Source organism: Phyllostomus discolor, chromosome 7 (genome assembly GCF_004126475.2).
Source record: "Phyllostomus discolor isolate MPI-MPIP mPhyDis1 chromosome 7, mPhyDis1.pri.v3, whole genome shotgun sequence".
Taxonomy (NCBI): domain Eukaryota; kingdom Metazoa; phylum Chordata; class Mammalia; order Chiroptera; family Phyllostomidae; genus Phyllostomus; species Phyllostomus discolor.
The window spans coordinates 128414597-128486435 of record NC_040909.2 but is presented as its reverse complement, the minus strand read 5'-3'; the positions used below and the strand labels follow the sequence as shown (position 1 = coordinate 128486435).

Genomic DNA, 71839 nt, shown 5'->3' with positions numbered 1-71839 from the left:
TCTGGCTTTTCCCAAAACTAAAATCACCTTTGAAAGGGAAGAGATTTCAGACTATCAATGAGGTTCAGGAAAATACAACGGGGCAGCTGATGGCGACTGGGAGAACTGTGTGAGGTCCCATGGTGCCTCCTTTGAAGGGGACTGAGGCATTAGTGTCATATGTACAGTTTTTCTTGTGTCTTGTATCTTCTTCAATAAATGTCTCTATTTTTCATATTACATGGCTGGATACCTTCCAGACAGTCCTCATATGTACAGAGAGAGACAGGAAGAGAGAGAGGCAGAGCTCTGTATCTATATCTATCTACCTATTTCTCTATATATCATCCATCCAGAAACAGAAAAGAGTCTGAAGAAAATACAATAAAATATTAGCAGTGATTTCCTCTGGGTTGTGGACAATGGGTGACTACTATTTTCTTAAACTTTTCTACACTTTCTAAATGCCCATGAATTAGCATACATTATTTGTATGATACAACAAAACTAACTCCTCCCCCATTCTTTTTTTTAAAGAGTCATCTAGTGCAGGTCTGGGCGTGAAGGAACCATCCAGCAGAACTGGTCACGTGGCCCCAGCGAAAGTCTCTGCATTCCTGTCTCCCATTACCTTGGCTTGTTTTCCTGATTCCTGATCTTCAACACCAACTCCCAGGCAAAGTTTTTAAATAGCTCCCCAACAGAGTTCCTGGCATCTCCATGTGACTTCCCGTTATCGGCTTGGCAAGCCCCAGCGCCTCTGATGGCCACGTATATTTGTGCAAGTTGTCCGCTGCGCAACTCCAGGGGTTGCACAGATGACACTACGGATGATACCTCCTGAGCCAGGCAGGGCACAATCCACACGGCCCTGCCTGGTGTCCTGAGCCCCCGTCATGGTCTTCTCAGCATTTTGCGGTGTGAGAGCTGCTCGGAAGATGACAGCAGCTGGGCTCGGGAGGCAGTGCGCCCCTGTATCGCAGCACAGGCTCCGAAACCAGACTGCCTGGTTTCCACACTGCTCCTGCCACTTAGCAGATGAGTGATCTCTAATGATTACTCCGTTAACACAGCTTCAGTTCCTTTCCCTGTAAAACAAGATAACACTGGTCCCTGCCACCTAGTATTGTCCTGAGGATTAAAATGATGTTAAAATATAGAGCACGTAATCGATTTTCTGTCCCAGGGTGAGTGCTCTATAAATGCTAATTATTTTTAATTATGATTTCCTCTGAAGTCACACGCAGAGACCCAGAGACAAAGTCTTCAATGCTAATTACATTCTGCATTCTTATTTAGCTTTATCTGGGTGGGGGTCGGGGGAGGCCAGCCAGGGCAGGGGTGGGTTCCACGAGGCCAGACCCGATCACGGGTGCTCACCAAGGCGGTGCAGGGTCCAGAGAGCCAGAGCGTACAGCTGAATCAGGGTTGGTTAGGGGTGCTGCCTAAAAATAGATGCCAACGGCTAAAGTAAGAGACAGGAAGGAGGTGAGGACTGTGAAGCCCGGGCTGCAGCAGCTGATGGAAAAGACACTGGCAGGGGAGGCTGGGGATCAGGCGGGAGCTCTGGATCCTGGCTGGAACAGCCTTTGGGCGCTCTCACCGTGTGGAATCTGGGTCTTTCGGGCCTCCTGAAAGGTCGAGGTTAATGCCTCTTCTTTCTACAATACTTAGGATTGGCTCTAGCTGTGAGTTCTGAAAATGTGTAACAGTGGCTTGAGCGAGATCATGAATCTGTTTCTCACTCAGGTCAAAGTGTAGAAGTGGAAATCCCAAGGCCAGACCGTGGCTCTGCTCCTTCCAGCTCACGCCTACACCTCTGTAGGGTGTGGCTTCAATCTCGTGGCCCAGCTGGCACCCACAGCCAGCCAGCAGGGTGGAAGAGAGGTGAAGAAAGAAGGGGTCGGGGTGGGGCACGGCCAGCTGCCTGAGATTCCCAGGAGCCTCCACACAACCGCTCCATCTGCACCCAGAACTCACAGCCATACTGCGATGCCAAGAAGGCTGAACAATGCCCCTGTTATTCTGGGTAATGTGTTAGTTTCCTATCGCTGCTGAAACAAATGACCGCAAACTTAATGACTTAACACTAGTTTATTATCTCACAGTTCTGGAGGTCAGGAGTATAAAATGGGTCTCACTGGGCTAACGTCAAGGTGTCAGCAGGATCGGGTTCCCTTCTGCCGGGTCCCGGAGAGAGTCCATGTCCTGCCTTTTCCAGCTCCTAGAGTCCACCCACGTTCCTGAAGTCAGGACTTCCTTCCGTCATCAAAGTCAGCACTGGCCAGGTGAGTCTTTCTCCCAGGTGAGACCATCTCCCTGGTCTGACTCTTCCGCCACCTTCTTCCCCGTTTAAAGACTCACAGGATTACATTAGCCCTACCTGGACTATCCAGGTTCATCTCCTTATTGTAAGGCTTTCTGATTAGAATCCTTAATTTAACCCATAACCTTAATCCCCCCTCACCATGTAGCATAACCATATTCACAGGTTCTAGAAATTAGGTTGTGGACCTCTTTGGGGAGCGCTATTCAACCTACCACGGGCAACCGTGGCAAAAATTCTATCGCCAGGAAGAAAAGGCAGGAAGACATGCCACACCCCCCAATGGGGCTATGATCTCAGCGAGTGGGTGTCCCGGTCCCCCCAGATCTACCATGATGCTGTGCTCGTGGTGGAGGAGAGAAGTCATCTTGTCTGCACAGCATCTCTGAAGGGTGCCCCACCCCTCTGTGAAGTCCGAGTGGTTCGGGACAGGCAAACCTCGTCCTCTCAGCTTCGGGCGGTGCCAATCCGAATTCTCCTGGACAGAGCAATTGTTTTGGGAAATGGTCATGTTGCCCAAGCCAGGTCAATCCTGTCATTCCTGGGCTGGAATTTTGGGAATAATGATCTCTCTCATTTCTAGAATCACCAGCCTTGAGGACAATACAAGCTGGGAGGTCACCACCGAGTCAACCCCTAGGGTCATTGCCAGGGCCGAGGTGAGCAGGGCAGTGAAGTGCAGGGAAACGGACAGAGGCCTGGGAGACCTCCAGCCATGCCCACAGCCAGAGAGCCACCCCTGAGCTTCTAATTCCCTCTGCTGTTTTATTTTTCTTTAAACTAATTTAAGTTTCTTTCACTTGCAGCCAAGCACTTTGACTAATATACTCAAGAAATACCTGTCGGGGCAAGTCGCAACTTCCCGGAGCCCTGGAGTGTCTCCTACATCAGTTCTCAAATGCTCTGCCTCTAAGTCAATGATCAGGACCCCTGAGGCCCTTCCGCCATGATATGCCACCATAGATAATCACGTGTCCTGGCCTCACCTGCCCTGGCCCAGCCCAAAAGAAAATACAATTTCCCCAAGTCACTTATTTTGCATGAAAACCACCCTGGGTAACTGAAGGCCCTTCCTGGCAACTCGATTTCTCTTTCCCTTTTGCGTCTGTTGGGAACTCTAGCAAATACTCTGGGGGTAACTGGAGACCTCCATGGCTCTTACAGAACATCCTCACGGGTCCTCGAGGCAGTGGGAGGGAGAGAGGATCTGAGAGAAAAAGAACAGCTTTCTTGGAGTGGCAGCTGCAAGAGTCTGAGGTTATTTCCCCTCTCCCCCAGCCCCACACCCAGAACAGCGTTTCCCTGGCTGAAGCCCACCCCCAGCCCAGCCCAGCTCTTGACTCTGTTCCAAGTGAGAGACACTCCTTGACATGTAACTGAAGCAGGAATACCACCTCCACGGAGTGCAGCCATTGAGAAAGAAATTTAGGAGAAATCATGAAATATTCCCTTGCCATCTACTGTCCAGGCTGGTGTCAGAATCCGAGGCCCCCTGAGTTGCCATACGGGGCAATTAAAGTAGAGAGTTTTACAAAGTTAACAAAGCACCTGGGAAGCTGCTTTGCCAGTGTCAGTCCCATTGCAAAACCCCTGCCGGCAGCATGTCTGAATCACAGGAGCCAGCGGGTGCGTCTGTTCCCAGACTCAGACGTTTTCCAGGTGGTTGGGACCTTCCCTGCTGTGCAGGGCTGGAGAGCCCAAAGACCCATGTGGATTCTGGTGCCTTTGAAGAAAGCTACACCCTCTTGGGTCACTCATTAAATGAGAAATTCATCCTTGACATCTCGCAATTTTGAATAAAATCAAGTGTGAAGTCACAGTAACTACTGCAAGGTACAGAGTGCCTCCCGGGTATCAGACATTCACATCATTATCTGCTCTAAACCTGCCTACCGCTTACTGGCAGGTCTTATTATCCCCACTTTATAAACCCACAGAGGGGAAGTTAGTTGCCAGGGACTCACTTATACAAGAAGGTATGTACTCAAAAAAATAAATAAACAAAAAAGAAACTCAATCCCACTGAATTAATATGTAAATTTTACCTACCAGTTAACTCAACATGAAAGACTGTCGACACGTGACAAGAGTACCCATCTCTGCTCCCCACGGGACAGCTCAATCAGTATCAGTCTTACATGACTCTGTTGTAAGAAGAGTCCCACGACGACACACAATTGGAAGACCACTGGGGTTGCAGAAGGAGCTCAGACCTTGCAGAGAGAGAGTGGAGTCTGAGATTAAAGTCTGGCTCTGCCACTAACTAGCTGTGCATCTCTGGGTGAGTCAAGTAACCAAGCTGAGCTTCAGTTCTCTGAAAAACGGAGCTAGGATTTTAGCGCACCTTGGTAAAGGACCTGGCAGTGAGCTCAGAGTCAGCGCTCAAAGCAGGGTATCAGTAGCAGCTAGGTACTATAATTGGTTGATCTGAGACAGCGTGATAGACTCAGTGAATGGGAGGATGGCAAGGGGAAGAGAACCTCCTGAAAGTAGGCCTGGGAGGAGGACTGTATGAGCGGCAAGGGCAGAGGTCACCAGACAACAAGGTGAAAGGGACAGGGAGATTACAGAGTGGACCAGGGGCTGTGGAAGGAGAACTGACAGCCACAAAAGACAAGTGGTTCCATTACCAACAGCGCCAAGGACCCCGTGGCCTAGACCCCAAGGACTGACGAGTCAGAACCCACCCTAAGACCTCTCTCCCAGAGGGACCGTTTACCCAGATGCTGACCCAACACCAAGGCCCTTTGGTTGACTTCCCAGGCAGAGGGGCTGAGACTCCTGAGCAAGTTCACCTGCTCCGCTCTCCCATAACCAGGTGAATAACCCCTCTGCCTCCTCCCCACCCCCTCCCTCACCTCTTTGTGGGAGGCCACGCGGAGACATTCTCTGAGCTGCCTCTCCTTGCCAATCCATGGGAAGAAGGCTCTTAAAAAAGCAAATATTCAGCCTCATAAACGTGTCGTAAGTCCACAACCAGTTCCCCGCATTCTTTGTGCTTTTATGTGATGCATCTAATATTGTTCCACTCCTGACTAGATTACTAAGAAGAGGCTGTTCACAGGAGATTTTATTACTACTTATTACTTCTGTGTAAATGGGGCGGTTGCTTCTTTTTTATTTACCTCCAAGAAAAATATATTCCCTGACACACCCAAACAAAACACGATATTAGATAATTTTTTTTCTGAAGAAGTTGCTTCTACTTCTGGTATGATATTGTCTAACCCATACCTCCCCGAGGCCAGCTTGCCTTAAGGGATTCAGAGTGGTGGCCATTGTGTGGGAACCTACATCAATTTCCTTCCCTCCGAATGAACTTGATCAAGACAAGGGCCATCTGATGTCCAACATGCCCTTTGCAAATTCTATCATAAACATGCACAAACCACAAAATGGACAGGGAGCCAACTTTTGACTAACCAGCCTTCAATCAACCAGAACTCTCAATTAACCAGAAGTGTGTATCTGGCTTGAAAGGAAGGAACTAAGAACATGGAGGAAAGAAACCAATCCTAGGAGGTTAGTTTTAGAAACAAACGTCTTCCACTTATTTACAGCCAGTACTTCAGTAGGAGCTTACAGGGCGCTAGACTCTGTGCTGAGTGGCTGGCATGCATTATCTCATTTAATCCTTACAACAACTCCGGAAGGAAGTACTGTTATTGTCCTCACTTTACAGATCAGAAAACTGAGGCTTAGCGTAGTTAAATAATTTGCCCAGTCACAGGAGACTGCACCTGAACCCAGGACTCTGGCTCAAGAATCCACAGACTTGACTTATACCACCTTCTTCTAGGAAATCCATGAATTCAGGGCCAATGCCTGCACCTTCTGCAGAGACATCTAGAACTATGGTCAAGGAAATGGATGCCCAAGGAAAGGGAGGGGTCGTCCTGTGGGCACCCAACATGCAACCGACAGAGCCAGGATTCAAAACAAGTTCACCGGCAGGACAGCACCCAGAGGCTGCACCTTCAGGAAGATGACGGCCAAGGTCTTCAGTTTCCGAGACAGCCATCCCTACTCTTCCTGGAGCTCATTAAAATAGGACAGTGAGCCCTGGCTGGCATAGCTCAGTGGATTTAGCGCGGGCTGCAAACCAAAGTGTTGCAGGTTCGATTCCCAGTCAGGATACATGCCTGGGTTGCAGGCTATAACCCCCAGCAACTGCACATTGATGTTTCTCTCTCTCTCTCTCTCTTTCTCCCTCCCTTCCCTCTCTAAAAATAAATAAATGAAATCTTAAAAAAAATAGGACAGTGAGACCTTAGCTTCTGGACAACTTTCCAAGAAGAAAATTTGGAGAAGAGTAAGTTACTCACTTGATTCACTTTTAAATTTATCAGTCAAGTAGCAGGAATGAATTGAAGTTTCCTTTGGGAGTGAGATTCAATAAACCAACACAATGTGCCAAGTTCTATCCCAAGTCGTTTACACGTTTTAACTTAATCCTCACACAACTTGATGGCGGGAGACTGATCATATTGTTCCCATTTCACAGGTGATACGACTGAGGCACAGAGGGATTAAGCACTCTGCTCAGTTTCCCTGGTATTTGTATAATAGTGCTCCCACATACATTTTCTTATGTGATGTCAGAACAAGCTTGTGATTCTCAGGTGAATATTTTACTATGTCTATCACCCCTGTTTTAGGGATGGAGAGCCCAAGTGTTTCCTCGACCCTGCCACTTTTAAGCTATGTAACCTTGAGCAGGCTCTTGACCTCCTGAGGGCCCTATTTCTGTAAAATGGTTCTGGGTGGAACCGGACTCTCTCTAAGAACCTAAGAACCCCCCAGCTGGAATATGCAAGGCGAAGACGGATGGCCTTGTTCTCCGGAGTGGCCTTCCTCCATAGTCTAACAAGCCTGACTTAAACGCAGGGAGGCTGGCATCTCCTTAGTGGTTCTGAATAATTGTGCAGCTTGGTTATCCCTGCGCCCAAGGGCAGAGGAGAGAGGGCGCATCTTTACGCCCATCTAACCAATGGCTGCTCCGCTCAGGACGAAGCGTCTCAGAGGGAGCAACATCTCTGTTTCCAGGGGCACCAGATGGGTGGTCTGGGGCCAGCTTCCCTGGAGGTTGCGTGGAGGGAGTTCACTCATGAAACATCCTGGGGACATCAACCGAGGGAAAAGCCACCGGTTTCTCAATGTGCCCCCTTCAGTACATAGGGTGGGAGATGGGTGCGGCCACCAGGCCAGTCCTCCCAAGGCTGACAGCAACGAGGAAGCACCCCAATCGCACGTGCATGGCGAGATCAGAGGCTGAAGCCCTCGTGTTTTCCTGGATAGTTTTGTTTTTATTGTTTTGGGGTTTTTTTAAAAAAACATTCAACTCTGCTTACATCTAAAAAAGCACTGTGTTCTGGCAGGATTTGCTTTTAAAATAAAAGGTGGGAGATAGATAAGAAATTAATAGGCCTCCTGAGTACATAATGACCTGTCACAGCTTTGACACCTGACATTTGCAGAGTGGGGAGTAGATGGAAAAGAACACAGAAAGGCTTTCACCGACTCAGAGGGTTCGGAGACCTGGGCATTTGCTCAGAAGCTGTCAAACCACCATAATATATTCAGTTTGGAGACCTGGCTTCCCACCTATCATGAGAGTGAAAAAATTTTTTTCTACCCAACATTAAATCCTCCTGGTCTAGAGAATTTTCCCCACTACGAGTGCCGGGGTAATGCAGAGCCCACCTCCAGCACAGACGTCTAACAGGCCAGACACTCACCTTCCCCGCTTCTCTCTCAGCCAACTCACGGCCAGTCAGAGGGTCCCGTGAACTTTCAATCAGAAGCTGGTGATACAGAGAACTGGGGCCCGTGGAGAAGGCATTCCGGTGAGGCCGGCAGCAGTGACAGCAATGCCCGACAGCCAGGGACAGTGAAGGCAGCAGAGGCGATGTCCTCTGGGTGGTGGGGTGTCACAGGCCCTCACTAGTCTGCTGCTCAGACGCGACTCTAGCCTCAGTCCCGGCAGCCACCTTGCCTCCCTCGTCCCAGCTAGTTTTTAAGCCTGGGTCTCCCTAGGGATCCTGTGTGTTCCCCGAAGACCTTTCAACGAATTACTTTTCTTCTCAAATCCGCCAGAGTTGGTTTCTGTTGTTCATAGTCAGGAAGTCTGATGGATATACTAGTTACACGATTCGGGCAAGTCGCTTAACCTCGCTGACCCTCAGCTTCCCTGTCTGTGAAATGGGGATCATACTCCTAGGTCTTTTGTTTATTCACTCAGTGAACATGTAATCCTTGAACATCTACCAGCCACTAGGCACTGTCCAAGCTCTCCTCTATGCAGAGACTTACAGTCTGATGGGAAAGACGGGCACTAAAAAAATTATCACGGAAATAAATTTATTTTCATTGTATAAGATGCTACAACAAATTTAGAGCAGTAGTATTCAAAATAGCCAGAAACAAGGCAAAAGTGTATCACCTGGTGGTGGAGAAAGAAAATGTGGTATATCCATGCAGTCAAGTGTTCCTCGGCCACAAAAGGAAGGAAGTGCTGGCACGTGCTGCAGTGTGGGTGGTCCTTGAAGGCACTGTACTGAGTGAATGGAGGCAGGCCCAAAAGGCCAATATTGCATGACTTCATTTATTTGAAATGTCCAGAATAAGCAAATGTATAAAGACAGAAGGCAGATTAGTGGTGTCCAAGGGCCAGGTGGAAGGGGAAGTAGGGAGTGACTGCTTAAGGGTACAGAGCTTCCGTTTGGGGTGGTGAAAGGGGGCTGAATTAGATAACAGTGATGGCTGCACAAATCCGCGAGTAAAGTAACGACCACTGAACTGCACCCAGTAAAAGGGTCCACTTACGGTATATGGACTATACAGTGATACCTCGGTTCTCGTCGTTAATTCGTTCCCATGAGTGGCAGGCAAGTGACGACTGGTGAAGCGTTTTCTCTCGTGGGGCTGCGTCATGACCCACACAAGTTCCTGCAAGTGCCACGAGTGGCGAGCAAGTGGCGAGTGTGGAAACATTTTTTTTCGTCAAAATGCGACGGGTACCAGCTTTGACAAGCTCTGAAGCCGACGAGTACCGAGGTACCACCGTTTTTCTAAAGAGGGCTCTCATTTTTATTCCATCACTCATCACTGCTTCCCTCCGTGCTGTGCCTTCTTTCTCTCCTAATGCTGAGAGCCCTCCTCAGTGCTGCTAAGAAAGACGGTCTCAGGTATCCCTGGATGCACCTGCTTCTGGCTTGGCAGCCCCATGGGAAAGACGGTCCTTCTCGTCCTTCTCTCAAAGCCTCTCCCGATGAATTCTAGAGAAGACCTGATTGGCCCATGTGCCCTTCTACAGATTAGTCACTGTGTGGGGGGCAGGGACTATGATTGGCTCAACCTAGTTGCCAGGTAGCCCCTGGGGGGAGAGAGGCTGGCACTGTGATTAACAGCCCCACCAGAACCATACAAAAAGAGGGGAATTTTTCCCCAAAGGAAAGGAGAGGTTATTATCGAGAGGTGGGTGGAGATGGTGCGCTTGACAACCAGCATCTGCCTGGCTTCACCGTGATCACTACAGAAGTCAAGCAGTCCCTAAAGAACATTCAAGATAAGACCTGAAGAATACGTGGAAACCAGTGAAATAAAACCCAGAACCTGAGGAAGAATGCTCAGTGCAGGTGGGGGGAAGAAATCACAGGGATAATACACAAGCACCAGCAGCTCTAAACCACTACACAATTCGGCTGTTATTCTGGACCCATGACTCCTGACTCTCAGACTAGGCCACTCTGCTCTGCAGAGCTGGGCTCGGAACCCACCTGCCTCCCGTTGCCTGCAGAAGCTACACCCTCAGAGCCACCACTGCCGGTGAGCAACTCACCGGTTTCTTGAAGACTCCCCGGCTGTTTCATACCACAAGCAAAATAAATAGAGTCCTGTGCTGCATGACGATCTTCAGGTCAACAAGGGGCCACATATATGGACCGTGGTCCCATAAGGTTCCAATGGAGTTGAAGAACTCCTGTGGTCTCGCGATGTCCCAGCCATCCCGACCTGGAGTTCGAGCGGCAGTGACGTCACAGCCGTCCTGAAGTCCTGACGTCCCAGCGAAACACATCACTCACGTGTTTGTGGTGACACGGGCGTAAACAAACCTACGGTGCTGCCAGCAGTGTGAAAGTACAGCACACACAATTATGTACGTACATAATGACAATGAACAACTCTTTCTACTTATAAAAACAAATTGATGCAAAACAGTATGTGTTATGCCATCAGCGGCCTTATCCATCTCATGTTTACCGTGTCTCTTTTAATTGCATCATTTTATCTTGTGCTTAAGTTAATGGCATGTTGTTTTACAAATTTAGTGCAGCCTAAGTGTACATGGTGTGTAAAGTACAATAAATGGTGTACAGTAATGTCCCAGAGCAGCCTCCAGCCATGTAAGCTCCATTCAAGGTAAGTGCCCTATACGGGTGTACCATTTTTATCTTCCATACCATATTTTTACTGTACCTTTTCTATGTTTAGATGTGTCTAGATTTCCAAGTACTTACACTTGTGTTACAATCGCCCACAGTATCCAGTACAGTAGTGTGCTGTACAGGTGTGTGGCCTAGGAGTAATAGGCCATACCACACAGCCTAGGTGTGGAGTAGGCTATGCCATCTCGGTTATGTAAGCACACTGTATGTTCATAAAACAAAGTCACCAATGAACTCCTCAGAAGGTGTCCACCCCCACCATTAAGCAACACATGACTGTCCTGTTTCATGCCTAGTGCTCTAACCGTCTTCCCAAGAAAGAAACCTCCCATAAAAGTTGCAAGCAGAGACTTTTAACAGTCCAGCTCAAGCACATTGCTTGCATTTTGGAACACTCCGCGCAACAGGTTTGTTTCGTTTTAATTTTAGAAAGGGAGAGGAGGAGTTTGCAAGACTGGACTGATACAGATGCATAGATTTTATGGGGCTGGAAGGGAACATAAGAGTCATCTACACGATCGTCTCCAAGGTGGGGAAGTCAAGGAGTCCTGGAAGACTTGAGTGCCTCGGTCAAAGCTACGCAGATGCTCCTGTCCCCTAAGGTGCCCATTTCTGGCTTAATCAGGACCCATCTGGCTGCAAGGGACAGAAGCCAGTGGAAAGTCCACAGGCGGGGCTGGATCGGGGGGCTCAAAGGACGTCATCGGGACACAGTCTCTACTCCTCTATGCCTGGGACTGAAGGGGTCCCTAGGACGTGGGATTGTAGTCTCCAGCATTTATTAAGAAACTACCATGTACTTGCTACTCCACAAACACCTCATTTGACTCTCACAGCCACCCTGTAGCAGGTCCCTGAATTGTAAGTGCCATAACTCCAGGGACCATCTGAGTGTGTGATTGGGAGTGCTGGGTTTCGGGTGGAGGTTTGTGGGTTTTGGTTTTGGTTTTGGTTTTACTTGCTTGTTTGCTTGTTTTGAGGAAATTGTTTTGCTTTGTTTTTTCTTGTGTTTTGGAATTTTTTCTTTTTGTTCTTTCATTCTTATATGTCCAGTGCCTAGCATTGGCTCATGGCAAGTGTTCAACCAAACACTCGTTGAGTGAATGCAAGTTAGTATTATTCTTACTTATGGGAACACGCAAAAGCAAAGACTTGAATGAACTTGCCCGTGACTCTTGCACTGAGCCCAGCCGGTGCCTGATGGGCAAGAGTCACACCTTCTTCATCTTTTTCTCACCAATCGCAGGACCGTGTGTGGCATTCAGTAAGTACCAACTAAAAGCTTGGAAAGGAATAGATAAATGTTTGGTTACTGTGTACCCCAAAGGATTATAACTTGATGACAGCCAGTTGAAAGAAGTAAAGTAACAGCAAAATTTTACTACATATCTATAGATATCAACTTTCTCTTATATAACATAGAAATGATGTAATGTGCTGTAACGCTAGGAAGAAAGTATATTTGCCTTAGTTTCTCACAAAAGAAACGTACAAAAGACTTTTAAAATAGTTCCCTCCTCTTATTTTATATTATTCCTGGAATGACTTCTTCCTGGAAGAATGCATGTAAATCCAACATTGTAGATGAATGGGTTTAAATATTAGAGGGACCCTTGCTTTTTCAAGAAACACCACTACATGTCCTTTGGAAAAATAAAGACTGCTCCAATAAAATGTATAAAAAATGATCATTGTATGCTTCAATAAAATGAATCAGGTCCCAATCTGTTTCACTCAGGGGCCCAGCAGGTTGCAAAACTCTGCTCAAATGGTTTAACTGAAGAGGTTTTAATGAAGGGCTCAGTTACAGAGGTGAGGGCACAGTTAAGGGGAGCCTGCAAGAGAGGAGGGCAGCAGGAAGCTGTTGCTGCCTCCGAGTCTAAGGGACAAGAGGAGGAAAGAGATCTGGCAGAATCCAAAGAGAGCTGAAATCAGGGGAGAGAGCTTGCCTGGCAGGAACTGAAATCGTGGACGGGCTAGGCCTCGGGTGCTGAAGCAAAGAGGGAGAGAGGAAGAAATACTCTGTCTTCACGTCTCTCCTTCTCTGATCTGTTGCAGGTAACGTTCGTTGACCAAAGCCAATGGAAAACCAGAGGACAAGAGAGCCCAGGGTGGGTGGTCTGCAGGGCTCAGCCTCCCTGGAGGATGCTGAGAGTAACCTGCACAATCCACCGCTTTTGCACCCACTCAGCATCCGTGCTGCCCCTCATTTAAATGAGGAGACTCTGACCCCCAACATTATTGAGACACAGAGTCCCATAAACCGCCATGTCATGGTAAGGAGACGTCGGTACAGTCACACTCTCACTCAAAATCCAAATTGTAGCACACCCTTCACACAAGGTAGCAGAAGGGCAAGCAGAAAAAGAAAATTATAATCATTTAGAGAAGACACGCTGTAGTCTACACCACAGTTGCTGGTCATGAGACAAAAATAAAAAATCCTTCTTCCATCACCATCCCACCCTCTTCCTACCCTCAGCCCCTTAAATGCCTAGAATTTTGCTTCCTGTTAGGATGAGTCAACCCTTTATCTCCATAGGACCAGAGCCCTTAGTGACCCTGTACTTACTGAATTGTCACAGTTTCTCACTAACCCTTGTTACTGTATATAAGAGTACCAAGAAGTGACCCAGTGAGTCCTCCGGGCTCTGGACGTGGTTTTCTTGCCTTCCTTGGATAGTGGTAACCTAATTTCCCCTAATAATGAGGATCAGCTGCTCTTCTCCATGCAGTAACCTGCTGTCTGCTTGTTCATTCAGTGGCATGAGGAGCCTCAAATAATAAGGGACAATTTCAGCTTCAACTCGAGTGGCACCACGTCTGTGCTTCCAGGTGGCATTCCAAACCCACAAACCTAGGATTGCAAGGGTGGGAAGCCAAAACGCTCTTCGTGAATTGTTAGGTGTAATATCTAAAGTGAGGTGGGGCTTCTCCCACCTCCCCCCTTGGTTCCAAGACCAGGCTTTCTGGCTATGGGGAAAACAATTTATGTGTATTTACTGAATTCTGGAGCACAGGAGCTCCAAACTTTTAGGATATTATTTCCCGAAGGTCTTTGGATGGTCATTGGAGATTCCGTCAAGCTTCTGAGTGATGGGCTACACAGTAAAACCAGCTAATTTGGTTGGATGTGCTAACCAGCACATCCCCAGCACTAAACTTCTTCTGCCATAAAGTGAGTTCCGTGGTTACTTAGAGGTGATACCGTGCTTGATGCCAAGATAACCAAGGCCCCTTCAGGCCGTACAATGGCAGCTATGTTAATAACCAGTCAGCCATGTCTCCGGTGCTGAGTCATTTGTGTGAAAGAAGAATTTTCTTCCCGAGCTCTAACAGTCCATTCTCTCTATCCTCATTCTCCCCATTGCCCTCATGTAACCCCTTCAGGAGGCAGAATGGTGTCTCAGGAAGAGACCAAGCTTGGAAGTTCTAGATTCAAATTCCAGCTCTGCCAGCTGTGAGCCGTGTGGTGCTAACTACACAGTTTCCCTGTGAATAAAATGGATGTGTTATACCTATCGTGCAGGGTTTGGGGGTGAATTAAATACACAGATAAAAGGCAGGCACACAAATAGGCACTCAAGAAATATGACGGCCTTCCTCCCGCCTTCAAGCAAAAGTCCACACCTAAAACATCAGTCTTATAAATATTTTATAATAAAAGGAGTACCTTAGGGAAATTTATAAAATGCCACCACTTGAACTCTCTTTGGACTTAGCCTTGCTGCCCTAGTATTGCTCATCCCATGGTTTGATAAGCAAAACCTACAGCTCTAAGTCTTTCAGTTCCTCATCTTTTGCTTTCATACATGGATAGACCAACATTCTTTGTTGCTTCAATATTTCCAACTCTGCCAATTTTGTGCAAGCTAAAATCCCCTGTCCGGGCTTGAGTCCAGTCTTCTAAGCAGAGGATTTCTTTGGTAAGTCCTAATACTTAACAAATCATCCTCTCTGGTCTAATTCTACCCTTGGCCCAAGCACACACATAAGCACATGAGACTCAGGGGTTTAGAGGAGTGATGGGTGGAGGAGACATTGTGTGTGTGTGTGTGTGTGTGTGTGTGCGCGCGCGTGTCCCAGTCTCTGAATACCTTTCCCACATGGAAGTTCCACACTGTTGAGATTATTGTTTACAAGCAAGAGAAATCAACCCTGGCTCTCCTAAGCACAAATATTTTCTTGGAAGACTATCAGGGTTCATAGCATCATCACAAGGCTAAAGGAACAGGTGTCGAAAACTGAGGTGGGAACTAAGATAGTCGGAAAAGGCCAGACAGCAAGACCCATGGCAAAGCTGCTGTAGCAGAGACCACCTGGGGTCAATACCCCTCCAACCACGCTGGCCAGGAACACCCTCCAGCAAGGACCCACAACCTCCTGTCACTCCACGGGGAGGGTGTATAGCCTAAGTCACATGGCCTGCCCATAGCTGGACCACAGCAGGGAGCACGAAGGTCAGCTCCCTACAGGTACAGTATTTGGAAGTAAGCCCAATCTTCCACCAAGACACAGCAAGGCATCCCCCCCAATCAGGGGGCTAGCACACACCCATTCATTTTAACAAATGAATGGCAATTTTCATCCTTTAGGCAATTTCATCCTTTGCTTATTTGTTTAAAAGACAGTTTTTTAAATAACTGATTGATAGTAAGAAACTGCACTATGTATGGATAACATACATGCACGTTATAGTTGAGGCACGTGAGAATGGAACGTTTCATTTCACGGTGCAGCACTGTGTGCTGTAGCCACTGGCAGAGAAACAGCATCCTCTTCAAGATGGGCCAGACAGGCGAGGGCAAGAAGAGAGGGTCCTCCTGAATGCTGTTCCCAACGGAGCCCCTGCCTCCTCTCTGGGCAGGCCTGGGCAACGAGGAGGAAGTCCTTCCAGCAGCACAGGCCATCCCCCCTCGGGGGCAGAGGAAGCACAGACTTTGTTCTGTTCCTGGCCCTAAAGCCGGTGAAAGCGAGGCCTCACTCAGAACAAGGAGGCTCTAGTCCTCAGCCTTTATCGTCCCATGCATTTCTTCTCCCACCTCAACCAGAAACTTGAAAGCTCTCCTCGGCCCTTCCCTTTCTTCATCCCTTGCATTTGATTAAGCACCGGGTCCTACAGTGTTTGCCTCTTATGTGTGTGAGTTCATCCCCTCCTCCCAGCCTCAGCTACCCTCTCCTGGCTCTGGCACTCATCATCAACTGCAGCCTGAAAATAGTGGCATCCTCCTAACTTGTCTCCCATCCATCCCCCGTCCTCACCCCGAGATACCCACCAACGGCACAATATCCCCATGTCTTTCCCTGCTTACAGCTCTTCCATGGCGACCGCCACTTCAGAAAAGCTGTGTCACAAGGCTCACAGGGCCCTGTGCCGTCTGCCGCCCCCCACCCCTCTCCATCCCCAGCTCTCCGTACTTCCTGCCTCACAGTCTGCCCTGCACCACACCCCGTGCTCATCCCTTCCTCTTGTCACTGTCCTGCAGGCTCCTCTAGCTGGATGCTGACCCCACTCCCATCTTTGTCTCCATTGGTTTCATCAGTTCCTCCTCATGCTTTAAGACCCAGGTGAAGACCAAGTCCAGGAAGTCTCACCTGCCTATTCCAGCCAGGTTGGATTAGGTGCCTTGTCCTCGTGGGTGTCCCAGCAACCTCTGCGCAAATCTCTGTCACTGCACATGTCAGGGTTTTGGTCCATATGTAAGTCCCTCTCTCTCCTGTGGTCTAACACTCTGAGGGTGAATGTCTGTGTTTGTGGTCCCCGGGACACATTGGAAGAGCACCAGAAACAGCAGAGGTTGATGTGTCCCTGTTGAGACCATGAACACCGTATTTTGCTGTGTATAATGCGCCCCTTTTTGCCCAAATTTCTGAGGGAAAGATAAGGATGCACAGTACACATGGGTAGTACTAATTCTGCATCTATGTAAATGTTTTTAATTCTTTTATTTATGCTATGCGTTAAAAGTGTAACTCTAGAAAGCAATAACAATATCTGTATGTTCAAAAATAAATGATAAAATTCCTTTATGATACAAAAATAAGTATCTAAATATAATTAATTAATTAATTAAATTTAAAAATTAAAACAGAAATATTTTGCCAAAAATGTGGGTATGCATATACACAGCAAAATATGGCAAATGATATTCTATAATAAACTCTACAGCCTGTAAAATGAGTTTTTTACAAAGTACCTTCTTTTTGTTTAGTTGACAGAGTAGGAAAAATCAAATTTATGTTCTATCTCTTCAATATATACATAATTTAAAGACCTTTATTTTAGCAAAGGCTTTTATGGCATACCATTTTTAGCAAAGCAGACATTTCAAAAACTAAAGTATTTCTTAAGTTACTATCAACAGTAAACCCTGGTTGAAAATATTAGGTCCCTTAAGGGACTAAATTTTCTCAGGCAGAATGGGAAAAAAGATGGACGTTCTGTACTTCTTTGTAAATTGCTGTCTTCTTCCTGAAATGAATGTACTGTTGTTTAAAAGAAATCATGGGTTATTTTTATTTTTATTGAATCAGCTAAGACAAACAATAAAATGGTTTTCAGCTTATGGCCCATAATTTCTAGGCTACAACTTAGAAATTCAGTTTCACATACACTGCCAGACATCAGACATATAACAGTGATACAACTATAGACTTTCGTTTTTGAGGGGAAATGATGGACTTAAGACAAGCAGAGATATGCAAACCACCCAAGAAAAAGAACAGGAGAGAACTGTATTTTTCAATGTCCCAATGAAAATGTATAATTACTGTTAATTATCACCCTTCAATCAATAACATCATGGAAGCATACAACCATCCCTACAACAAGTGTGTGTGTGCGTAAATGTAAAACCTGAACAGGTTCAGCGACTTCTCCAGAATTGAACAAATCAGTAGCTGACACATATGAGGAAACACACTTAACATGACTCACAAACCACTTCTCCAGTCACCAGGATTAACAAGTCAAAACACGCAGTGACTACAGTCTGTCAAAATATAACAAGGTGCAGATCTGCATTTGATTTGATGGCCAGGTCAGAACTACAAAGCGCTTGATTGTTCAATTCTGCTATTTCTCTAGGATCCTGTTTGACACTATTCATAGCCTCTCTGGGGACCCAAAGACCTGTTATTGTTTTCCTTTCACTCTTTGGACCAAACTCATTGATGAGGAGACCTAATAAAATACAATCACTGCAATATGTAAATCACAGGATTTGAATTTCACATTGAAATTTACATTTCTCAGAGACATTGGTCAGAACAGCAAGATTCATGGAATATTCTAACCCTTTGGGTTTGATCTCATGGTCCCCAATTCCCAGGACTGCTACTAACTAGCCCTGTGGTCAAATGTCTTTCTTCCTTGGACCTCAGCCTCCTCATGGGTAAAAGGAGGGAGTTGAACTAGGTAACCTCTAAAAGTTTGTTTTGATTTTTAAGCAGACCTTCGGGTAAGTGGTTATACATATCTGAGCCTCAATCTCTTCTTCTGTAAAATGGAGCTAAAAATACCTACTTTGCAAAGCTATGTGAACATTAATGATAAAAAGTGAGTGAACCACCAGATATACAATGTCTGCATGAATTTTAGTCCAAGCTATTTTTGCACATGAGAAATCTCAGCACGAACATTTGCTACTCAGCCATTCAAGGTACCATTCGAGGGACTGCAGATGGGCTTGTTTTAACCAATGTCAGGTGCTAATACAGTATATAAAGCTTTACATGGTTGATAAATTAACATACAGATTTACCATAACAAATTTAACATCCTCATTTTTTAAATGTATGTGATTTTTTTAAAGAAATTGGAAATCGGGGTTACTGATGTAAATATTGTGGCTTCACTCATTTCCCTACATTATACAAAAGTTAGCCATCTTGTCTCCAAATCATTTTTACCACTCATGAAAAGGAAAAAAGAACTTTCATTCAAATTGAACAGTTGGGCTATGAAAGAAGGCAGATTATAGCACAATGTCCTTGACCCTCTCTCAAAAACAGAACCAGGGCCACAGTTGAGGAATACCAAATGATTCTCATTAACGTAATGAGCATATTTTTGGTGACATGTCTGACCGATTCGTGGCAGCCAGAGACCCAAAAATAACACACAGCTGGCAGTTCCTGCTCAAACACACCTAACAGATGTATTTCACACGGTTTCAAGGAGGCACCACCCTACGCAGGCTGGGTGCAAGGTCATATGCAAATTGTTGTGGCATTAAACATGCATTCCTGGTGACAACACTGACAAGTTGAACTTAAGATACTGAATTCCTCCAGCTCTTCCTTCACGAAGTGGCTCCAACTTGGACAGGGCGAGCCAACAAATTGAGTTGATTCTAGCTCCTGCCCCACCCAACAGCTAAAGTTATTTTTAACTTACAACTACTGTTGATAAGTATTTTTTGAGTGCACACACACACATACACACACACACACACACACACACACAAAATACCCTTCCAGAAAGAGAAACTCTGGAAAAACAAAATATCATCACATTTCAGTGAGAAGTAGTCAGTCCCTCCACCAAAGCTATAAGCGAATGTCATTTTGGTTGGGATACAACAAAGCATTTCATATTTTCAGGTTTTCCAGTCCTTTCTACAATTTCTCTAAACAGCCTTATGAGGCAGTGGGCAAACTCAAATTGTACCAAGACTACCTTTGAAAAGTCTAGTGTTTGGAACTGAATAAGGCCCATTTCCATAGTTCAGGTGTAATAAATACTAACTAAGAATATGAAAACTATCCTTTCATTGTACAGTTTGCTCCAATCGATACATTTTCCAATGTCTGGAAATCAGCAGAGCGAGCTATGCTCCATGACCTTAAAAGTTAAAACTGGATGGGGAAGACAGGCAGGGCCTTGAGAAAGTCAAAGATGGAGGTGCCAGCATATTATTTTTTATAATTTATTTATAAATGTATAATTTATAATTTAAATTAATATTTTTATAAATATTACTTTTGCATAAAATAATGATGATTACCATCGGTGTCAGCACTGTTATAGGTACTTTATACATACTATCTCAATAAATCTCCACAACGCCCCTTACAGTCGGTACTATCACTACTCCCATTTCACAAATGAGGGAAATGTGACTCGGAGAGGTTAAGTAACTTGCCCCAGGTCACATGGCTATTTAAGTGGAGGACCATGATTTGAACCCAGTCACCTGGCTCCAGCTGGAATCGGCAGTAGACCTGGGTACCAGCTTGGGTTCCGCCACCTACTAGCTGGGTGTTCTTAAACCGACTATTTAACTTTTCTGAACCTTGGTTTTCTCATCTGTAAAATAGGGATCTTAAAAACCAGCTCACAGGCTTTTATGAAGAGTAACAAACAAAATTATCTTTGTAAAGTGCTTGGTAGAGTTTCCTCAGCATGGCTAGCATCTGCCATCAGGGAAAAAAACACATTAAGCATCACTTTCTAAGTTGCTACCTTCGACCACCTTCCCCATTTGCCTCACCACCTGGTAAGGCACCACTGCTGGAGAATTCGGCTGTGCGGGCAGAATTGGGGGCTGCCAACCCTTCCTTCTCCCCACCTTGCTATGCCCTTAAAAGGAATAAGATACCAATAGGTGAAGACATGGCAAAAACAACATCCCAGGGGAGTTCGACAACATTTATTCAATTATTGATTGGTTGTCATGTACTGAGCACCATGCTAGGCATTATGGTGACCAAATCTCTAAGACACAGTCCAATCTACAAGGAGCTCACAAGGGAGAAGCACTCACAAAAAAATAAAAGAAAATCGAATACCCAGCATGCAATCTAGGCAACCTGCTGCACAAAGCTGTTCCGGAGAGGCAGTGGCTAGCACCCATACTATCGAACTCACGACCACAGTGCCCACACTGTGTGCACTGCTCAAACCACCAGGCCAGGCTGGTCCTCCCCAGTCTGTGCCTCCTGAAAATCTCAGCGTATCCTTCTACCTCTGTGTCTTCAGTCCAAAGCTATGACACACACGTGCTTTTGCGATTCTCGAATGCTCAGCCACGAGAGGGCTTCTATTCACAGAGCCTTTGCAAAGTCAAGCCAACATCTGAGGTGAAGGTGACTGCGCCAGACACGGCCTAGCGCAGTCTTTATCTTGAGGAGCTCAGCATCACAAGTCTTCCTCAAGGAAACCGTGCATTTGAAGAAGTGTCAGGTTAGATTTGCAATGGTGTGAGAAATCTAAAGCTGTCACTTACACTTCAGAAGAAGCCAAAGTTAAGATATGATAGCCACAACGATTTCTTTTCTTTGCGAAGGAAGATAGAGCTGAAGGACTAGAGACAAACATGGAGCCTTCCTGAGATTAGTTCTTAGCCAAAAAGGATTTCCTCCTTGTGCCTGAATTTTAGAAGTTAGTAGAAACTTTCACAGGCTTTCAGTTGCTCTCAGCCTTTATGGTAGTCAGCTACGGACACAACGATGCTGTGTAATGAGGACCACAATAATCTCAGTGACATTCAACAATAAACACTTATTTCTTGCTCACACATTTGTGGGGCAACGGGGATATCTGCTCCATGTGTCCTATCCTAAAACCAAGGCCCAAGGAGCAGTGGCCACCCAGAGTACTCTCTCGCCATAGCATTCGGGAAAACACAATAGGACAAGCCGGCCCAAACAAGAACACATATCATATTCTCTGCACATCACATCCATGAGCATCCCATTGGCCAAAGCAAGTCACATGGCCAAAGCCCATGGCAACAACAGGGAAGTACACATCACTGGGAGGCCATGGGCCCTGTGGATGCGTAACCCTTCCAAAGGGGAGGGAAGAACTGGTACTAATAATCCCATTGCCACACTTTCTAAACTATTTCGAAAGGTAGGCATTAGGCTGTATTCTTTCTTGACAGCTGAGAAAGTTGAGCCTCCAGAATTTAAGTCATGCATCCAGGTTGGATAGGCAGGAGGTTGATCTAGCTGAATTAGAATCCAAATTGTCTGCCTTCTTTGGTTTCTGCAGAGATGTAGCTTACTGGCATGGAACTAGCATGCATCTTTAATAATCATAGCCCCTCGTTATGCTACCTTACAGATTCCAATTCTGTCCAGCAAAAGCCAGACCCCAGTTTGTCTCATCTGTTAGCACGATCATTTGTTTAGGACCTTCTGTGATATTTCTAAAAGCTGATTTTACGATTACTACTAGTAAATTATTTACCTGAGTCAGAGGACTCTGGCAACTTGAAAACAGACTTTATTAAAAACATCTCCTTCCCCCTCCAAGGCACACACAATCTCCCTGCCTGCTCTGAGCCGCAAAGGTGGTGTGGGGCGGTGGAGTGGAAGATCAGGATGGCTGCACAGGGAGGGATCTGGATGGACCAAGCTGGAAGCTAATTCCTGAACAGGGAATTTTCTCTCTGCTCTGCCTGCTGCGTGCCATCTAATGGCCGAATGGCTCAGACTGAAAAGCATCCTCACTGTAAGTCAGGAAGGGCAAGAAGCTGCCTGATGCCAGCGGCCTCCCACATCCTTCCACCTGTTCACACAACAATGGTTATTGAAGGTCTGCCGCCTCTGGGCCGCGCGAAGGTGCTGGATGCACCCTGAACAAGACGGACTACGTAGTTCTCACGGAGTTTACATTCTGCAGAGACAGACAGGTTGTTCCAAAAAAAAAAAAAAAAAAAAAAAGGTGAAAGCAAACAGGGTAATTTCAGATCCTACTAAGCGCGGTGAAGAAACTAACCTTGTGACCCCGGGTAAGACCCAGGCTTAACCGTTCTCTGCGGCCCTAAGGCCCTGGGCTGGCACCCACAGGGCAGTTTGCTCAGGATAGATCAGTCCGGCTGGGGGCGGGGGGGGGTTCTGGGCCCCTCTCCCTTAACCCTCCCCCAAACTAAAACTCTTGCCCTATTATTTCCCAGAAAGGATGAATAGCCCCAAGGATGTCGAACAGAGGGAAGGGGAGGAGTGGACAGCGGTTCTTCACAAAAGCCTAGCCCCCAGCGCCCTGGAGGAGGATCGGACAATGAGCCGGGCTAGGACATCCCTCATTTGCTCCCTGGCGGCGCGTTGCAAGGCCAGGCGCCACGAAGGTCGGCTCTGCTTGCTTAGGGTCCTCAGGGTGGGCTGGGGGCCCGTCCCTGCCGTCTCCACTCCCACGCGGCGGGGCCACACGCCCTCCTAGTTCCTTTGCCAGCACCTCCCCCACCGCCCCCGGGAAAACAGGCCCGATAGCAGAGCCCCGGCCGGTTTATGCAGTTCGGGGTCAGGGTGGGGTGCCGGATTGTCGGATCTCCGTCCAAGAATGGGGTCTAGGCGGTGAGAGGGGTCAGGAGGCCGTGGCGGCCCGGCTCCCAGACGGCTGCTCTGACTACGGGGCTCGATTATGACAGCTCGGGGTTGGAAGGGGAGCTGACCCCCTCCCAGCCCTGCCCCGCAGTGACCCAGACGCCTCTCTGGCCTCTTTCAATTGCACCTCGCCAGCCGGGGAGTTGTGGGAGGACTAGACGCGACTTCCCGAGCGCCGGGCCTTGCTCTCGGGGCGGGGGCAGCTGAGCCCTGGGGGCGGGGAGGGAGCTCAGAGGGGACAAAAGCGTAGGGGCAGCGGCAGCCCGGGCCTCGCAGCGCGGACTCAAGTTTCCACCCGCGCGCGGTTGTGCAACAGCCCAAGGAGCAGGAGCCGCGGGCACCTCGGAAAACAAGCCGAGCCCATAAACAAAGCCACGTGGCCTCGGGGCCCAGGGGGTGGGGTAGGGGCCGGGCTAAGAGCAGGCGGCTCTTCCGGCAACAACCAGCGGCTGCCAGCGGCCCGAGATAAATACTGCGGCCGGGAAAGAGGCGCAGCAGCACACCGCGAGCCCCGCGCGCCCTGCGACCCTCCCCAGCGCAGCGCCCTCTGCCAGCGCGAGCACTCCGCTCAGCACCCCGAAACCTTCAGCCCTACACGCCGGTTCCCTGCAGCCAGCCCCTTCGCGGGCCCCCGCACCCCGAGCGTCCGCCCAGGGCGGCGCGTCCCCGAGGCCGCTGGGCCGGTCGCGACCCTCAGTCTGTCGCGTACGTAGGTGGTGTCCGCTCGCGGTGCCATGCCGTTCCTCGGGCAGGACTGGAGGTCCCCAGGGCAGAGCTGGGTGAAGACGGCCGACGGCTGGAAGCGCTTCCTGGATGAGAAGAGCGGCGGCTTGGTGAGCGACCTCAGCAGGTGAGCGGATCCGCCACCAACTTCCAGCCCCCGCGACAGAGACTCACAATGGTTTCGGGGGCGCGGGGCGGGTGAATCGGGGTCAGGCAAGGTTGCAGTAGGGTGAGGGGGGAGACCGTGACCCGACCCGGGGGATGGGGGTGAAGTGAGTTGTCTGGTTTCTGCAGAGGTCGCCAGAGCACGGGATTCAGGGAATTTGATTTCTCTTGTTCAAGGTCAGAGTCTCCCAGTGGGCACGACTCCTTACAGAACCGCGGGTCCTTCTGAGAACCTGACGGCAAATTGTCCACAAACACTCAAACTTAAGCACACAACTTGAGGGGTCCCCTGCCTTAAGGACACTGGAGTCGCGCGGTTTGCAAGTGTGGGGGGCGCGAGCGAGTGGGCCGCGCGCCTTTCACCGCTAGGGTGGCGGGGCTCCAGGCGCCCAGGCGCTGTGGGGACAGTCGGGTGACGGCATTGGATGCGGTTTCCGCCGGAGCGCCGCCAGGCGCTTCCCACGCACAGGCGACCACAGAGTGGGCAGAGATGATGAGTAACCAGGAAGGGGCGGCCAGATGGCCCTGGGGCACCGGCGCTCGCTTGCCCGGCGGACTTTCGAAGCGGTGGTCTGGAGTGGGATTTGCAGAGCGGGGGAGGAGGGAAGGCAGGAGGATGAACCCCACAAGTCTGCCTTTGGGAGGGCCGAGCATGTGCACCTGTTTCCTCGCTGACGCTTTGGGTTAGTTTGCTTTGTATAGTGAATGCACCCCTATTTCAATTGTGCTCGTCAACGGCAGAAGGCCCACGGGGCTCGGCCGAGCGCCCCCCACCCCCCGGACTCGAGGTCCCGCCTGAGCCCTGTCTGGTGGGAAGTCAGAGGTCCGCTGAGCCGGGAGTCTGCTTGGTTCATTGCACAGCAGCACTGAGTTAGGTGGTCTGGAATCTGTCTGTTCTCAGCGGCTGACCTCCAGCCCCCTGGCGTTCGGCCCAGGTGAGGAGAGCAGTACAAGTGGGTCCAGAGGGGGTCTGCGCAGCCTGGTCACCCGTGGGTGCCTTTACCCTCCCACGTTGGTTAAAACCCCTGCTCCTCACCCCCTTAAACTGACTTCAGTGGAGAGTGTTGTATCAATAACGGCCAGGTTCCCACTTACGGAGACACCCGTGGGCCCTCTTGGCTGACCTCCTGACACTTAAGAAAGTTATGGAGAAAATATGGTTAATTTGGCAGCGTGACCCCCAGAGCCCCCCATCTGTTTGTGATTGGTAAAGCATCAAACTCTTTGTCTTTCAATAGGGAAACAAAACCCAAAAAACATATTTAATCTTGAAGGCCTGGCCAGAAGAGACAAGAACATTGACCTCCATGCCAAAGACACTTGTAGGCAGATCCTGGGCATTCGGGGGAGCACCGCCAAGAATTTTTATTTGTGGAAAATCAGAAAATTGACTGACATAAAAATAAAAAGATCACCTGCTGTCACCAGGCCATTTTTTGGGAACTCAAGTTACCAATTATGTTTAAATGCTTCTGTCCTAGTAGAGTAGAGGTTTCCTTCCATCTCCCTCCTTCCTAAGGAACGATGAGCTAAGATTCTGGTGCTTTATTTCTGTGTAACAGTCCGCATTCTCTCTGGAGAGGTAGGTGCAGCAATGATCTGCTGAGCCGTGTGGCAGTGACTCACCCGCATGTAATTGTAGGTTGCTCCTCAGTGGGAAGCAGACCATCGGGTTCAGCAGGAGAGGACTGGAAATCCAGAGCCTCTGGTTCATGGAAGAATTCCCACTGTACCTGCTCCCGGTATAGCGGTGCCTCGTGGTAGGGCAGACCTGAAGACGGTTTTAACTTAGCAAGAAAGTTTCACCTAGACTGAGATCTGTAGCTTCCCGCCCCTCTTTGTCTCCTTCATGAGTCTCCTTTGCTTCCTCCCATTTCACACCTTCTGAGCTGGAGCTGTCGAATTCACCATCATTATCACAGATGGTGATCAATATAGCGACTGCCTCTGGTTCTTTGATGAGTCAGAGTTTAGGAATCATTTGGCAGCTCCTAGCAAAGCAGCTGGCTGTTTGTTTGTGGAGTCCTGTGTTTTTTTTCCCCCAGCAATTGTAAACAATCCCTTCCTTACTTAGCATGAGAAGTCTGCCAACTTCTCAAAAGCAGTTGGCCTTCTGAGACCTGGGTTTGGAGTCTCAAATATCCCCACTGTTTTCAGTCTGGGTGATGTTCCCCAATGATGTCAGGTTTGGGCCGGGTGCCTGCCTGCTGCACAGGTGAAGCTGAATGCCTCTCCTGTTCAGAGAAAACAAAAGGCAGGCCCTTTCAAAAAGAGGGGGTGGGGGTGTCAAACAGAGGACTACAGAGACACTGTGCACTTCTCTGATTCCACGTACTATCCTGTGAGCTGCCCCGACAAGAGTCAGGGAGGAAGGGTGCCCTTGGAGTGTTTCGGCCTGCGGGCTGGTGTTCAGTGTTGGCCGGGGGCTTGTCTATATAGCCCTCCTGCTCCGGGCTCTGCTGGCCATTCTGTCTGCGATCTGAGGCCCTGGCCTCCTCCAGAGGCTGCATATTACAAAGCCCCCTGCAGCTGAGTGCCACGCAGTGAGATCGATCATGAAGGATCTCAGATAAGCTTAAAGCAGGACCCTTCTCAACATGTTGAAACTACACAACACCGAGAAGGAATGACAGGTGTTAAATTTGGTGGAACAGAATTAAAATGCAAGGGGAGAGCTCCGAATGAGGTGGGGTGATCCAAGAATGCTTCAAGGAAGTGGTGGTGGAGGCACCTGAGACAGGCCTCACCAACAGGCCCCACTCCCTGCCACGCCCCGCCCCCAGCTGAGTCATCTCAGCCACGGGAGACTAGGGCCCCTTCCCTCGGCCCCAGTCCTGCAGTTGAAAAGTCTGACGCTGCTTTCCAGTATAGCTACGGCTGAACCAGGAAGCAGGAAGTTTACCAGGGTACCCTGAATGAGTAGGGCATGAGAAAATAAAAATAATAGGTAAGGTTTTTATGAGTGCTTACTGTGAGCAAAGCACTGGTGCTAAGAGCTTTGTACACTAAGCATTTCTTTTTAACCAAGCAATCCGGGTACTAGACATGTGAGTTTGACAGTTTGGGTATGCATTGGGACAAATTAGCACAGAAATCTCATTGGCCTTAATCTACAACTGAGCCCTCTGGGGCAGCCACAGCTTTCTTAAATGGTGTGATGTTGCAAATGCAATAATAAATAGGGTTTTTCTCCCCTTCCCTCCCTTTATCTCTGCTGCCAAAATGGTCCTACTTTCAAATCTTGCCACTTTTTCTAAAGTGGACTTCAAGTATCTTGGAATGTGTGATGATAGTACAGGGCTGGGAGAGGCCTTTTTTCCTCGTTCTAGGCCTGTGCTTATACAAATCGACATTAGTAAGAAGTGACTACAAAATAGCAACTTACTGGCTGTGATTAAATGTCATGAAAAAAGCAATCTCTTTAAATGGTTTTGCTTTTTAAAAATAAATACATTACAATACATACAGACATGTCACACGTTCCTAGATGGTGGTGGCTTTTCTTGTTTTTTTTTAAAAAAATGTGATTTTCCATTGGCTTTGCATGTCCCTGAAATGGACATAATGGAACTCTCAAAATAGCCTCTCACTGAATATATTATTGCATAAAAGAAAACATAGAAGCAGGCAACATAAAGAAACCCCATAAGCCTCCCTTCCAGGCCCTGCCTCTGGGGTCCAAAACCTAATAGCCAAGCGAAAAGTGCAGGGTTTCGCTTTGGTTGAAGCCTTTCTGCCTTCTGCAGTGAGGCAACACCATCATTTGTGTGGAATTCTTCCAGAACCAGCCTTGGGGACGAGTCTAGCCTTGGGGGTTTAGAGCAGGTTATTGTGGTTTCTGGGAGGAAAGCAGGGGCTCCCATGTTTTTGAGGACTGTTTTCAATTAGGAAAGAATAAAGTGAGATATAAATGTTGACAATTTCTAAGGAAGGGTTACAGTCTGTGGCCCAGGGCTCTGAAAATGTTCTGCTACACCTTACATGGGTGATGGAGAATCAGACGGCTCCATTTGATGGCTCTTTATATGTGGAATTTAGGCTGTAGGGTTTCATTCATGCTGTGTGTGTGTGTGTGTGTGTGTGTGTGTGTGTTTTCTTTAAAAAGAAGCCTTCCTGAGGTATTTTTGCACACAGAGTGTCCCAGCTGCTTTCTAAAGCTGTTCTTGGCCTTAGAACTTCATGGACCGGTCAAATGACCTTCCATTTTTTTTTCCCTTCTCCTCAACGTTGATTGAAATTTCTTAAATTAGCTTTAAGGACTCAGAGTTCTGTCCTGCCCCCCTACCCTGCCTTTTTCTGCCCCTCTTCCGCTGACCTTGGAGCAGATAACCGACTGGTTAGTGGTTTCGGACGCCCATCACTGTGCAAGTGGCCTAGCACACGCCCGTGTGTGGCACAAAGGCTGGCGCAAAGCAGTCGCCCTTGGCCTGCTGAAACAAGCGAGAGAGGACATGTCTGCAGCAACCTCTCTGAAACCTAAAAATATCCCCGAATGAAAAAGAGAAGGCTAAAGATATTAGCAAGCTCGGTAAATGGTATGAAGCAGGGCCCTCCGGGGAAGCTTAACAAATGACTGGTTATCCACCCGGCTTATCCCGAGGGGTCTAGAAACACCACGTAGATTGTTGGTGATACCACGTGCAAGCCTTTCAGCCAGTTACTTATTGTACGTATTGAAGTGCTGCTCCAGAGACTATTGTAGCAACAGGGGACCGGAACTTGCTTGAGACTTGATTTTTTTGTCATTTACAGAGTGTAATTTACACAGTGTCCACAGTTGGAGAAATACAGGTGGGTCTGATCTTACCCTGTAGGTGTATGTCCAGAAAAGATATACATCAAATCACATTTTAAATGCAGCTGAGGAACTCAGAAAATTAAAGGACTCTGATATATTGGTGGCATACATTTTTAAAAACCCAATCTATGTGTTACTAGCTAGCGTTCTAAAACCTGCTTCGCAAATACATGCATCCCCCAGGGGCGCTGGGAGAGTTGGGAGCCCACTTTCTCATCCCACCTCAGTATTTCCCCTGCATCCCTTCTGTGGGAACTCTGCAGACCGACTTGGAAATGACATTGTATAGTGGGCTAGAGCTAGCCAGCACCCCCAGATGATGGCTCAGCCCTCGAGGGAAACGTCCACGTGGCCCCGGGGGAGCCTGTGCACCCCCCAGCGACGCGGTGATTGAGCAGCTGTGTCTTCGCAGCCCTTATGAACTTAGGAATCGTGAGCTCAGCTTGTTTCCGTTGGGACCCAAGGTCTTCGCCTCGCAGCGTGATACCTAGTCCTTTACGTGAAAAACGAAACAACCAGCTCAGTTTATGAAACATCTGCTAAGAGTGGAGTTTACAAGTCGGATTTTTGTAAATGGGATGGTGTTTTAAAGGCTTGGTAGAAGCATGCTAGTTAAAAGCAGGTTGGGTATACTTTCAATAGGAGACTCGTATGGTAGGTGAATTCTGTACCTTTGAAAAGCAGCTCGGGGTGGGTGCTTTTGCAGAATGAGGGCATTGTGTGTTTCAGGGATACCAGCAAGGCACCCTCTCCCACTCCCTCCATTCATCCTTTTTGCTTAAAGTAATATTGCAGCACCCTGCATGGCCTTTAGTGAAAGAGTCCAGCACTGTGTGTCCAATACAAGGGCAGGCACTGTTGAGGATTCAAAAGCAGCAGAAGCCCCCATCCCTGCCTTCCACAGAGATGTGACAATATCTGATCCTCAAAGAGGGACATCTGTGCCTGGATAAACTTCTTGTGAGGGATTTATATCGTTGGGTTTGAGAAGCATGTGTGTTCGTGTTTCATAACAGTGAGTTATTTGGGGAAACAGCTCGTGGTTAAAGTTCGGCTGTGACAGTACATCCCCTCTCGTCTTGCTTTTCCTAGTTACCGCAACAAGGAAGTATACAACAAGGAGAATCTCTTCAACAGTCTGAACTATGACGTTGCAGCCAAGAAGAGAAAGAAGGACATGCTGAACAGCAAGACCAAAACGCAGTGTAAGCCCTTTGTTTTGAACTTAAGAAGAAACTGTCTGAAGGTTGTTATGATTGGTTCTTTGCGGGGAAAAGTAATCACACCTCGCATGTTGGATATCTGCTTCAGTGTTTCCTGTGCCACTGACAGAGGATACTGGGATCTTCGCGCTCAGAAACCTGGCTGTGCATTTTATGAACACAAGACAAATGTGTTCTTTATAGTCTTGTTTATAAGTCAGTTGCTGGTTGGGGAATTTTTTTTTCCTGCTTGTCACTTACACTTGGCATAGTTAATTTGTCTATTTATACAGTGATATGGTCAGCTGAATCCATTCCAACGTGTACTTTTATTTTGAACTGTTTTTGAGGCTTTGGAAATAGATTTCTCCCTCTTTCCTTGTATAAATACCGGTAACATTTCTAGATGCTCTATGTGAGTATTAACAGAGAGCATGAAGTTCCATTAATAGGCAGAAAGCACAGATCTCTAGTTTAACCCATCTGACGGCATGGGTCCCTCATGTTATCTGTTTTGTTTCTACTTTTTATGGCCTTGTATAAGTTGTAGCCTTGGCATATAAAACCAAGTCGTACTCAGGCATTAGGGTATTTTTTCAATTTGGAGCTATCAGACAGTGAATCTGAGTATCAAAGATTTGGAGTGCTTCAGACAGAGTGGACTGTAACTCCAGCATTTATACGCTGCAGAAATAGGCGTTTGCATCCTCCAAGATTGTCAGTAGAGTTTGTTTGTTTGGTTTTTTTGTCGAAACTTTGTACAATTTGGAATGAAAAAGGAACAAGTTTAAAATCTGGGACATGTTAAAGCTGAGTCTTTTTTCTTTTTGTCTCCATAGATTTTCACCAGGAAAAATGGATCTATGTCCACAAAGGAAGCACTAAGGAGGTGAGCACCATCTGTCCATCAAAGAGCGTGCTTGGCTTCACGCCTTCCTGCCCAAGTGGGCAGGGGCGGGGGTGGGGGGACGGGGCAACCGTGTTCTTTCACATCGTGACTGCCTTCTTGGGTGGTGGTGACGAGCAGCCCACCCACTAGCCAGCCATCAGAGTTTGGGGCTCCAGACACAGAGAGAGGCAAAAGTCACTGGGTAGATGCCCCCCCGACAATCATTCAGGAAAGTCATGTACGTAAAAATGTTTATAAAGATGCCCACCTCAAATGTATTATTATAAGGCCCAGCCTTTGCCTCAGGACCATGCCTCTCCTTTTTGTTCTGAGGTCTCTTTAGATTTCAACTCGGCCAAGGCTTAGCCCTGGGAAAGCTGGTCACTCGGGATGGTGGAGGCCGTAGCCCCAGTTCAAAGCGAGACGCCTAGCTAGGCGCAGAAGAGGACAAGGCACCGGAATAGCTGCATTTGTGTGGCACTTTATAAAACCCTTTTGTGTATATTTTCTCTCTGTGCTAACATTTACTTGCTCAACTGGGGTACCAGGCACTAGAACAGAAGGATGGAATTGCTATCACTGTCAGGGGCCTGGGAGAACATCTCGTTCCCTCTGTGACTTGAGGGGGTCCCTGGTGCACCTGAGCCCATCCACGTACTCAGAGCCAAGCTGGGACTATGAGTCAGGGCTCTCTACTCTCAGTTCCTTGTGGGTCTGTAGGTCAAAGATCAGAACTTCTTTTGCTGCTCCCTGAAGCCTTAAAAATGCTTCTGATGGTCACAGTGAGGAAAGCAGTAAAGATGCGAGGCGAGGTGGCCGGCAGACCTGGCAGGTGGGTCCAGTTCTCCTCCCAGGAGTACGCTCCAGCGCCCAGCCACCGTCGTCTCACTCATCACGTATCCCAGCCTCCCCGTGATGAGCAACTGCTTAGGAATTTCCCCCACTGCTGCATGCAGAGAGCAAGGGCCCACGTGGCAGAAGTCACCCATGAGTCACTGGCTGAAGCAGCTGCCAGCTCCACTACCCCAACATCTAGGGCTCTCAGGGGGTTCCCAGGAAAAGTGTGTCATGGCGCAAGAAAGGAGCAGGTGGTTGTGGCTACCTGAGACAGGCATCGGGCTTGTTCAGTGCAGTCCAGGTGGCTTATTCCAGAGTAACCCCTGCACCCCCTCTTCTCACCTTCAGCGCCATGGTTACTGCACACTGGGAGAAGCGTTCAACCGGCTGGACTTCTCAACAGCCATTCTGGATTCCAGAAGATTTAACTATGTCGTACGGGTAAGTCTCAAGAACCCAAAGGCTCACCCAGCCTCTCGTGTTCAGTTGTCTTTTCGGGTTGTCTAGAAGTAGCTTCCCCCAGAGAAGTAACTTTGTAGGACCCTGGGAACTCTGAGGAAAGCCGAAAGGAGACTCCTCAACTTCCCCTCCCTGAACATACTTACATGGATCCTTAGGGTGTTGGTTAGAGCAGCATCGCAATATGCCAATGTTGTGGGTTTGATCCCTGGTCAGGGCACATACAAGTATCAGCCAATAAATGCATGGAGGGGGAGAGCAACAGTTGATCTCTCTCTCCTCCTCTCTCCCTCTTTCCCCTCTCTCTCTCTCTAAAATCAAAAAACTAAAATTTTAAAAAAAGATTTAAAAAGATGTCTCTGAGATTGGCCCCAGCAGACAGGCACTGCCAGTGTACCTCCAGTGAGCCGCTCCCAGCAGCCATGGATAAATGGGAGCATATTGCAGCCAGCAGCAGGCTCTGGCAATGACATTAGCAAGAGAGAATGCAGCAGTAAACAAGCCATAAAGCACCTTGGCTTGTTTTTAAAAACTTCTCTGCACCTCTGATGATTCTCCCTGTCCAATTCCTTGTCCTCCTGCAGCTGACTCGAGGGGACCCCAGTGCATTCTGGGTTTAGACCACAACACTGGATGAGTTCAAAGCACCTCAGTGCTTCTCTCCCATGACTCCCTTCCACCTCCACCCCGTGTGATAACAATATTCAGTCCTGTGTTTACCTGAAGCTTGAAACTACCTGTTTGGGCCAGTTGCCTCCCCTGTGCTTTTAATGAGCTTTAGCAAAATATCAGTAATGAAGATAGTAAAGCAAATAAGTGTAACCATGACTTTCAAGTCAGGGAGCCTTCTTAATTGGCTTATTAGTGTTTCCCCCCACTAAGAAACTTTGTGCGTTTTTGTCAGTGGTTCAACCTGGGAGGTAGCAGCTGGGTTACCAGGGTTTTAGGCTCAGAGGTAGGAGGCAATTTTCCCCGTGTGTGGGTGTTGGTTGGTTTGGTTTTTATTTTCGCCTTGCTGGGTTGCTGTGCTTCTCCATGCCATGCCACTGAGTCAGATGATTGCAAAGCCTTGGCCAGAGTGATGACATTCAGGCCCCCTTGAGGCCTGGATCATTCACCTGTCATATGGGCAGATGCAGGGCTGCCGTCCCAACTGACCTGAATAACACCCAGGCCCCCTCATGGGTTAGAAGCTCTTAGCTGAGCCTGTGACCGCGTGAGCAGATCTGTCCACTCTTCGGGTGAACCCTGTTCCAGTCCAAAAGAGTTGCAAATAGGAGACCGTCTTGATGAAATGTTCATGTCATTCAGTGTGACTCTGCCACCTCAGGGAGGTCACTGCAGCCCGCACCCCAGTCCAGGCTGGTTGGAGACAGGCCCAGGAAGATCTGGAAACTGTTGCTAAGAATATGAATAGTTTCCATCCTCTAGGTGTGAGAGCCAGACACCCAGATCTGGCGTCTTGATTACAAACTGGTCAGCAACAGGGACAGTTTTAGATGGTTCTCCTTCCCACCTGTTATTCCTTTCACAAGAAATAACATTAAAGAAAGGAACAAAGATCGTCACAGCAAAAATCTGTTTCATGCAATCATGTGCATTCTCCTCCTCTCTCCTTTCAATAACCCTACAGAGTGTAGGTTCTTTTATTGTCTCTGTTTAAAGCAATGGAGGTGTACAGCAAGATACAAGGTCTTGTCCAAGGTCACGCAGCTACATAAGTACAAAATAAGGATCTGAACCACGGGCAGTCATAGAGTCCATACTCGTAACTGCGACAATCAGTTCTGTGCAAGCAGGGGACTGACAGTAAAATGTCCTGGGGTCAGGTCCCCAGCTCCACTGCCTTCACTGGCTCAGCCTCCCTAAGACTCAGTTTCCCCCTCTGTAAGAGGGACTTAGAATAATCTCAACCCCACGGGGTGGCCGTGAAACTCAGTCACATGTTCCATGTGGAAATACTCCGCAGACAGACCCGTGGCTATTGTGCAAAGTCGGCTACTGATATTTATTATCACCTCCTTACCAAAATTATCACTGAGTCCCCCTAAAGTACCTTTTAATTTAGCTGATAATGTTTTTCTACTTAAAGAAACAATGATTAACTGGGAAATTTCGCACTTGACTAAGACTCGGCGCAGGGAACTTGTGGCTGTTAGTATCTAATTGCAAACTGCATGGTGAAGGCTTTTGCATGATTTTTAAGTCGGAGCGACTGCTTGTGTGCTTTCAGATTTGTTCAGTTCAGAAGTAGTGGAAAAATAGTTCTGTTTTGGAAAGAACAATCTTCCCCCCACCCCCCTCACTGTGAGAGCCCTCTGTAATTTGAGAAATAATATGTTATTTTTATGAAGAGCTTAAAACATTTTAATGACAACCACCACATTTTGAGGCTTTTCTTCTAAGGAACTCAATACACTTCTCATATATTCTTCTTATCCTTAAACCAACTTTGCAAAGTCGCTTGCCAGTCCGCTCTCCACATCTTACTACTTTGACCTAATGGTTTCTTAATGCTACGACGGTTCCTTAGTTCCAGGAAGAAACTGGACCGATTTTTGAAGGCCTTTAAAAACATTTTTTTTAATCTCTTTAAAGGCAAAGTACATTTTTAAGAAATGTGTTGCATTCCTGCAGGCTGTCATCCCCAGAAAAAATAGACATTCGGAGGGAACGAAAGAAATGGCCAGCACAGCTATGTCAAAACGCTATCATTGTTATCAGTAAGCACAGAACTTTGTGGAATTTGGGGATCACAGACCTTGAATATAACCTGCAGGGGGTTTGTGTGGCATTTGTACCTGAGCTATCCTCAGGCTACACTCATTGCCGCTGCCCCCTCCTCACACGCCCCCGGTGGCTTAAATACGATTTTGACTGTGGGTTTTAATGATGATTTAAAATCTTTAGAGGCCACAACTTACTCAAGTATGAACAGTCATTTTAAAAAATGTGTTTACACCATGCCTCAAGACCAACACATTTTGGAAACTCCCCTGGGGTTGTGGGGCGGGGGCTGGGCTGGTAGTGGTTCCACAGGAGAGAAGGACTGACTATCGCACCCAGGGCACAGGGGTGCCAACAGGGAACGTGAGTCTCCAGTGCACGGGGAGGGTTCACTCTGTGGAGCGATCCTGCCCAGCAGTTCCCGGCCCCAGCTGCCTACCAGAATGGCCCACGAGGCTGGCCACAGAAGCCCACCTCTACGGTGACCGATTTAATTCACTGAAGTGGTGCCCGGGCAGGGCTACTGGAACGTATCTACCAGGTGACCCCAGGGTGTTTCCAAATCTGCAAACCAGCTCGGAAACGCTCGGGGGCCCAGATGTCCATTTTGCACACTAAGTTTTTAACCAAGACACCAAGGTCCGCAGGAGAGGGCTTTAGTGCTTTCTGCCAAGATGGCCTTTGACCGGGTCCTCCCAGCTCTCTGTATGGAATGAGAAAGTCGCCACATGGATAGTAACTACAGATGCCATGTTCAGACCAGGAAAGTCCTGGAGAACCTTAAGTACTGGTTTCCTGACTGGGATGAATGGCCCCCCCACCCCGCCCCATAGCTAGCAGACCAAGGAGGACATACAAAAGCTTGCAAACCTACGCCCTCGTCCCTCTGTAGCAAAGAACTCCACAACCTAAACCAATGTACTTTTTTAACCTTTTTTCTGCATTACCACCCGAAGTCCATTTGAATGTTTCCAGCAAGTTTTGCATTCCTGCCACCCCTAAAAGTCCTTTCCAAAAACATGTTTTAGTTTAAGTTGACGGGCGGTTTGGCAAACAAAGGCTGAAATATGGCACTATGACTCAAGAGCAAACCCAATGCCTTCAATTAAGGGTGTGCTGTTGCCAAGGCCCTAGTGGGCCGTGATGTGCGTGAGCGGCCTGGCCCCTCGGCCACGGTGACCTTGCATTAATTTGGTGCTGCACACACTTGGTGGCCTTCCTTTGATGGATGGCGGCCTGTGCCACTGGAGTCATAAAACTGATGGTATCTTTTTCCGTTGGGACTGAGAAGCTGGGATGAAGGGAGGGTGGCCAACCACCTCAATGGCAATAAAGTCAAAATAGCAGAACCACGAGCCCATCTGAAAACGGCCCGCAGAAATGGTGGGAAATGGCGGGAACCCACTGCAGGGCCCTAACAGGGAGGGCACGGGGCAGGTCTGCTGCTGAACGCTCATTAGGCTGCTAGCGATTTTATAGGACAAAAGTGTGCACCTCTCGGAATTCCTAGCCTTCTCAGTCGCAACAAGCCTCTCGGATGAGCAGATCCTGCAATGCCTGGGTGCCCACCGAAGCGGGGATACTCACAGGCATGAGGATATGAGCACAGCAGGAAGGGAGCGCTTGCAGAAGTGGGCGCTTCCTGGAGAAGTGAGGGGTTGCCCACACAACCACAGAAGTAATGGAGTCATTGCAGAAGTAGCAGGGTTCCCACAGACATGGGGAGAAACGGGGGAGGCCAAGAGACCGGAGAGTGGTTTTTGACCATGGACTCCCAACAGTAAATAACTAATTAAAACATGTGCTGTCCGCGTGTGTGTAGTCATGCATTCGTTTGTAAACCACACCCCTTTAAAAGGTGCTGGTCATGGTGTCTACCCCACCGTGTTGCTATGAGAATTAAACTGAATATAAGCACATAAAATGCTTTCAGACAGTGCTGGGCACATGGTAGGCACTACGCGAGTATCAGTTGTCCCTATTACTATTATCTTTAGGGTCCTATTTAGAAAACACTCAAAAATGAAAATTAAAGATGATATAAGATATAGAAATTGATCTTTTTTTATGATTTTCTTTCCCATCTCACTTTTGGAGACCTCTGGATCCAAGGTGTGCCCATTTTGTATAACATTTTTCTTGAGGACTCAGAATCTAACCACAGGCTCAGAAATATATTTTATGCTAAAAGTCTACCTAGGTTTCTAGGTGAAGTCAGGTGCTCAGTACAGGAGGATATGCTACACTGGACAGGTGAGCGGAGTGTTAAGTGCCAGCTCAGCAGACTTCTCCCCGTTCAAGGAGGAAGGTCCTTAAGAGCACTCGACGCCCTGCTCCGTGTTGCTGTAGTTGAGGGTAAGACAGAGATTTACGTTTCTGTGACCTAGGATCCAGAGGCCCCTGGAATCCACTAAAGGACGAGCTCTCCAATGGCAAGGAGTTGGCAGCATCCCCCTGCTAGGTCCGAGGACATAGCAAATTGCGTGGGGCAAATGTTCTTGCCTCCCTAACTGCTACCTCTGCGTTGACCCCTACCATACACCGAGCATTGCCATAGCCACTTGGGAGTCATAGAAGACCTGGCCACTGCTGGGCAGGAGCTTCTGGGCTACTTTGGGGGAACAGGAGTACTGAAGTGGCACGTTGAGCTTGGTCCTGTTTGGAGGATGGAGAAAGGGGCACTGGAGACCACATCTTGGAAGAGGTCAAACCTGAGTGTCGCCTTCTTTGAAGGATGGCTAGGATTGGGCTAGCTGGAGAGGAAGGTGAAGGGCTTTGTAGGGGCCAACGCCCTGAAGAGACACCTGAGGTGTGAAAGGACAGTGGTGGAAGGGAGTGGCGGTGGGCCAGGGGCTCAGGGCTGCCCACAGGATCATAGGGTAGAGGTGCGGAGTGCGGGAATGAACAAGGAGCCATTTAAGCAGGATTGTTGAGCTGAACAGAGCTACTCGACTGACGCAACGGAGAGGAGGGCACCATTGCAAGTTCAAAAATATCTGGGATGGATGGAAGACAGAGGCAAGTTTCTCTCGGCTGAGGATACAATTAATTCATGTAAACTTGGCCCTCCTTCTTAGGATCTTAACGCCCTCAGTCAGAGAGATGTTTCACTTGCAAATAATATTTACCCAATCTTGACATGCCCGGAGATTATTAATGTAACTGAAATTTTCCCTCTTCCAACCTGTCAGTGTTCAAGCTCAAAGTCAGGCCAAAACTCTCCAGGTTTTTAATTTGTTTTAAATTTTATTTATCCATTGAATAAATAAGGGTCTTGTAAGTACAGAGCACACGGTGCGGGCAGAGGCACTGCCTGATGTAACCAAGGGTTTATTGCAAGAGATACAATCTTCCTGTGGGCACCTGGCTTGGATACTGAGCATGTGAGAAATGGCAAGGGCTTTCTGGAAGCTTCTTTGCTATACTTGATAATCCTGTGGCATGTTTTCCAGTCAGACATAGAATCAAACTGCATGGCCACCATCAACTTGCCACTCTGCATGAATTCAGCCCTGTCATAGGAGATGGAGGGATTTGGGGATAAATTACGATATGTTCTTAATATTCTATGCAAAATAGAGTTAGTCAGGTAATAGACTAGTGGTCAACCTTAGTGTGGTTTTATTTCAAACTAACAGGTAAAACTGCTACTTTTATTTTATTTTATTTTATTGATGCCTCCAAAGCCCCAGTTATTTAGTAGCCCTCTAGATCGAATCTGCTTGCCCTCCTGGAAATTATTTGTGATATGTTTGCATTGTGAGTAATTTACTCCTGGGGCATCGGTATGAGACCAGACCCCGTAAGGAGACCAGCTTGATCGTTCATATCATCCACCCTTGACCTTGATTGTGTCTTTTGACCACCACGAGGGGCCTCCTCCTCTATAATAGGAGGAATCTGGGTATATTGTTTCCCAGGTCCCTTCTACCTATAACACTCCTTGATTCTAATCTAATGCATTATCAAAGAAATGTTGGTTGAATACCTACCATGTTCCAGGTTGAGGCAGAGGGATAAACAAAACAATCCCTTCTATCTTGAGGTTCATATCCCAATTAAATAATCATCAAGTGAGTAAATAAGATCATTTCAGATGTGTGTAAATGGAACAATGAAAAACAATGAAACCATAGACAAAGAGGGCTGCTGGGAGGTTTCCATCCAGGATGGTGGGGGAAGGTCTCTCTGAGCAGGCGACATTGGAGCTGAGACCCGAGGGGTGGGGTGGAGCCAGCGTGTGATGACAGGACAAGGGCAAAGGCTGGGGGGCGGGAATGAGCTGAGCCTGCTCGGGGCCCCAACAACAGTCAGTGTGACTGTGCAAAATGAGGCCTGAGAAGGAGCTAGAACTAGACCCGGGAGGACCTTGCCTTCGTGCTGAGGAGATTGGACTTTTTTCTAAGTGCAAAGGGAAGTCATCTGAGGGTGTCAAGCAGAGAAGTGATGTGAGCTGATTTATTTGCTAAAGATAAGCTGAAGGGAAGGAAATATAGGAAACTGGCTTTTTCTGTGGGTGTCGTGAGCTCGGAGGGGAGTCTCTCTTCTGCCCATTCACCTTCAAACTGTGGTCGACATCCGCTCTGAGATTCACTAGACAGTGTTGCTTGATACTAGAGCTTTCTCCTATTCAGTGTGTCCAAAACGAGCATGAGCCAAAGCGGAGGGGCAGGATGTGGTTTTGGTATGCGGTGACCACCATCCCTTCCTGGTGGCCCAGAACCGCTGCTGTTGCTGCACAGCTCGTCACTGCAAATCACGCCGCACAGCCGACTGCCCACATGGTGATGACACCACGGGCTTCGCCCTCCTTAAACGCAGCCACAGATTACTGGCACCTTGGGTAAAAATTTGCCCAGCAGAAAACAAGCAGCTGCTTCCAAAAAAGACATTTTCCTCTCCTCTCTTTTTTCTCTGGTGTCTAGGGACAAAGAATACCATTGGCTAAGCCACCGGTAAATAGTTTGCTAGATACAATTCTACTCTCCTAGGCACACAGCTCTCTTGACACAGAAATAACATTAATGAATTCTTTCCTCTTGACTATGACTTTCACACAATACTACTCTGCTGGTTGGTTCTGGGCCTATAGCATTACACTGATATGGAAAGCAGACCTAAGTGGTTTAGCCAAGGCAATTGCCCCATCCTAACTAAACATGCTACTAACACTTTCTGGGTGTTATTTCTCCCTTAATGTTAAAAACTAATTACCTGTCGCAAGGTAATATTGATATAAAATTTCCAGACTCTGTTTCCTGGGATGTAACAATATATGGTGCTGCTGCTATTTTTAAAGTAAAGTTTGGCCCTAGATGCAAATTTGATTGGCCTTGAGAAGCTGAGGTTTTGAAGCTATCAAAATACATGTTTTCTGTTAGACATGGCTGGGCTCCAGTTCTGGCTCTGCCACTTACTACTGCTGGTGCGTCTTAGGTGAGTTACTTGACTTCTCTGGGCTGCAGTAGCCTCTTTTGTCGAGAACCCACCCCCAATGGGATGCCATTGGAGGTTAAATGAGTTCACATGTGTAAAGTGCTTAGCACCGTTACTCTCTTGTAACAAACACCCATTATTATTAGCAAAATAAGACTTCATGGTAGATGCACCTATGTAAGTCATAAAATTTATCAACGTTAATTTTTATCAACAGATACAGAGCTATTAACTGGATCCCAAGAATCATAAAAATGACAGAAAGCAACATTAAAATTTGAAAGCACTTAAGCATTTGGTTGACAATACATAAAATTGAAATACAAGAGTTCTAAAAGTCTTTAAACCAGCTGTACTTTACCCTAATTCACTATGCCCCCTCTGGCAATAATTTTACCTGGTAATATTCTCTTTGTTATGATAAAAACTAATAATATTTACTGAATATATTCTTGGTATCAGGCACTGTTATGAGTGCAATGAGTGCTTTATGAACATATTTAATCTTCAGAGCACCTCTGAAATAGGTAGTCTTATCATGTTTTGTAGATGGGGAAACTGAGGCAGGCAGTGTGGCTCTGCAGCCCTCACTCTTGAATTCTATGATATATGCAGCAGAAGTCGGCAAACTATGGCACAAGGGCCAGATATGCACTCCCCCATTTTATGAATAAAGTTTTATTGGAACACAACCACACCTACTCGTTTACATATTATCTACAGCTGCTTTTATACTACAACTGCTGAACTGAGTAGTTGCAACAGAGACCATCTAGCCCAGAAAAATGATAATATTTACTATCTGACCTCTTACAGAAAAAAGTTTGCTAAGCCAGATGTATGCAGTCGTTTTATTTCCAGTTTAAAAATAAAGAAACTGGGGTCCTGGGAGGTTAAATGACTTGCATCATAAACTAGACAGTCAACTCCAGGAGTCGCAGGATCCTGTGTCTGTGTCCCCATATCCATGTCACCTACCACTGGGACAGAGTGGCCACTCAAAAAAACTCTTGCTAAATGAATGACAGTTGTAAAGGTCACCCAGCTGGAGAATCTAGGTCTCCTCCTGACCCCACAGCTGCCGGGAGGTGAAAAGAGGGACTTTCTCCGGAGAGACGGTTAAACACAGGGTAGTTAGCGTGTCATTCGGCTGCCCATGGACACGCTTTTGCTGCTGTATTCCTTCCTCCTCCTCAGAGGTCACCTGAGACTGAGGGGTTTTTCTTTTCCCTCAAATGCATAGGCAGAGCTCTGAGAATGTTCTTGTCCTTCCGACTGGCGCATTTTTAGATGAGATTAAAAGTGACACCGTCAGGAGATGAGAGTCACACGGAATCTGGTTTTGGATGGATTTCGGACTGAGCCCTGCCCGCCCTCCTCCTACCCCCTGACACACCCCCCACCCCCTGATGAGTCACAGTGCACAGCCGCTGCCCTTCCGAGGGCCACTCCAGGCATTGTTTTCTCCCCCCCCCCCCCCCCCCCCCCCCCCCCGTGCTTGGTGCTGGTCATGTGAGGCTCAGGGTATTAATAGACCATCAGCTTGGCCTCCTGAATCTTGTTGTTGGTCCAGGAGATAAATGGAAGGTTTTGCCAATCCCTTTGTGCCATCTTTCACCCCTCTTTCGACTCGCACGTGCTGGTTGGTGACAGAGCCGAGCCAGACAGGCCAAGGGCATCCAGTGTGGCCACTGCCCATGGACGTGGCCTCCGCTTCCAACCTGGGACCACCAGTACTAATCCTAACAAATGAGCCTCAGCCTTTTCTCCCAGCCTTCTCCCAGTCGGATGGCAGCATCGCTGCCTGCATGTGTGAGAAATATATAAAGCCAGGCTGGAAAAGGTTTGGGGGTGTGGGGTTTTTTTTTCCTTTTTTGAACTTAAAGTAAAATTATGCTCAGGAAATTAAAAGTCTGTACGTGGTTTGACAGGCTCCCAAGAGGCTCCGCGGGGACAACATTTTTAAACAAATGCTTTGGAAGCAGAGGTTCTTTGAATTGCTTGGGGCTTGGATCCAAAAGTTTCAGTTCTCCCCTGCAGCCCAAGTTTTAGAATGTTGCTTTGCAAGTTCCCGCCGCCTTGACTCCAGCACCCAGCACTGCGGCCGGCGTCAGACTCAGTGTTTACTGACCTGAAGAATCGCGGGGCTGGGGCCTGGCCGGGAGATGAAGCTGCCTTGGAAAGTGTCCTGGGAGCAGAGAGACTGAAGGCTTAAAATAAAGCAGAGATCTCATTTCTCTAAAGCTAGCTTACTTTTTAAGTGGAAGGCTAGTTCGTTCTTCTAGGGGGCCCAGAGAGTTCTGATAACATTGCTTTCACTTAACGTTCACCTCTTTGGTTCGATGACTCCGAGAAAACATGAAGTGTGTTGAGGAGGGCTCTGCCAAGGCCTCTCACTGCTTGTGGAGCTGTTGGTAAGGTTTAGTTTCTCGAGCCTCACTTTGCTCATCTGCTAAATGGGTCACTCCAGTCTCAAGCTGCCGTTTTCAAAATAGAATCTTTGAATTTTTTAAAATCTTGCCACATCTGTAAAGAACTTTGCTATAGAAGGGACGAAAGACTGGGCTGAGGATGGACCAACTTCAGTTATCTTTATTTCTTCTTACTTGGTGATAATGGGGGTGGTGGGGATGGGATATAATCTCAATGAACTGACTTACATCACCTTTATTGTCCACCTGATTGGTGCCAGCCACTGTGCTCGGGGAAATAGGTGCCCGCCCTCATCTCAAGCTCTCAACAATCTTGAGGACTCTCAGTATTAGTAGTACAGATGAAGACACTGAGGCACCAAGAAATTCAGTTACTTTCCCATAGTCACAGAGATAATAAGCAGTCAAACCAAGACTTGAACCTAAACCTAGAGCTGCAAGGATCCTAGCCCCTTAGTAGAAATAAACACTCTACACCCCTGCATTTCTCTCTCTTCCAGTGACTGGAGTCTTTCCACAGGAAGTTAAGTACAATGAACAGTATACTGAATGCTGCATAAGCAGGAGACATCCTGATAAAAAGGCCACGTCCCTGGAAAGTGCATAGGGATGCTGAACATGAGCTTTAGGTGCCTGGAGAGCAGTCAGTGCCATGGGGGAAGAAGTTCAAGTTGGGGTAGAAGAATTCCTGCTTGGACTGATTCTATGGAACTCAAACGTTTGCAGGTCATAGGAAGTTCTGTTCCCTTCAGAGTCCATCAGTTCCACTCTTGCTGAAGTAGGACAAGCAGAATGAATTAGCCCTGGCTGCAGCCAAACTCTTTATATGTAAAAGAAAAAAGCAATGAAATGTTCAGCCTGATTCCTGGGTTTTGAATTACCCCCATTTGTCTTTCACTTTGAGCATCTGCTTTTTATTGCATTGTGGCCCTGCCTGCTATTTATCTCTCCCCCTCAGTCTGTATCTCCGTGTCATGTGACTCCAAAGCGAAGATTAGAGGAGAAAAAAATATCTCTGTATTCTAAGCCTGGCAACTTCTATTTTTGTCCACAGCTGTTGGAACTGATAGCAAAGTCACAGCTCACATCCCTGAGTGGCATTGCCCAAAAGAACTTTATGAACATTTTGGAAAAAGTGGTTCTGAAAGGTGAGCTCTCTCTCACTCTCTCACCCCTTTTTATAGGCACGGGGACGGACAGATGGATTTTCCAATAGAGCAGACATGTCATTAGATTTAAGGGGATGTGAGTGGATGGAGATGAATGACTCCAGATGCAGCTCCGTAGTGCCAGATCCCGGTTCAGGAGAAGGTACAGCTCGTGCCCATGGCAAAGAGTAGGAGCATCGCCCTCCCACCCTTTCACTGAAATCCTCTCTCCTGCTGTAAGCGTCTCGGCCTCCTCAGTGTAAACACGTGTCCCCACCTAGGCTGCCGAGTCTCTGGATCCCAAATTCCTAGAAACTTGAACCGTGTACAAGGCTGAATAGATTCATCGGCTCTTTGAGCCCGAAGGAACCTTAGGTTGTTGGGTCAACTGTCTCATGAGAGAGAGTGATTTGTCCATAGTCACACAAAGAGTCACCCATACAGGATTAGAATCCCAGCTCCCAGCTCCCATATGCTCCTACCACTGACCACCGAAAAGGGATGACCAGGCAAAAGCAACTGCTTTCAAATCAGGTGAGCCACTGGTGCTGGGGGAACAATGAGGAAGAAAGAGTCTTTGTACAAAACTAGGGAGAGGAGAACAAAGAGGGACCTAGATAATGGAAACTCTACCCAGTAACCTCGAGGGCAGATGCTGGCCAAGTAGAGAAGAAACACCAACGAGAAAGAAAACCATATCCCCAAGGGCAATACCCAGTAACTGGAGCAGAATAGAGAAGAAAGGCCCACTTATACAATGTCAAATGTTCCATAGCCAAACTATTCTTTCTCTTTGTCTTCCCCACCCAAGTCCTGGAAGACCAGCAAAACATCAGACTCATAAGAGAACTACTCCAGACCCTCTACACCTCCTTATGTACACTGGTCCAAAGAGTCGGCAAGTGCGTGCTGGTCGGGAACATCAACATGTGGGTGTACCGGATGGAGACGATTCTCCACTGGCAGCAACAGCTGAACAACATCCAGATCACCAGGGTAAGCGGGACCGCCCAGCCTCGTCCATCCAGGCAGGAAGGGCTTCGGTCCCTTCCTCCACCGGGACACCGGGCTGCCTCGCCAGGGCTCTGTCTCCCCTCTGGTGGTGGAAGAGCCTGGACTGTCCTGATCTGATGCTTGATACTGAGTGCTGGAGGGGGCTTCCAGATAAACAGAGGATGGGAAGGAAAACTTGGCAAAACAGGATCAGAGTATGGGAAATGTGAAACATGGCGGCCAAACCGGAAAGTGGGCTTTGGGGAAGAGGTCGGCCCTACCGCTGACATCCTCAGTGCGATATGCAGGCCTCTCTTCTTCGCCCGTTTCCCCTTAAGGCATGTGTTGTTTGAGCGTCAGGGTGCTGCCTGGCTACCAGGGAGCAGTGATGGCAGTGGCTGGGAGAACGGGCGCCAGCCTTTCAAAAGTATAGTTCCAGTTCTCGACAGTTATGATGAAGGAAGCCTCTGATGAAAGACTATGAACACACGTCAGAAAAGACCTGAGCAATTCTAACTCAAGCCAAAAAAAAAAAAATCCTATATTACCAGCTTCACTACTGTCAGTAGTTTCCTTTAGGTTTGAATTGGCCCTTGGCTCAGGTCCTGTTACCAGGGAGCAGGAGGACAAGGCTCGGAGGCGCTGTGAGCAGGACGCGGGTGCCCTGTCCCAGGACTCATTGACGGACAGGCGCCCTTCAGGCCCATGGAGCACTTGGCTGTCTTATCTAGTCGCTGACCGCGGCTGTTTTAAGTGGTTCTGGGACCCACGCTGATGGAGTTTGGGTCTGCCCTGCCTCTCAAGAAAGTAACATGAAGAAAACCTCTTTGACCCCTTTTAAGTAATGTTTTGACTCTGTAAAGTTTTGAAAACGCAATGTCCTTCCCATTACTGTTAATACCTCCCTGTGCCTTAGTTTCTTAAACTCCGAAACAGAGGCCTCGGAGTTATGTGACTTCCTTAGAGTCATTTAGGCCAACACACACACATGTACATACACACACACGTACACCATGCATAGCACCAGCCCAGGTAATCTTTCAAAAGCTATCTCAATGATCTGACTAGTATAAGAAAACATGAGAATTTCTTATGAACATTTATCTGATTTATTTTAATAATTGATTCCATTCCCATTTCTCGAGTATAGGCATAGTTTGACGCTGTGAATTCGAGACTCAAATTTTCAGCTTATCGCTCCCAGAAAACCCCCTAATACTTTCTCTCCGATTTCTGGCATTCTCTGTAGCTTGGACTTGATATTTACGTTTTTTTCCTAAGCTCAGAAGAGACTTACCCAGCCAGTGATATAAGTGAGGAAGTCCCATTTGTCCCAAAGGCATTCTTCCCTCCAGCAACTTGGGGACGCCGATTTGGATGGCCACACTTGTCTGGAGCTGGCCTCTGTCCCCTCCCCGGCCACACCCGCCCACAGCCCTTGCACACCCGTGAGCTTCCTTCCCCAGAGCCCCTTTTCCTTGGGCCACACACACTCTCGGGAGGTAGCCGTTGTAGTCCCTGTTTATTCATGGGGTGGGACCAGACAAGCCCACTGATTTTCCCCAAGTAACTCAACAGTGAGGCCCAGAGCTACGGCCCGAGCCCTGGGCTCCTTATTCCTAAAATGGCAAAGCTTGCTTAACATCCGTGGTTTCCAAACTTTTTTTCAGCCCAGCTTTCTTCCAACTATGTATTCAGTGATTTGATTTTTGCAAACCTTTGAAATCCCAAGAAATCCCACACAGGACGGATCAAACACTGGAGTTCACCTCACTCTGCTATCGTGCTCCAACTGGACCACACTACTCTCTGCACACTCTAAGCTCCATCCTGGCCCAGGCCTTTTAAACTTGTCACCTCCCCTGACCATCCCGTCTGTTGAAGCCACTGTCATTGCACCCTCTTCAGATCAGGTTTTACCATCTGAAATTATCTCAGATGGGGATGCGCTTTCCTGTCTCCATCCACTGGCTTATCAAGTCCACAAAGAGAGAACATTGCTGTTTTGCTCCCCGCTCTGTTCCCTCCACCTGGCACAGAGCAGGAGGTAGCCCGTAAATTTTACTTGAGCGAGTGAATGATTAAAGGGGAGTTTCCTCCCACCGCCTGCCTGAAGTGCTTGTTCAAAGCCCATAGGAATACAATCAGAAACTATTGCCCCGTGTTATGGATGATGATGATGACAATTTACCAACTGCAGGATTTGGGGCAAGTTATTCAGCCACCGCATGTCTCAATTTCCTCATTTGGAAAATAGGGCAGTAATGTGTACTTCCTAGCCCTGGTGTGAGGTTTAAAAAGCTAATACACGGAAAGCACTTGGCACCGTGCCTGACGTGCTGTAAGTACTGTAAATGCACCAGCTGTTATTATTAAGGGCTCACTCTGTGGCGGACACTCTTCTGAGCCCTTTACATATAGGGTGAGGCAAGAGCAGGTTTCCATCTGTGAGTACACGAAACACAGAGTTTATTCTGACATGATTATTTATTAAATATTGTATCGTTTTCTGCATGAACTTGTAAACCTACTCTTGCCCAGTCTGTGTATTAACTTACCTAATGAATAACTGTAAGTAGGAGCCATTATAACAGGTAATATTTACTGGGCATCACGCTAAGTAAGGACTTCCATGCATCATGTCATCCATTCCCCCCAGCAACACTGTAAGATACGCTTCTCCTCATTTTGTAAATGGCTGAGTAGTTAGGAGTAACCTGGCCAGGGTCTCACCACCATAAGATGTAGCGTGGGTGGGGATTGAACCCCTGTCTGCCGAGCCTGTGCTGGTATTCAGTGCCCTCGTCTCCCTCGCGCCCGCCTGGGCTCTGAGCTGCATGATCTCAGAGCAGGGAGCCCACAGGGCCCTGAAGAGCTGTTCATAGAAAGCCCAGCTCTCCAGAGGGAAAAGCAGAGAGAGAGAGAGAGATGCGAGGGGGGAACTTAATTACTTCAGTCTGGACTGTATTTAAAAAGCTTACTTTTTTAACAGTTTGGACTAAAGAAAAGCACATTATTCTATGAAAATGTTACGGTGACATTTATAGTAATTGCTTTCTAGTTGCCAAAGTTCTATCAGTATCTTGTTTTCCTTCAGAATTTCATAATTCCAGAGAGCCAATTTTTTATTGGCAAAATAATGAATATAAAAAGGATAAAAAAGGAAGAGAACGGGTGTGTACGTGTGGAGCGGGCGGGGATTGCATGGAATCACACTGCTGTGAGCAGAGCAGGCTCTTGAAGCCCGGGGGGCAGGGTACATAGAAAGGATTTTAACCGAACGCTCCATCAGAGGAGCAAGAGTCACTTATTTTTCTCTTAAATGTTAATATTCAAAAAGCAGAAGGCACGCAAGCAGTTAACCATTTATCAGGAGTAAGGGCTCTCTCAGCATGGGGTCTGGGCAAGAATTTTGGAAAAGTTCAGGTTTGAACATTTTAAGAGCGGACTCTGCCAAGTGGACTTTAATAGGAGTTCATATAATAATTGGCCTGGGAGTTTTAACCAAAAAAGTAGACGCTTTGAAGTGCTAGGAACAAAAAGAAAAGCTCGTGGCAGTTTTATTAGCCCCTGTGATCAGCAGCAGATGATAAACGACAAACAGGTCTAGGGCCTTCTGCAGCCCGGCAAAGCCCTGAGTTCTGCAAACAATTGAAAGCTCAGCCCAGCAGCCCGAGCGATAAAAATCGCCAAGTCATACACACGTCTGATGAGTTAGGAGGCTGAAACTGCGCCAGATCTGAGCTTGTTGGAGCTGGAAGGGATCTTCAGAATCTTCTGAACAATTCATTTTGGACCCAGAGAGACTGAGATCTGGACTTCCAAGAGTACCTGTGTGTCCAGACCTACTGTGTGTCCTTCCCATGTCCCTCCCATGCCGCTTCCCATTCTTCTCTGTAGTCCATCCTTCCAGGGCCCCCTGCCACTGCCCACCTTCCCCCTACATGCCTGTCCTGCTTTGCAGGGGACACAAGATGGAATTGCTAAGACTGCGAGTGCCCCCCACCCCCCACCCTGTGAATCCTGTGTGTTCAGGCTTTGATGTGCTCTGAGGGATCAGTGGTCACCGGGGGGCAGTGAGATAGGAGGCTGGGGCAGCAGGCAAGTGGGGGCTGCTCTGTCCAGAGCGGTGAGCCCTCCCAGAAGGTAGCAAATCTCATAACTGAGTGAACTGACTGAAGCAGGAGAATGCAACATGTGCTGCTGGGAGAATCTTCCCGAGTCAAAGTATGAGGCTTTGTGAAACTGGAAAATCTCTCTGGCACCATTGAGCTCCAGCTGGCCCAGCTCTTCTTTGTGGTGATAGCCGTGGGTCCTGTGTCTGCGCTTAGGGCAGGGACAATGGCTGCTTTTGATTTCTGATCAATAAGCCAGCTTGAAGACGGAGGGCATCGGCTGGTGGGTTTGCCCTTCAAGACTTACCATAACCCTTCTCCCCACAGCCTGCCTTCAAAGGCCTCACCTTCACCGACCTGCCCTTGTGCCTACAACTGAACATCATGCAGAGGCTGAGTGACGGGCGAGACCTGGTCAGCCTGGGTCAGGTGGCCCCTAACCTGCACGTGCTCAGCGAGGACCGGCTGCTGTGGAAGAGGCTCTGCCTGTACCACTTCTCCGAGCGGCAGGTCGGTGGGGCCAGCGGACACTCCCTCCCTCTCCCCCTCCTCTGTCCCCACCTTCAAGCTTCCCAGGCGTCCTCTCAGAGCTGGAAGTGTGGGTGCCCAGCCACCGGGGCTTTCTGGTTTGACTGGAAAACAACAGTCCAGGGAGTTCCTAAATAATGTGTGTTTGGGGTTATTTTTTTGGGGGGGGGGCCTGGTTTTGATGGAAAAAAACACACACACATTCTTAACCTATCTACATTTTACAGCTCTCTCAAAAAAAAAAAACCTCACAAATTGATACCAGTCCTTTTTTTTTATAACAAATCAACTTATATTTTTATATTTTGTAACTGAAGTACTTTTACAGATATTATTTCATTTTATTTGAATGACCCAGGGAAGGGTAGATATCATGATGCCCACTTTAAACAAATGAAGAGACTGAGGCCACGAGTGGCTGAGTGACACATCAAAACTAGCGGAGGGGTCGTCTAGTTGAGGAACCTGGCCTTGAATCTGAATTTGGGCCTTCTGATACCAACTCCAGGCCCTTACCCCTCCTCAGGATGCCCCAGGGTTTTTTTTCCAGCCTCTTTATATAGAAGCGTGAATTCAACAAGTTCTGCTCATGAGGCCTGTAATATTTAGACATAAAGTAGAGCCACCGTGCCCAGCAGTTCCCGCATCTCCCTGGAAATGATCACTCAAGTCAGAGCAAGCAAGAGACTAATATTGTTTACTGAGATCACCTAAACTTCAAAGGACCATTCTAATGCAGTTCAGCAGAGGTCACCAGAAAGATGTCACCAGCCACCTGTTTCTTTTCAAGGCTGGTGAAACGCTACCGTTGATCAGAAGATACTTTTTCTATCCTGGCTGTTTTCCCCTAGCTATTGCAGGGTAGAGATGAAAAAGGGGGGGAGGGGAGGGGAGCAGAACAGGACCAGAAAACCACAGACCCCCTTCTTGCTGAACTCTCCTGCAACAACTTTTATTTGATACTTAGATCCGCAAGCGATTAATTCTGTCAGACAAAGGACAGCTGGATTGGAAGAAGATGTATTTTAAACTTGTGCGATGTTACCCACGGAAGGAGCAGTATGGAGACACCCTACAGCTTTGCAAACACTGTCACATCCTTTCCTGGAAGGTATGTGTCTCGGAGGGGGCTGCCACAGACCCCTAGCTCAGACCCCAAGAGCCCATCGGGCCAGCCATTTCGACACCAAGTCCTCTCCAACCCTCACTACCACAACCTCCAGCCAGGGGTGAAGGCGAAACCAATTCTGTCTCCAGGGAGAGAAACTTTCAAAGACCTAATTTCCTTCACCAACCCCCTTAGGTTCATTTTTTGCTACAACCCCCCTACCCCCACCCCCCCAAAAATTCTCCCACCTCTGTGTACAAGTACGCACGTGCCTGCACGTGCACACGGCTCTTTAGCGTTTCCAGAATTTACGGCATTCTTGGCGAGGAATGTTGTTTTGAGGTTGGGCGATGCCTTGCGGTGCTGCAAGCCAACGAGACGCTTTCTGAGAACTCAGACCTGACCTTGATGTTCCTTTGCAGGGCACTGACCACCCGTGCACAGCCAATAACCCAGAGAGCTGCTCCGTCTCCCTCTCCCCCCAGGACTTCATCAACTTGTTCAAGTTCTGAGTCACAGCACATGACAGCACTTCAGAAGGGTTCCCCCGCCGACTGGAGGGCGGGGAGTACAGAGTTCGGACACTTCATTTGTAAATAGTGTACATTTTAAACATTGGCTGGAAGCTTCCGAGATAAGTCACGGAGAGGACATTTGGAAGGGAGAGACGCAGTCGCTGGCTGGGAATCTAAGACTATAGACTTCTCATTAGAATTGGTTTGGAAACGCAGAAATACTGTAAATAAACTATTTTTTTCTAATGATTTGCCAGCAAGACTATAAGGGCAGGCGTTCTGTGTTATAGGGGAAAAATGGAATTCTCTCGAGGTTCCCTGAAACTCCTAGAAATGCAGAAGAAGAGGGCAAAACTCGAATACAAGATAGAGCACGCTTTGTTTACAATGTGAAAATCCGCTTTAAGAAGAAGACGAAAAACTACAGATGAGAAATCCCTGGGCTTTTGGTTTTGATTTTGCGTTAGTTTTAAGAAGGCAAGGAGAGCCACCGTAAACCGCATGGGCGTACGCAGGGCCTTCCCTTACGAAGATACCACACAAGAGTCTACCTCGGAAAGCACAGTGGTCGCTGACAAAGCGCTTGTCCAGGAGGCAGGGTCTGCTTTTCTTGTTTTCTCGTCATATAGAAGGTGATTTAAAACAGGAAGGGGTCTTGAGGTCCGTCCTCATTGTGTTCCTCCCGAGGTGAATGGGGCGGTCTCCGGAGTTGCCTCTCATCTAGAACCATCCCCCAGGACACCTAGACCCTGTTCCCTCTCGTGCTGTCGCTCATCTGGGACAGCATGACATTAATTGAAAACCGTCCCAGAGGGTGTCCTGCCCCAGAAAATCATAGAATGAGTCACCCTGTAGCTGTGAAGACTCTCTTATTCCTGTTGAATGTCCTGGCTTGTCTGCTTCCTGGGGTATCTTCACGGATGAGCAGGAGCCCGTCTCTGCGGACTGCTGGGAGCCAGGGCGCTGATAAAGGCTTGTGAAGCAGGTTTGACGCGTCAGTGAGGCGTTCCACCAGCTGCCGCTCCTCTTGGCGTGTGATGAGCTGAGCAGCCGTCTCTTCTTTGCGTCCCACATCGAAGTGTGGTCAAGCTAGGAGCTAGGGCTCCTTGCGAGGGTGATAAAATAAAGCCTGGAGTTCCAGCCAAATAGGGAACAGAGGTGCTTTGAGTTCACCCCAAACATGCTTTGTACCCAGGGCATCTCGCTTAGGCCATCATCAGCAGGTAACTATGGGGGAGAAAGGAAACCTCAGGATGTAATGAGTTCATTGTCAAATATTCCTGGGAGGGGGTGGGGAGTGTTTTTGTTTTTTACTTTTTATAGAATTTTATTTTGCTTTTCTACAAAAAAAATGTACATATTTTGCTGTTGTATTTGCTTTTTTTTTTTTGTAAATAAAGTTGCCACCCTGCATGTCCTTGGAAAATACATGAAGCCAACTAGGAACTTGGTTCATGTTCACGCTGAGGATCCGTGAATCCTTAGAGGTTGACCTTGGGGTGACCTAAAGAGAGGCAGACAGTTTGGCTGAACAGAAACAAGCCCGGGGACCAGCTAGTGATACCCGGCCTCCTCACGCCCTCCCCTCAACACGCAACTCAAGCACCAGCATTTGGGAGAGAAACCAACTGTTAGTCGGTGCCCCTCACTTTGCAATTGTTTGTGCCTATACCAGGGTTTCTCGATAGTTTTTTTTCACTATCACCCTCCAAGAAGAAATAATTAGGCTGAATTTAAATTCTCCCTAATGAAAAAATTAAATATTAAACAATAAAGTCTCGCTGGGTGAGGTTGAGCTTTGGAGGTCCACAAACCTTTGTAATCCTGAGAGGCGTGTTTTGCCCCCCACCCCCAGTCAAGGTCACATTGAGAATGCAGGGCCTACACTGTGCAATTGAAAAGTTTCCATAACTCGGACAGCTCCTCTCAAATGTCTGTTAAAGATGTGGGATGGAAATTAGGAAGCTTTGACTCTTCAGGGTTAGGTGTTCATGGCCTTCCACTTCTTCCCCCCACCTTGTGACCGCTGCCCCTTCATGTGGATCGAGGAGATGGAAGCTGCTGAGTGCCTTCAGGCTCGCAGTCCCAGCAACGTCACCTGCTCTGGACTACCAGCGCAAAGCCGGCGAGGGTTACACTGTCTGCAGTGCTCATGACTGCCCATCCTGCCCCAGGCAGCTTGCAAGGCGCAGGCTTGGAGAGACCCCTAACCACAAGTGACGGGAGCACTGTTTTCTGAGATGTTTGCTTAGAAGGTGCCTCTGGGCTCGTCCGTCTCCTCCGGCGTCATTGGAGGTGGCGTGTAATGGAGTCCAGGGAAATTTTTAAGGAAAATAAAGCCCCGACATTTGTGGTTTTCTTTCACTGGAAGAGGAGAGTAAGAAGGAAACGGCAAGTGGAGAGGGAGGGGGAAAGGAAGAGAAATGGCATCTCTTTGGAGCTGTGGTTTGTGTGAGGGCATTAGGGACAAGCACAGCGGTCACAGAGCATCTGTGTGGTGCCATGTGGTGGCTGGGAAACGTGGTCAGAGCCTCACACATAAGTAAAAGGAGGTGAAAAGAAAATTCGTGTTCGATGGGCACTAATCATCTGTAGAATGTCTAATGGCAAACCCTCCCAGGACAACTTGATCTAAAAAACAAAAAACATAGGATCCCCGTCTCAGAAATGCTGGTCTAAAAGCCAGAGGGACATGACAATGGAAACTGCTGGATGAGAGAGTAACGCTCCTCTCTTTGCTGTACTGACCCCACCCCAACCCTGTGGTGTAGCATTTGAAACTGATGGCAAATGTGAAATAACGTGGACTTACAGAAAAGGAGTTTTGTCCAGGGCAGTGTGAGCGAATCCACAGGGATGTTATCACGAGGTCCGACTGAGGCTTATGAGCAATGAGCCTAGAGTTTCCTGAGACTGACAATAGCATTTGAGGGCAGGAGAATATGTGAAGTTTAGGATTGTTCACTTTATAGCAGGATCCAGAGGAAAGTCCAATGACATCTTAAACTGCATTGCGTTATGACTTGGCGCTGTTACTTTGAACAGATGGAGCAGTTGCGTGGAAGGGCGAGGGGTAGAAACTTCAGGGTATCAGCTGGGCAGTGACATTTGTTTAGTGACGATCAACTTTAAATTGAAGTGGATCAGAGAAGATACTTTAGACGAGTTGGGTTTATACTACGAAACAACGCAAGAGCAGGCTTCGCTTGGCGAGGGTGAAGAAAGGCGATGAGTATATATTGCACTATGGCCACAGTTCTCATGTGTGCATTCAGAAACTTTCATGACAAGCTTGCTATGAGCAGAGGCTCCGTGTTGCTGTTGTTCTCATGTGGGAGGGGAAGATGAGTTTGGAATTTCATATGTCTGAGCAAGTGCTATGATGTACAAGAAGGTCAGTCATTTCGAGACATGCTCAGCAGGTTATCATCCTTAGCATTCAATACAGTGTTTATCATAAAACATGCACCTGAGTTTATATTCTTCTGCCAGGCAATAGGCCAATAATGTCTTGCTATGCAAACACTATTTTATGTGTGATTTTTTTAACTGTAATTTTTTGTGTGAATTTTTTCTAACTAAAGTATATCATCAGCTTCTATGTTGACATCTGTTGTTGTTTTATTTTTTGCCTTTTTTTTAAATCTGTTTCCAACTCCCTGAGTCTGTGAACCATCCCTTCTGACTGGATACTGGCCTGACATCCTATTAGTGTTTAAACAGACCTCAGAAACACCCTGAACCTCTGGGCAAATGCAGACATGTGGCTCTTTGATATATCTTGGGCCCTTGGTGTCGTCCACAAACAAGATCGCAATTCCTTTAAACTCGACGTTTTCTGTAGATGCTGTCTTCTCTGTCTTGTTAAAGAAAGTGCACCCTCCGTCGTTTTCCAAGGGAGGGGGACTCTTACCCCAGCCCTCCACGCTGCAAGGGCGGCTGGAGATGTTGAAGCCTGGCATTCTCTTTGCCTTTCAAGATGAGGTCATGGATCCAGAACACTCAGGGGACGTGCCTCAGTCGCCCGGGCACCCAGGGGTAGACCTGAGCATAAATAAACCTGGGACTTCCTGAGGCCTTGACTTTGTGCCCCAGCCCCGACCCTTTCTGGTATGGCCAGAGACACATGACACTGACCTGGTTCTTCAAGAGACCTTCAACATGGAAGGCGAGAGTGAGGGTCCAGTGCTGGGCATCTGGCCGCTTTTTCCAAACGTTTCAAGCCCCTGATTTTTCTTAGAGAAATTAAGGAGCCACGTAATATTTTTACAGGCCTCTGATTCTGCCGTCAGTACAGCGTTCTAGTGAGTGTGACCTCTGGCCAGCAAGTAAGCAGCGTGTTTCACAGATTCTTTTTCCCTGGGTACTTAGATGTTATGACAAAAATGGCCCTTAAGACAGACAGTGACTGAGCAGCCAGCATGCTTTCTAGAAACGGAGGTTCTGATGATTACTAAGTGGGTAGTTCCTCTGCCCTTAGACTAAGAGGTACGTTTAATCCAACCCCTCCATCTCCCTGTCCTTGGTACCTACTGTGGACCCCATGCTGTGAGCTTCTGTCCCCATGGAAGTTTGCTCTCTGCCAAACCTCACCTTTACTAAGCAAGGTGGGGGGTTACTCCACGAGGCAGCAAGGAGTGAGGAACCACGATACTCAAGACTTTGTCAGCTGGAGGTTTTTCAAAGTGTCCTTGAACTCACTCAGCAAACAAAACTTCCTGAAAAATCTCTTAAAATGTAGGCCCTGCTCTGTTTGGCCAAAAATGAACGGCTGCTCCAAAATCCTGAACCTCTTGAAATTCCATCTGCTACAGCATTACTTCTGGAGTCTGAACATGACTTTCTCTGTCTTTGAGTACAGAAATGTTTGTTTGATGAGCGATACACAAGTATGTTAAACAGAAGGCTCCAAGCGGTGCTCTACACTTGAGAACTCTTGACGCCATCTTTGTCCTACCAAGTGCCAATCACCCTGGCTAAAGGGGGTCTATTCAAGTCCATGTCCCAAGCTTAGAGGCTTTACTTCTTTAATGAAAAATAGTATAGGGGGTTAAACATTGTAATTAAAGTATAAGGTTAGACCAATTACGCGCAAAGATGTTTATTTAATATTGTGTGAGCTGTCCATCTGTATAAATTATTTGCACACTTTTCTTGCATGATGAACTGACTTTTTTATAGTTGTTTGTACCAGACGGTGGCATATTTTTGTAAAAATTTTTTGACACTGAATTGCAATAAATGGTTTTCCAACAACACACACTGGTGCATTTTTGGTTTGTATCAATTCTAGTTGGCTTTTTTATCATACTGAGTATGTTTCTCTTTTGCCTAGCTAGACTTATAGTCCTTCTCCCAGAAGCTTCTCATTTTTGTAAAATTTCCAAGAACACATAGAAAAAGAAGCTGGCTGCTAAGTACCAACAAGGGTCAATAATACAGCATTATGCTTAAATGGGCTATTTCTGCTCACGGTTTGTATGGTACAAACATTAGGGAATAATAAACTTTGAAGTCAATATCAATGCAGTCACCAACAGACATCTAATGAATAACTATTCTACGCTAGACTCTGTGCAAGGCACTAGGAGTAGGAAGGTGAACAAGACCGATATGGTCCCTGCCATAAGAGAATTTAGGTTCTAGTGAGAAACAAAAAACAAGTCAGAAAAAAATTTAATGTGTAACAAGAGCTATGAAGGGAATAAACAAGGGGCTGAGGTGCGAACCCGCAAGGGGAACCTACTACAGAGAGGCTGGGGGGGGGCTTGCTGGGGTGAGGAGGAGCTGGCCCCAGCAGAATATGGGCGTGAACATTCCAGAAAGAGGACACGGCTTATGCAAGGTTCAGAGCCTGGTCCTGCCAGACAAAGGTCACACTTAACTAATTAATCCCTATCTCAATGTCCTCAACTCCAAAATGGTGATCATTTATTTCTTATGGTTGTGAGGGTCAAGTGAACTATAACATACATAATGTGCTTGAAGCCAGGCACACAACATGAGTTCAATTGATGTCTGCAGTTATGATTCCCTGAGCAAGAAGATTCTGAAAGTGGGGTTAAGACTTGCACTGCATTCCCAGTTGCGTTTCATTTGCTCAGGTGACTTACTCGGGGGTGACTGTCTTACTTGATGCAGTCCCTCTGGAACATACCCCGATCCACTCTCCATGAGAACATCACAGAAAATGTTCATGAGAGATCATTTAACAAAATTTCTACCAGGATCATGAAATTTCACCATTTCTTAAATATCCCATGCATTCTTGTTCAGGCTGTTCCCCTCCCTAGAATGCTGTTTCCTTGCCCCTCTGTCTGGTAAGCATCTGTTGCTCCGAGGCCACCTCCTCACTGAAGCCTCCTCCCGCTGAGTAAATCTCATCTCCCGTAATAGTCTTATTTGTGGCTGTGTCATAGCCTCCAGCACGGTGCCAGACCTGAATGAATTAATACATCCACATATCATATATTTATTAAAAGCTTTTAAAGTCTCAGTTATGACACCATACTTATGTTCAGCTAGAATAAGAATCGGTATGAGTTCATGTGCATAGCTTCTAGGTTAAAAATTAATGGTAGTTGAGCCCTGCTGGTGTGGCTCAGCAGATTGAGTGCCGGCCTGTGAACCAAGGGGTCACTGGTTCAATTCTCAGTCAGGGCACATGCCTGGGTTGTGGGCCAGGTCCCCTGTTGGGGGTGTGCAAGAGGCAACCATTCAAGTATCTCTCACACATTGATGTTCCTCTCCCTCTCTTTCTCCCTCCCCTCCCTCTAAAAATAAATAAAATAAAATTAATAAATTAAATAAATAAATAAATAAAACAATTAATGGTAGTTGATAAAGTAACAAATGTGGAGACCTGGTTTCCATTAAAGTTTCTTTTAAGTTCAAATAAATCTTTACAAACCTAGCAAATTTTCATATAAAATAAGAGGGCTTTCTTTTATTTGATAAACTCAAACTGAATAGTCTGAAGTTCCTTTAAAAAAACAAATCCTTTAACAAACTTAATAAAAATTTCTTTAAAGATTTTTAAGCTGGCCCTGGCTGGTGTGGCTCAGTGCATTGAGTACTGCCCTGCAAACCACGGGGTCGCTGATTCCGTTCTCAGTCAGGGCACGTGCCTGGGTTGCAGGCCAGGTGCCCAGTAGGGGGAGCTTGAGAAGCAACCACACATGGATGCTTCCCTCTCTCCTTCCCTTCCCCTCTCTCTAAAAATAAATTAAAATCTTTTTTAAAAAATTGCCTAAAACTCAAACTACATGTACATTTATTTTAAAAAATATATTTTAAACTGCAATTATAAATCTAATGATGTTGCTTTTTTAATAAGCACTTCAAATACCTGCTCAGAGAAGCAACAACCCTAATAAGCAAAACGTTCCCAAATAGAATTAATAACTTATAAATTTAACAAATTAAGCACAAATATACCTCAAATGCTCTGAAAATCTCTAACATGATAAAATTGGTAAAATTATTATACCTTTCTACCTGAAACCATATGTTACACTGATTGCTTATTTTAAACAGGAATCATAACACCATGTGATAGGCAGTCTGGCTACCAAAGATGTCCATACTCTAATCCCTCTGCCGTGGCATAGAGCGTGGGAAAGGGAAAATGCAGGTGCGGTTAAATCAAGCACTTTGAGATGGGAAGATGATCCTGAACTATCTGGGAGGGCCTAGGGTAATCACAAGAGTCTTTGAAAGTGGAAGAGGGAAGCAGGAGCATTCAAGTGATGCGACAAGAGGAGGACTCATCCTGCCATTGGTCCCCTTGAAGATGGAGGAAGAGGACCATGAACCAAGGAATGAGAGCAACATATAGAATCTAGAAATGGCGAGGCAACAACTTCCCGCTAGGGCCTGCAGAAAGGAATGCGGCCCTGCCGACACTTTGACCTCAGCCCAATGAGACCCATGTTGGACTCTGAACTTCTTGAGAATTTGTGTTGTTTTAAGCTACTAAATTCGTGGTGATTTTTTTTTACAGCAGTAACAGGCAACCAAGTCAGTGAATCTGACAGATTGTCTAAGGCGCCCAGCAACCCATCCCCTACAAAGCTTTAATCTATTCAAATTTCCCTTCAGAAAAATTCCCACTGACCTTTTTGCTGCAGGTCCCCCACCCCAAGCTGACTGAGGGTCTGTCTGCGAATGAAAGGCACAGGTATCTCTTATACCCTAATTCAGCAGCGAGAGTTATTTGGACCACCCAGATGTATGGCCCTGCAAGAGCTAGGCAGGAGAGCAGTTGTAAAGTTGTCTGCTTCCCAGTTTACATGAGGCAGGCACCAATCACAATGATGCCCAAGGAACATCACAGAGAATCGGAATTTCAACTTCTCTCCAATAAGCAATGTTTACGAAGCAGCAGTCAACTAGGCACTGGAACAGCCACTCGGAAGTGTGAGCTCAGTGCTGGCCCTCAGGGAATCCACCGACCTGGTCGGGGGGCTGGAAGGTGCAAGAGAATATGCTGTTACCAACAGCACAAGATCCAAAGTTCCAAGGACCCTAGTGAGGGACAAAGTACCAGAGGACCTCAGAGAGCAAGAACTGAGTTCCTGCTTCTGAAAAGAAGAATAATGTAGGTAAGACACAAACCCTAAACACACTCTTCTTGAATCAGAATGAACAGAGGCCCCTTCCTTGGGATCCAGGAGCTTAAGCACCAGAGACAAGACTTACCATCCAAGCCCACTTGATGGTATCATTAGAGTTCTTTAAACACTCTGGACTTTGGGTAGATTTCCCTTTTGGAAGGAACTGGAGCTCTCTGTGTACCCTGGGTCCCCATGGCTGAGTCCACCAATGTTCTAGAAAACTAACAGAAACCCAAATGAAATCCCAGCCCCTTCGAGGAGCCCTGTCATAGTTACTTTACGTGTCCACTTGCCTAGGCCATGGCTCCCATTCATTTGGTCAAACGCCGACCTAGAGGTTGCTGTGAAGGTATTTTTTAGATGTAATAAACATTTCAATCAATGGACCTTGAGTAAAGCAGACTGCCCTCCAGAATGTGGGTGGGCCTCATCCAACCAATCAGCTGAAACCTTCAGAGGAAAAGATGGAGGTCCCTCCCGGAAAGAATAGATGCAGCCTCCAGACTGCCTCGGGGCTGAAGGCTATGACATCAGTTCTTCCCGGGTCTCCAGCCTGCCTGCTCGCAAATTTCGAACTCGTCAGCCAACAACTGTGTGAGCCAATTTCTTAAAATAAATAAATCTCTGTAGATAAACAGATTTTAAGGACTAGAACTGAGAGAGGGGGAGAGAAGTACTATATATATATTTATAGCTACATACATACTTGATGGGTGACAGATAGACAGATAGATGGACAAACAGGGATACTCATGCTTTTGGTTCTGTTTCTCCAGGGAACCCTATCCGGAGCTCCTAGAAAGAGAACAAGGGCAAGGAAAGAGGCTAGAGGAAGGCTTCCGAGGGCAGGAGGGAAAGAGAGAGAAACCAGAGGAGGGGGCAGGATCTGGTGGCTGCAAGAGGCAGCCAGCCAACTACCACATCCTGAGAAATCACGTTTAGCAGATGCCAAAGAGTCCATCAAAACAGTCTCTCTTAACCCACATGGGAGTGTTTGAGTGGCTCCCTTGCCTTGTATTTTTTTAATCTTGTATTCAATTGTTTGAATGCTATTTAACAATTTCTTAATTTCAAAATTATTCCAAGGAGCCCTATTTCCTTCAAAAAGGCAGCATCACATAGCGATCAAGCAAAGAATCTGAAGCTAACCTGCCTGGGCTCCAACCCCCGCTCTGCCACTTCCCAGCTGTATCAGACACTGTGCCCAACTGGGACATGCCTTAGTCCCTCTACCTGTAAATGGGGCTGATGACAGTGCCTGCATCACAGAATTGCTGTGGGGAGTAATGGAGTTGCTGCATTTTATGTGATTAATACGTTTTGTGTGGTTAGAGCTGTGGTTAACACATAGTAAGCTCTATATAAACATTTCTTATTATGGATCACAAGTCCACTTTCCATTTTGTTTCTGCATTCTGTGCTCTGGGCAGAAAATATGTAGACTTCACTGTCTATAAAGAAAAGCATAATGAATAAGTCAACGCCACCCCACACCCTAACTGTTGAAACCAGTGGTCTCCAACCATCCCATTAGTAAACATTCTTTAAGCATAAATCCAATATATGTACATTTGTTTAGCTATGAAGTATAGGCAGGCACTTTTATCACTAATATTTCAAAGCATAATGAACACACAGGGGACTCATCATCAGTAGCGATGGATATAAATCTGTATTTCAAATAGTGGTGATTATTTTGAACTTGCTGGCCAATTTTGGTTCAGACCTCGTTAGTGTATCATTATTGTTAGCTCACACTGCAGCCAGTGAAGAGGTGAGCGATGGAGAGGATCTGAGAAAGACCCTATAAAATAAACCAGGCGGCAGGATTTGACCTGAAGGTCATCCAGAAAGCCGTTCCCATGGAAGCCTCAGAAAGAGTCACATCAGCTGGTTGGGAGAAAAAAAAAATCTTTTCATGTTTATACCCCAAACAGACACTTCCCAGTAAGCTAGTTTCAATTTACTCAATAATATTCACCTGTGTGCCTGGCACTAGGGCTACTGAGTCGAAAGAGTCATCATATTTGAGGAGCCCACACGTTTATGGGGGAGAGCCAGGCATATAAACCAACAATTTTCATATTCTATTGTCAGGTATACTTGAGTTTCAGCAGAGGTACAATAACTTAACTTACATCGAACAGACTTTTGTTTCAATCTCCTCATCTGTAAAATGGAAAGAATACCAGCACCAACCTCACAGGATGGTTAGTTGGATTAAATGAGCTATTTTATGTAAAACAGTGCTTGGCACAGAGTAAACAGGACATTTGTTAGTGTTCAATACTGTAGTTATTATGGTTATTTTTATATCAAATAGCTAGGCACTGTTCTAAGCAAGCTAAATGCTTGATTATCCCAACATTTCTACAAAATTGGCACTATTTGCTATTCCCAAGTTACAGAATAGGGAAGTGGCTACAGGAAGGATAAGCAGCTGGCCCAGGGCACAGTGGAAGTGGGATTCAAACTTAGACTGTCTGCCCCCACAGCCGGCACCCACTGTGAAGCGTGGGGGTTAAGAGTGGCCAATGTTGCTGGGCACTTCCAGGAATGCAAGGCACAGTACTTTTTTCCAAAACAGCAACTGACAGAACGAAGTCCTAAAATAACTTGCAACCCAAAAAGTCTGGCTCTGAACTTCTTAAAAAACATTTGCATGAATTCTTCACTCCCATCACCGTTAGAAAAGACAAAAACTCATCATGAGTTCCCCGCATGCAGACGTGAACTCGCTGGCTGGTGCCACAGGGGCTCATCCTGACAGGTTGGTCCTCCCACCGGACATTCGGCAATTCAGCGAAGGGCCCGGTTTGGTTTTGGATGCCACAACCTCCAAAGGGGAATTTCAGCCTTGGGCAAAATGTAGCCTTGGGCGAGCCATGCCAGCTTCCAAAAAAGGGATGCGGGTGGTGTGTAATTACAGGCTTGCTGGCCTGGTGGCTGGGGAGAGAAAACACGGGTAATAGCTCCATCTGCCTGTGAAATCCAATCTCTCTCTCTCTAGAAGCCCGAGAAAGCTTCTGGAAAAGGAAGCAGCCAGCCAGGCCCCCTAGCACCACCATTCAAAACATGCATTTTTATTAAATAAACAGAATTTGTCTGCCCCCAAACTGAGCATGACTATGGCCTCGTAAATGATGACATCGGGTCTGGGTAGCATTCTGGTCAATGGAGAGGCTCCTATCAAGTTCCCAGCCCAGAAACCTGCCCCCTCTCCAAACATGTTTTTTAATCAAGAATAGCTAGAGTTCAACTCAAGAAGCATAAAAAAGACTCGTTCACTAACCCATACCTGTGCATCCATCAGGATTCCAGACATGAAAACTATGCTTCTCTTTCAGACCCTAGCAACTTGTGAGCTTCTGTCCACTGTTCTCATGGCAGGCTCGAGGTCCCAGCTTTTTTAATTCTACTGCATTTTATCAACCTTTAGATGGACATTCTTTTCACTTTTAATGTCTTTGAATTCAGGCTTCATCATACAATCCACAGCACCTCAGGTTCAGTGAAACACAGACCCATGATTGAAGCACAAGTAACCCATCGAAGCCCCTCCGCTCTTCCTCCAGTGCTTCCTCTGCCACTAGAGCCTTCGACAACGCTGGCCTGGAGGTCTGCAGGAGGTGCTTAACCTGTCTTCTCACCCCTGGCCTGAACCCCTCCAACATATCCACTTTGCTGCCCAAGAAGTCTGCCCCACACAGTGGTAGGGCCTGGAAGGGAGGGTTACAGGGTGTATATATGTTGCCTGCTTACATGTTTTCTTTTAAGCAATAATATATGTTGAGAGCTCAATTACGTCCATTTCAAGGAAATACAAAACCAATGGAAAATCACAACAGAAAACCATTTTAACAAGAAAAGACACCAACAATCAGCATGTTTCCACACATTAAAAAGTGATACCCATGACCTACCTGTCCAGGTGGCTCAACTGGTTGGAGCGTCATCCCCATACATCAAGAGATTGTGGGTTCGATTCCAGGTCAAGGCATATACCCTAAAGTGTGGGCTCAATCCCCAGATGGGACATGTATGGGAGGCAACTGATGAATGCTTCTCCCTCTCTCTGAAAAAAAATCAATGAATATATCCTCAGGTGAGAATTAAAAAAAAAAATGTAATAAAAAGTAAACATATCAAATCTATATTCATTTTTTTGTCACACAAATTTACTTGGGACTAAATGTTGGTCTGAACAGTAACCTGAAATTTTTTAAGTGTGACCATATTCCTTGTTAAGAGAAGCTAACATAACGCAATGTATGTCTTCAAGTGGCTTTTAAAATATCAGGCGAGCCTGGCTGGTGTGGCTCAAGGGACTGAGTGCTGGACTGAGAACCAAAGGGTTGCCAATTCAATTCCCACTCAGGGCACACGCCTGGGTTGTGGGTCAGGTCCCCCAGTAGGGGGTGCACAAGAGGCAACCACACATTGATGTTTCCTCTCTTTCTCCTTCCCTTCTGCACTCTTTCAAAATAAATAAATAAAATGTGTGTGTGTGTGTGTGTGTGTGTGCACGCGCGCATGCATGTGTATATATATTTTTTTAATCTTGGGGGAAACTTGCATTAACCTTACCAAAGAGCGAATATATTCTTAAGAAAAAAAAAGGTGATCTCCCTTCCTGCCATTGAAATACAGCTTCACAGCATTTATGGAAAAGCTAACAACAAAGACAAAAAAAATCCCATTTCAACGTAGTCATTTTGTGGATGAAGGTAGAAACCTACAATCTTTCCTTCACCACAGCATTTCATATTTAAACCTTCTATTTTTAACCTGATAGACGGATTCATAGCTAATGCTTATGAGATCTGTGTCTAGACAGTTGAGAAAAACAGGAAATGAGTTACATTGTTGTAGCTTAACAGAATTTAACCTTTTGTCTTCTAGTTCCAAACTCTGCTTGCTTTAAAAAAAAAAAAACATAATAATAATAATCCTCTCTCCTGAGAATTTCAGGGCATTTAAGGAACTGTAATCACCCAGGGCCTCTTCGGGGAGCAGAGGTGACTATTTTGGTAGAAAAGGAAATGAGAACATGGGTTTCCTGTGCTTGGACCATGAAACGAATGCAGCCATTTGGAGGAACACGTTTGCTGTCTTCTTCTGAAACGTATGCATGTGCTCGCAGCTGCCTGGGATCGCGTGCTCCCGAAGGGCAGGGACTCAGCTTGGGGAGCTCACTCCCCCTCTGGGAGGGACGCACAGCCTGACGCTGCAGGACTGAAAATGTCCCCCAGACGAGCAAGTGGAGAAGCAGCAGCTGGCATTTATGGAATGCTTTCCATGTGCCAGGCACTGAGCGAAGCATATCACATATATTATCGCCCCCATTTTACCCGCGAAGAAAAGGAAGCACAGAGAAGTGAAGGAACTGCACGAGAGGAGCAGAACTGGCGTTTGAACCCAAATCGATACAGTGATTCTAGAACCTCTGTGCTTGGTCGGAATGCTTTACTTTTGTAGAACTGTTGTGAAGATTAAATGAGCTGATGTACAAGAACAGACTTATCACAGCTGCTAGCCCATAACAAGCATCATAATTCCTGCTGTTATTTGCATGTAGAAGTAAAATAATGCTGTCCTTCAGCATTAAGTAGGTGGTGCTACTCATCCCCCTGTCGTAAGATACACAGTCCTCCGTGCTCCTAAGTAGCTATTGAATTGAAATGGATTGAATAATGACCATGAGGTGTCCTCTCTGACAACCTCGGCTATCTCACTCATAACATAAAACTGAAGGTAAACAAGTACTACTGACTCTGCAGTGTTGTAATGGACCTATTCTCTCTGCTTTTGGAAGATAAACAGAAGCGCACCTTGCAGATACTCATGCATTTATCTTCGAATGAATGTATTCGTCATGGCGTTTAATATTTACACAGATATATATTGCAATAAATGTCTATATTCATATACACACAAATATTTCTTGTCCACTGAGAGGACCTAAAAGCAACGACGTTCCAGCAGCAAGGAGCACTCCTACTGCCCAGATCCTGATTTCTGAATCCACTCTCCAGGGAAAGGAGTTACTGGTCTCTGGAGAAAAGACTGATTCCAAAGTCAGGGCAAGGAAAATGCAAGAGAAGTGTAGAACAAAAAGGAAGTGCCAACAAAAGAAAGCACTCAGAAATGACGGGGCATATTGAAAGGATACAGAAGCCAACCTGATTAAGCTCCCAAATGGGCAATGCTAGACTAATTTGAGCAGCAAAATAAATAATGATGATATTAGATTATAACCATAATAAAATAAATATGCATAAGCCCATTATAACATAAATGAGTGAATAGGGACACCTCTTCCTTACAGAAGAATTCCAATTAAGAATTCCAATGTAGATGGCATGAAGGAAATAGAAAACTATCAATAAGCAAACATCACAGTGATAATTGTTGCAAACAAGAATAACACATAGAATCTAAAGCTAGCAGGTGAACATATGAGAAACAGGATATATCCATAGTTTCAAATTATCGGCCCAAGATATTTGTTAGTCTAAAAAAAAAAGGATAGCACACAGAGGAGAAAGAAACCTGGCAGGCACCACTGTAACCAAGAGGTCAAGATTGTATCACCAGTAATAAAATACATCGATGCTGTGTACCTACTGACGGAGCCCAGGGAAGAACGTGACATTGCTTTTGTGCCCAAACTGCATTACCTCAATTTAAATACAGACAAACCCAAACTGAAGGGCATTCCAGAAGTAACTAACAATTTTTCTTCAAAACTGCCAAGAGCATGAAAATAAATAAATAGGGACAACTAGAAAAAAACTAAGAGAAGGCTAAGTCAGTCTCCTTCTCATAACCAAATTTCATGAGGGACCCATAACTGGATCCTGGATCAGAAAGAGATCAGAAAACTGGCAAATTTAAGTAAGAGCTGCAATATACTTAATAGTATTAAGTATACCAGTATACTTAATATTATAATAGTATAACTTAATAGTGTAATAGTATATACTTAATAGTGCTGCATCTATGTTAATTTCCTGGTTCTGCTCGTCGTACTCTGTAAGATGTTAATATAAAGGGAAGGTGGTGAAGTAATATAATATGGGAACTCTACTGTGTTTGTCGCTTTTTAACTCAAAAATCATTTCAAAAATGGTAAAAAAATTTTAAAGGGACAACTATGTTCACAACCAAGTATTTGTGACTCAGGCAGGACCTGCACATACCAATGATATTAATATAAATATTAATAATGTGACTTCTCAAATTTTTTTTTACTTCCCAACCACCTATAAGGTACCAGGAGCTGAAGCTGGAGCTTCCACTTGTTCTGTCCTTCAGCCTTCACAACATGACGTCATAAAGCGAAGTAACGCGGATGAGGTGTCAAAGTCATGGAAAACAAAGACAGGCTGATACACTGTCACAGACCAGAACGGACTAAAGAGACATGACAACCAAGTGCACTCTGGTGCCCTAAACTGCACTGTGGGATAGGAAAAAAAGGCCATGGATGAAAAAGCTGGTGAACTCCAAGTCAAGTCCCAAGTTTAGCTAACGGTACTATAGCAATGTTGGTTTCTCGGCTTTGACACCAGTGCAATGTTAATATCAGATGTTAACATTAGGGGGAACCAAACTTGGTGAGGGGTGTATGGGAACTCTGCAACATCTTTTCTGTACATCTAAAATGTTCCAAAGTAAAAAGTTTAAAAAAAAAAAAAGGTTGGGCCTACATTATGGAGTGAGAACCCTATAGAGGTAAAAGGACGGTTAACTTCAGCATAAATAATTTGTTCGCAGTAACACTGAACATGACAACAGGGTTTCTCACGTAAACTTGATACACCTCTCGTTGACAGTGAAAACCCTTCGTCACACAGTTAAGAGAAGTTGTGCTGCGGAAACAGCCCATACAAAAGAGACTCCAATTCACACATGCGCATCTGCTCCATTAAAGGGAAATCAAACACCTTGCCAGGCGACTGTTACACAGAGCACTCCGTGAACTCATACACAACCGCCATTGTTCAGCCCACACGAGGGTGCTATTGGATACCTCTGTCTGCTGGCCTGTGACCTGCAAGAGCAATATCTCTTTTTACCCTACTTTCTGTGTTTCCTGAATGGAGCATTGAGGTTATTGAAGCAAAAGAACCTTTAGTTTCAACCAGAGTGGGATGTGTCTGGGAAAACACTGAGAAACAGCCCCATGGAGAGCAGTTTCGGATGAAACACTGAGTCCTTTGGGGACCTGGACAACACCCTCAGCCTGTAAGGCCTCACTCCCTCATCCTCCGAGCCACGAAATGGGTCTATCTCATCAGGTATTCACCCTTAGCAAAGATTAGTGGACATGAAGGGGGTCTGGGCCCATGACAAGAATAAGGTCATAAGCCCTGGCTGGCATAGCTCAGTGGATTGAGCGTGGGCTGTGAACCAAAGTGTCGCAGGTTCAATTCCCAGTCAGGGTACATGCCTGGGTTGCAGGCCATGACCCCCAGCAACCTCACATTGATGTTTCTCTCCCTCTCTCTCTCTCTCTCTCTCTCCCTCCCTCCCTTCCCTCTCTAAAAATAAATAAATAAAATCTTTAGGAAAAAAAGAAAAAAAAAGTGTAAGGTCGCATGGGCCCTGGAGGGCAAGGACAGTGACTCACAGTCCCTTATGCCTCTCTGAACTGCTAGCAGAGGGACGGCAGGCACACAAGTTTTTGTTGATGTTGCTAACAGAACATGAGACTCTGTACAGAAACACACGGAGCAGGGACATGTCCCTTACACACACCTGTACTCCCTGGGCCTGGCTAGGGCCTGTAGAGTAGGCACTCACTCAGTAATCGCTTGCTTGGTGCATAAGTTATATTCACCAACTGCTGCCCCTTGGCATTGATGACACCTTAAGAAAAGGTGTTACTAGGTCTCCATCCAATAGTCTCAAAGTTTTATTTACATTTTTGTGTTTTTATTTTTACCTCTCCATTTCATTCAAAATGGTTATTTGGGCCCTCAAATCTACCTTACAAAAGAAGAATTTCATGAATGTGTTATTATTTTTCCATCAATGAAAAGTAATAATAGGCTCTGGCTGGTGTGGCTCAGTGGATTGAGCACAGGCCTGAAAATCAAAGCATTACGGGTTCGATTCCCAGTCAGGGCACATGCCTGGGCTGCAGGCCAGGTCCCCAGTAGGGGTGCACTAGAGGCAACCACACATTGATGTTTCATTCTCCGTCTTTCTCCATCCCTTTCCCTCTCTCTAAAAGTAAATAAATGAAATCTTAAACAAAAAAAGGAATAATATTTGATGATCTTTGACAAGGTTGCCAATACCACTTAATGGGAAAAGAGCCATCTCTTCAACAAATGGTATTCGAAAAATTGGATATCCACAGGCAAAAGAATAAATTTGGAACCTTATCTTACACCATATACAAAAGTTAACTCAGAATGGATTTGTGACCTAAATATAAGACCTAGAACTACAAAACTCCTGGAAGAACACACAAGAGAAAAGCTTTATGACATTGGACTTGGCAATGGTTTCTTGGATATGACATCAAAATCACAAACAAAAAACACAAAAATAGGCAAATGGGCTATATCAAATCTCAAAATGTTTATGCATCAAAATATACAGTCGACAGAGTGAAAAGGCAACCTATGGAATGGGGAAAATACATGCAAGTCATATCTGATAAGGAAGTAATATGCAGAATATTTAAAGAATACCTACAACTGAAAAATTAAAAAATCAAGTAACCTGACTTAATACTGGTCACAGGATTGGATAGACATTTTTCCAAAGATGATATACAAATGGCCAACAAGCCTATGAAAAGATGTTCAACATCCTTAATCGTCAGGGAGATGCAAGCCAAAACCACATTGAGATATCACCTCACACCCACTCAGATGGCTACTATTTAAAAAAACAACAACCACCACAACAGAGAATAAGTGTTGGCGAGGGTGTACAGAAATTGGAACCCTTGTGCACCGCTGGTGGGACTGTAAAATGCTGCAACCACTGCAGAAAAGAATATGGAAGTTCCTCGGAAAGTTAACAATAGAACTACCGTGTGACCCAGCGATCCTACTTCTGGGTATGAGCACAAAAGAACTGGAATCAGGGTCTCCAAGAGGTGTTTGCCCACCCACGTTCACAGCAGCACCATCCACAAAAACCAAGAGGGGGGAGCAACCCAAATACCCATTGACAGATGAGCGGGTAAACGAAATGTAGTGTATACATACAGCGGAATAGTATTCGGCCTTAAAAATGAAGGAGATCCTGTCAAGTGCTACACAACACGGATGAACCTCGAGGACATTATGCTAAGTGAAATAAGCCGGTCACAAAGGACAAGTACTGTACGGTTCCATTTGTGGGAGGTATCTAAAGTAGTCAAACTCATAGCAACGGGGCTCCCAGGGGCTGGGGGAAGCAGGAAAAGGGATGTTGTTCTTCAAGGGTAAATTGTTTCCATTTTGCAAGATGAAAAGCTTCTGGAGAATTGCTTCAGGTCAATGTGAATATTTACTACTATTGAACTGTATATTTAAAAATGGTTAAGGTAGTAAACACTGTGTTGTTTGTAATAATTAAATAAAACTTGAACTCATTGACAATCAAGAGGAAGGCACAGTTCCTCCCCCGCGACCTTGTTTGGGGCTCATGCCCAGGCCCTTTCCCACCTCATCTGCTGACCTCGTGGCCATTTCCTTGCTCCTGGTCCCTGGCTTCGTGTGTCTGCTTCTCACTCGTAGCCCTTTAATCTGCCTCTTGTACTCACTGGCCTTCTAGCCCTACCTCCCCCTTTCTTCCTTGCCTACAAATTCTACAGGGTTTGGTCTTCTTAAGGAACCCTCTGGAAACCAGATACAAACAGCCAGCCATTAATTTATAAAATCAGACCCTTAGCAATAGTCTATACTCAAGATATTAATGCTGAGTTTAAAGAGACTGCTAAAATACCTAATGCAGAAATTGTTGTATTATTAAAGCACTTTAAAATTACTCCAAATATCAAATGACACTTAGGCCCCATTTCTTTAACAGAGAATCTTATGCTATTATCCTGTACCATTAAATGTGTGATAGAATTTTCATGTAACATCTGGTGGGAATGTAAATTGGTGCAAATCCTTGGAAAAGCAATTGGACAATATGTTTTGAGAACTGTAAAAATAACCATGCCCTTTGACCTATTAACCCCATTCCCAGGAATTTGCTCCAAGGAAATTATACTATAAAAGAAAAAAATGGCTTACGTATAGTTGTTTATTTCCAAGTTATTCCTGTAACTGCTATGTAGACATAATCAAAACATATTTTATTGGTTTTCTCCCAGCTACTCTTAAAATTTATTCAGGTTTTTATTGGGGGAGGGGTGGAGGCAGGGGCAGTAGGAAGAGGAAAGAAGCTTGTCTCCGAGTCTAAATGACAACTGTCGAAGTCTACTGCCTGCTCAGGTCACTTTCACGTAATGACAGTCTGAGGGTCACATCAAGTTCCAAACATGGTCTTCATAGAGTCATTCAATGTGTCGGTCATTATGTTAGTTAACAATTCAGTTTTCACTCCAAAGATTTCTGCCCCTTCTCAGCTCCAGCCTGCAGTTCAGTGAGAGGTGGGGGGTGGAAGGTAACTTGCGTGCAGTCCACTTCCTCCCTCCCGCCACCCTGTGCATGTCCCCTCCCCACTCACTAGCTGCTGTTTTGGATCCCACGTCAAATGGACAGAAAGTGAAGAGATAAGTGGTTGCCTGGAAATACTGTGGTTGGCTTGTGACTGCTCCCGCTGACAGCTGACGCCATGCTCACTTTGCTACTGTACAAACACTTCTAGAGTGTAGTGCTTTTCATGGAATCATTGGGGGTCCCCGTCTTTGGGGACCTCTCCAGTGTTAATTCTCAGGACAAGGGAGAAGCATCTCCTCCCAACCACCACTCTGCTGCTCTTCCCCTCATTCCCAGGCCATCCTCTCCATCCAGACACCCCTGAGCAGGACTTAATTCCTGCCGGAAAGGGATATAAACAGGCTGTGCACCGGTGTACAATTGAATAGAAATTTAAAAGAATGAAC

General features: G+C 46.6%; 1 protein-coding gene across 2 annotated transcripts; it reads left to right on the top strand.

Moving 5' to 3' along the window:
* The first annotated feature begins 23380 nt into the window (after window positions 1-23380).
* FBXO32 (F-box protein 32) lies at window positions 23381-56418 on the top strand. 2 transcript variants are annotated; one of them, XM_036031394.1, is made up of 9 exons: window positions 23381-23918; window positions 29864-29976; window positions 30813-30862; window positions 32048-32140; window positions 43808-43901; window positions 44713-44897; window positions 49337-49519; window positions 50505-50648; window positions 51068-56418. In XM_036031394.1, the coding sequence occupies exons 1-9, from the start codon at window positions 23899-23901 to the stop codon at window positions 51155-51157; spliced, it is 972 nt and encodes a 323-aa protein (XP_035887287.1). In that variant the 5' UTR covers window positions 23381-23898; the 3' UTR covers window positions 51158-56418. The 2 variants fall into 2 exon arrangements, with proteins under 2 accessions (XP_035887287.1, XP_028389712.1); XM_028533911.2 differs by having other exon boundaries at window positions 23382-23935.
* The last annotated feature ends 15421 nt before the right edge of the window (window positions 56419-71839 follow it).

Excerpts from the sequence above, each read along its gene's own strand:
- FBXO32 (XM_028533911.2), top strand. The coding sequence starts at position 23,820 with ATGCCGTTCCTCGGGCAGGACTGGAGGTCCCCAGGGCAGAGCTGGGTG. Across the intron at positions 29,977-30,812 it reads CAGCAAGACCAAAACGCAGT|ATTTTCACCAGGAAAAATGG; the intron begins GTAAGCCCTTTG and ends TTGTCTCCATAG. Across the intron at positions 43,902-44,712 it reads GGAAAAAGTGGTTCTGAAAG|TCCTGGAAGACCAGCAAAAC; the intron begins GTGAGCTCTCTC and ends TCCCCACCCAAG.